Source organism: Ascaphus truei, chromosome 3 (assembly GCF_040206685.1).
Source record: "Ascaphus truei isolate aAscTru1 chromosome 3, aAscTru1.hap1, whole genome shotgun sequence".
Taxonomy (NCBI): Eukaryota; Metazoa; Chordata; class Amphibia; order Anura; family Ascaphidae; genus Ascaphus; species Ascaphus truei.
In genome coordinates, this window is record NC_134485.1 from 52086180 (window position 1) to 52158268 (window position 72089).

Sequence of the window (72089 nt, forward strand, 5' to 3'; positions counted from 1 at the left end):
AGATGTATTCCTTGGTATTGTATTGTGTGTTTGAGGAAGGTCAGGGATAGGCTTGGTTTGTAAAGGTTGTATTTTTGTCGGTACTTATATTTTTTCAAAGGCTTAATTGTTCTGCTCTAGGCGTGAATTTGTTAATGGTTTTATTGTTCGGGATCTAGTGTGAATTGTTTAGGGATGTAAATAATGATTGCTAATTGAGTTTTGTTTACTTGGTTGATTAATTTGCAGAATGTATATGGTGCATAGATATTTAGGCATCATTTATATTGGAATGTAAGTTGTTTAAATGGCTTTTCAGAGGTTTAGTGATGATTTAGATTGAGAGATCAGTTATGAATATTAAAGGAAATTGATTTTAATTTAGTGTGTATGTATGGAGAAGTGTTTGGTTGTAGGAGAGTGCTTTTGATAACCCTTCTACATTTATTTGTACTGTATATTGGTTTATCATGGGTGGGTATATAACGTGTGTATATATATATACTGTATATATATATATCTCTCTCTCTCTTTCTCTCTGTCTCTCTGTATATATATACAGTATATATATAAAGTTGCATGATGAAGCCACAGTACAAATTCATGGGTGAAGGGTGGGTATCGGGCCTGTGTGGCTTAACCCCTTAATCACCTTTGCGGTTATTATCTGATAAGGTGTTTAAGGGGTAAATTGATATCTGAATGTAATTACAATGTATTGGCTTTTGATTTTTGTTTACTTGGTTGATTCATTTGCAGAATGTATATGGTGCATAGATTTTATGCATCATATATATTGGAATGTGAGGTTTTTCATTGGTTTGTGATGATATACAGTAGATTGTGAGATCAGTTAGGATTTTTAAAGGAAATTGATTTTAATGTAGTGTCTGTATGGAGAAGTGTTTGGTTGTAGGGCAGTATGCTTTTGATAACCCTTCTACATTTATTTGTACTGTATATTGGTTTATCATGGGTGTGTATATAACGTGTGTGTATATATATATATATATATATATATATATATATATATATATATATATATACTGTATATATATCTCTCTCTCTCTCTTTCTCTCTGTTTCTCTGTATATATATACAGTATATATATATAGTTGCATGATGAAGCCACAGTACAAATTCATGGGTGAAGGGTGGGTATCGGTCCTGTGTGGCTTAACCCCTTAATTACCTTTGCGGTTATTATCTGATAAGGTGTTTAAGGGGTTAATTGATATCTGAATGTAATTGCAATGTATTGGCTTTGTATTTGCTATGTATGTTGTGGACAAGACAAGGATTTTGCTGGCAACGGACACTTCGTATTGATGAGGTCAGTAGTACTTTATTTATTTGTATATGCTAGTTAATGTTTTTAATAATGGGCAATTAATCTATTATCCATATCTGGATAATAGTTATTTTGCACATTATTGTACTGTAGGTGTTGGGGGGGAGGGTGTATGTATTGAATGTATAGGCCAGGTTTATTTTTTTACATTCAGGGTTTGATTCCGTTGTTCTGCGTGGGACCTCTGGAGACCACCTGTGGTATCTTCGGGTATCCCAAGGGTATCAGGCTGGTGGTTCCACGGGTGACACATGCGGGGATGATGATGTGTGGTCCCACTTCTGTGGGGGCACCGTGGACCCGTAGTCTGCGGGGATGACGATGTGTGGTCCCACTTCTGTGGGGGCACCGCCGACCCGTAGGTGCGGGGATGATGATGTGTGGTCCCACTTCTGTGGGGGCACCGCGGACCCGTAGTGAGCACCCGTGAGTTCCCCAGACCCCCGAGGGAACCACCCGAGGCCCCGCAGACACCTGTGGGTTTGACCCGGGGCTCCCAGACATCCTTGGGCCTACCGTGGGGACCCAATTGTGGCCCACTGTGACCCAAGGAGACCACCTGGGTGCCATGGTGCTGGCAGGATCCACCAGCAGGCCTCCAGAACCTGTGTAAAAAGGGCTGCTGGTAAACTGTAGGTCTGTCCAGGTGCCCTGCCAGCTCACCGGGGACTAGCGTGGGGCTGCGTTATGAACCATGTATGTAAAAGGATAAATCTTGTATTTATGGGGGGGCACAGGGGGTGGGTAATGTATTTAATAAATATAATGCTGTTTATTGTGGGTCATTGTACTGTTTTTATTGTGGTACTGGGGGTGGGGTGTTTCCCCAACGGTATGTGGGTAGGCCTCCCTTGTGGGTACTGACTGGGTGGTTAGGCAGGGAGATACAGGGGATGTACTGTATTGTTCATCATGTATTTTGTTTATTGCAATGCTGTGTATAATGTATAAGGTTTTTACAATTAGATAGATGTAATCCTTGGTATTGTAAGGGTTAGCTTTGGTTTTAAATTGTGTTTTCTGGTTGGTACTTACAGTATATATTGATTTTTGTTTACTTGATTGGTTAAAATAGTTGACTTGTTTGGAAGTGTTTGTATTTACTGGTACAGTAGCTTGCAATTATATTGTTAACATTCATTTTCAGAATGTATATGGTGCATAGATTTTATGCATCATTTATACAATGTAAATGCAATGTACTGTGTGGATTGGAATGTTATGTTTTATATTGTAAGATCAGTTAGGATTATTAAATGGATTATTATTATTGCCTGTATAGAGAAGCGTTATTTGTAGGACAGTATGATTTTGATAACCATTCTACAGTACATGTATTTGTATATTGGTTCATCATGTGTGTGTATTTACTGTGTGTATATATATACTGTATATATCTATATATATATATATCTATATATATATATATATATATAGATATATATATCTATATATATATATAGATATATATATATGTATGTATACAGTATATATATACACAGTATATACTGTATATGTATAGGGATTGTTATTATATATATACTGTATATATATATACAGTATATATATATACAGTATATATTTATTTCTCTTCATGTATTTATTTATTTATTTAGATTTATTTATTAATTGTGGGGCTGCTGTGCGTGAATTTTTTTATTGGGGGTAGCGGGGGGTGAGGGGGGTGTTTGGCCCTTGGTGTGAGTTTAGGACTTGCAGCAGCACAATTAATAAATAAATCTAAATAAATAAATAAATAAATGAATATAAATAAATACATTTAAAATACATTTTTATTGATAGTGTAGATGTGCAGAGGGTCTCCGGAGCTGAACCACGTTGGTTTCAGGTCTGGGGACCCCCTGCTCCCCGAGATACAGGCCCCTTTAGGGGGTGCCGGTATCCCTCTGCTCTGCTTGGTTTACAGGCCGCAATCACGTGATCGGGCCCTTTAAACCAAGCAGAGGGATACCGGCACCTCATAAAGGGGGCTGTATCTCGGGGAGCAGGGGGTCCCCAGACCTGAAACCAACGCGGTTCAGCTCCGGAGACCCCCTGCACATCTACACTATCAATAAAAATGTATTTATTGTCATTTATTTATTTAGATTTATTTATTTATTTTTTGGCGGCTGCTGTGTGTGAGTTTTTTTTTATTGTGGGTAGCGGGGGTGGGTGAAGGGGGTATTAGCCCCAACGGTGCTTGTTTAGGGCTTGCGGGGGGTAGCGGGAGGGCTTAACCCCTTCATGACCGTAGCGGTATTAACTGCTACGGTCGTGAAGGGGTTAAGTGCACCCGCAACCCCCCCGCAAGTCCTAAACTCACACCAAGGGCCAAATACCCCCCTCACCCATCCCCACTACCCACAATAAAGCGGGCACGGTGGGTTAACCCCTTCATTGCCTTAGCGGCTATCCGCTATGGTAATGAAGCAGCATTTCTGTATTTTTAATAATATTGAGCATGAGCAGGGGGGGTCCCTGAGCATTAATTTCTGGCTCAGGGAACCCCCTGCTCACTGTACAATATTATTAAAATACAGAAATGCTGCTTCTTTACCATAGCGCATAGCCGCTAAGGTAAAGAACGAGTGTTTATTTACTGTATATACTGTATGTGTTTTATTTATACTGTACATGTGCAGAGGGTCTCCGGAGCAGAACCGCACTGGTTTCAGGTCTGGGGACCCCCTGCTCCCCGAGATACAGGCCCCTTTAGGGGGTGCCGGTATCCCTCTGCTCTGCTTGGTTTACAGGCCGCGATCACGTGATCGGGCCCTTTAAACCAAGCAGAGGGATACCGGCACCTCATAAAGGGGGCTGTATCTCGGGGAGCAGGGGGTCCCCAGACCTGAAACCAACGCGGTTCAGCTCCGGAGACCCCCTGCACATCTACACTATCAATAAAAATGTATTTAAAATAATTTTTAATGTGCCGATGTTTGCGCAGAGAGAGAGCAGCGGATCTCTCTCTGCTGCAAACACATCTCGCCCCCGCTGCCCATACAGTAGTATCATTTATGTATGTGCATATACAGTACTGTATGTTAGGGGTTATAGGGTAGTTGTTATACAGTATATATATATATATATATATATATATATATACAGTATATATACTGCATTACAATTCATTATAGGGGACGGCTTCAAAGAGAACAGCTCGCAAGCGCCACCATGTGTTTTTACACGGCATTGCAGTATTTCAGCCAGCCGGAATAAAATGCTTAAATCCCTGCCGGGAAAATAACGCAATGCACTCTGGCAGAAAACGATCAGAAACCTGAATACACCCGGGTATACCCGAATTCGCGGGACTAGCCGAGTGAGAATAAAGTGTGTCGCCACTGTAGGATAAAGTATCTGCCATCTAAATTTAGCATAGATTGAACTTGTCATATGTCTTTCTTCAACCTCATCTACTATGTAACTACTTTGTAACCATATAACTCCAAATATGAATAGATAAAATATGAGATATAACTACTATAAAAAGAGAAAACAAAATTTGCTAGCCTCAGTGATAATTGAATATCTATTTCTAACAACTCAGCTTAAATAGTATAAATAACAAGATTGCCTTGAAAGACAAATTGATAGATTAGCAGTAGAAATGAGCAAAACATTAGCACACATTCGCATAAAAGGGAATCAAATTACAGACATTCACATCAATGCCCCTCTATCACATGCTGTATGAAAAAGTCACTGCTTGTTTCAAATTGACGCAAATGTATTACTCATAACACCTGACACAGACTATGAAAATGACACACACACACACACTCACTCACACACACACACAGATGCATTAGCTAGCATTTCCAAATTTGCTGGTAAAACCTTGCACCCACTATCTTTAGGTAGACTGTTGCTGAAGAACTTCCTCACTGGTGCCATGTTAGCCTTTGGGGAACAGATCTTGCCACTGAAACATGTTGCGATAATTTACTAGTCTCATTTCTTGCATGAAGAAATGTCCGGGAAGCGCAATATGTGAAAAGAAATACAAGTCGTGATAGTGCAATATTGTTAGGATTAAGATCTGGATTTAATATCTTGGCTCAATAGTTAATACTCACAAACGTGAGAGAGTATAAGGCACATAAAGGTATCTTTTAAGATGCTGTTCACTCGGTGGACAGGAGATGCAGAACTCAATGTTCCCCCAGATATGTGGACTCCCAAGGACCTTAATAAAAGATACAACTGGACATAGTGCAGACCGTCTGTGCAATTTATAATGGATAAGTGAAAAAGGGAGTTACACTCACATGGTATCAGTTAAAAACAAGCATTTAGATCTCTCGGATCTCGCTGGCCAGATGGATGATGTCTCCTCTTCCCCTCTCTCGTGGCATCAGGACTCCTGATGAAACCTATGTGGTGAAACGCGTAGAGTGACGTTTTTCTTCAGCGCCGGCCGAAACCCCAGGAAGTGGACATAGCGGATGACATCATTTCCGGTTGAGTGGAACGCACCGCTGGAACGCACGCCACGAGAGAGGGGAAGAGGAGACATCATCCATCTGGCCAGCGAGATCCAGAGAGATCTAAATGCTTGTTTTTAACTGATACCATGTGAGTGTAACTCCCTTTTTCACTTATCCATTATAAATTGCACAGACGGTCTGCACTATGTCCAGTTGTATCTTTTATTAAGGTCCTTGGGAGTCCACATATCTGGGGGAACATTGAGTTCTGCATCTTCTGTCCACCGAGTGAGCAGCATCTTAAAAGATACCTTTATGTGCCTTATACTCTCTCACGTTTGTGAGTATTAACTATTGAGCCAAGATATTAAATCCAGATCTTAATCCTAACAATATTGCACTATCACGACTTGTATTTCTTTTCACATATTGCGCTTCCCGGACATTTCTTCATACTCCATATCACGAGGATTGACCGAGCAACCTCTACCGGGTCACAGCTGCATCTTGCCATTGATTTGTATAAGTATCACTGTTTATATATATATATACTTTTTCGCATATATTTTGCACCTGTATCACTGTGTATTAACTGATAATTTAGAGCGCCACATTTTGATAAAGTTTCCTTTTATATGCACTATCTCATTTCTTGCATGCCTGGCCCAACGTCCTGTACTTGTATTTGTCCTTCTCCCTTCACATGACTTTCCATGCTGCTCCGATGCACCCTTAGGCCGAGATTATACCCAAGTGCTGCAAGGCGGCAGTGCTATTCTGTGACGTCACCCAGCGCTGCCGCCGAGCAGCATCTTGATTATACAAGGGAGAGAGAGCAGAGGAGGCTTGGAAGCGTGGTCGTGAGCAGTTCGCCCTCATTGGTTGAACCGCTCACATTAGACAGCCGTCGCAAGAAAAAAAACAAAATCCTCATCAGCCGTCCGCTTTGCAGTATGGTCGCAACTCGCCAGCGGAATGAGCAGTTTCATGGGATTGTTGCTTATTGTTTTGGCGCAGCGCCACTAAACGCGACACTGTGCACATTTTTGGGTATAATCACAGCCTTAAAAGCTTCTACTTCAAGCAGCAAGACATGCTGCTCCTGGTGCCCAAAGGTTCCAACATGATGCCGCTGATACAAAGGGAAAGTTTGCCTCCTCTCCTTCTACTTACACCTACTTTCTCCTTGTCATCTTCTTCTTGTAGAAATCCTTAATTTTCACTAATTACTCTCCATTAAAAAAAAAAATCTACGCAAGAAACACAACTGAAGAGAAAAATGGCGGAGAGATGTAAATTAACATAGGAATCAAAATTAACTGAGTTAGAGTTACTACTAACTAAAAGCAAAGCAAAAAACATCTTTCTATCAGCAAATTCCGGAGAAACTGTATTCCTAACCACCCAATATAGGTGATCAAGGTCGATATTTCCTCATGATATAGATTTCATCATTCCAGATAATCGCACCATATCACACCTATATAACAAACTACTAGCCCACAGCTGGGTATATCCACATGAATGCAGCGGTGCATCTAGGACAATATTAAAATTATCTTATCAAAGAAATCTCACAAGAAGAGATATAGAAAACCTCACAAATGGTGAAATACAACCAAGACCGCTGAGCTCAACTGTTCTTTCATAGGCCATTTTAATACATATACTTGTAAATAATGCTAATAATTGCAGCAAACAAAGAAATACTGCATTGCCTCCCTTATATGAAGTATGGTAACCCAGGTACTGTTACATATCCTAAGGTAGAAGCATAATATCCCTCATATGGAAAGCACAAAAAATATGCAAACAACAACATCTTTAAGCGAGCCTGAAGAAGTTAAAAAAAAAGCCTCAGTCTCTTTAATGTTGGTTGTACTGTACATTACAACATCATCTACAACTTGGTTAGACTTGCTCCCAGAATTGATCAAATCAGCTGAGTCCGACACTCTTGTTGCTGCAGAAGTTATATTCTGATGGCAACCATGTCAGTGAGCTCGGCAACTTGTCACTCTATTGATATTGGGCAGGGGTGGGCAACTCCAGTCCTCAAGGGCCACCACCTGATCAGGTTTTCAGGATATCACTGCTTCAGCACAGGTAGCTCAATCAATGGCTCAGTCGAAGACTTTTGTCAAAAACTCAGTCACTGATTGAGCAACCTGTGCTGAAGCGGGGATCACCTGAAAACCTGACATTTTGGTGGCCCTTGAGGACTAGAGCCCCCCACCCCTCAACTAGGAAATGTGGCAGTCCGTTGTTTTTTCATATTCACAGCTACAAAAGTCTACTCGAAAAACATTGCAGATGACGAAAATGGACAAGGAGATGCCAAGGCCTTTTCTATTTATAAAACTATAATATTTTCAATGATCAATCTCCATGCACTTGTCCAGAACAAAATGACATGTTCTTAGTGTGCTCTAATCCAGGGATGCGCAAACTGGAGGGCTTTTCTAGGGGGGCACGGAAGTTGCATAGGCCCTGCGCTCTTCACCCAGGCATGTAAATTAAATGCCGGGGGAGGCGTGAGGCCTCTGCAACTTCCCTTACCAGCTTTCAGCCGGCTCTTTGGCGACGCGTCACCATGATAACGCGACGTCATGGCAACACGTCACATGACGTTGTGACGTCCTATGACGTGCGAGCTCAAGAGCAGGTAAGGAGGAGGGGTGCAGACAAGGGGGAGCGTAGATGGGGGGGAGGGCGTACACTGAAAATTTGTGCACCCCTGCCTAATCCCCACTATCATAAAAATACAATTCTATTAGTGACCAGTTTTTTTGTTTTATGTAAGAAACAATTCAGTCTCAAAAATGTAAACCAGTTGTACACAATAAGTTACATAGTAGACAATTGTAAAAAAAAAAAAACAGAGTAAATATTTCTCAATAACAAGTTTAAGATTAAATTTTTATTAATAATAAAATGACATGTGCAAGGCTTTACAATTGTACTGCTTTATTGTCTGTTTCTTAGCCAAAACATGCTTGCTCTCTTTCTGAAATTAATGTCAGGTTTTTAAATGTTTTTATTTTATTTCTTTTTATAACATTGTAGAGCACATGTTGTTGAACAGTTTAATGATGTTGAGACATATATTATCAGTGCCTGATTTGGTGGAAGGTAAGTTATTATATGAGAGAGTGGGATAGTTGTCTATTTATATAGGCTGAAAGCAACAAAGCACTTTCAGTGGTTTAAATAGAATTAAAAAGAGTCTGAGGGAACTATTGCGAGCAGAAAATACATAAACAACTTAACAATGTAATTGGCTTTTGTAAATATATGTAATTATCCTTAAAGGAATATTTTTTTTGTTTCCTTTATAAAAGCACAATGAAAAAAATACATTTTCTGGAAAGTCAGAGCTGGTCCTGTCCAACACACAGTGATATCAAAGAAAGAAGGTAAAAGAATTAAACCCCTCTGTAGTTTCAGCTCAATATGCTTTAGCATTATGCAACTTAAAACATTATTTAATCATCTCAATATAGCCCTCTGCTTATACTATATCACTGATATCACTGGCTAATTTGAGTCTTTTTACAGGACTGCTTTATAAACATTTAAAACAAAACACAAAGTGCCAGATTTAGTAAGCTAGGCAAGCAGTTTTGTTAGTATACCAATCTGATTTGTATTTAATTATTTTAATCCCTTCTTTTAGTAAACATATCAAGTGAGGACTACAACAGTACAGTTTAGTTAATGAATGATCAAATATTTCCTTTTTGTACACTAATAATAATTCATATATAATGGGGGTATTGTACAGTAGTTTTAACGCAATTTTCATGAGACGCATAGAGATCTACGTGTATAATGAAATATTTCTGCAATTACTGTACATGGTTAGTTTTGCTAAAATAAATTTGTGGATTCGTCAGGTTCACACATACCGTACATATCAGACACAAACACACACACACACACACACACACACACACACACACACACACACACACACACACACACACACACACACACACACACACACACACACACACACACACACATCCTTTAATTGTTTAAAATAATTTTATAATTGTATTCTGTATCAAATTATTACTGTACAGTAAGTCCTCATTTCTAGCAATAATAGACATAAACTACAAGAGTTTTACTTAGCTCACAATTCTCTGAAAGTGTCATTCTTTGTGTGAAGACCAAATCACACCCATGAGAAAGAAAGAGTTCAGAGTTGCTATATACTTTATATCCCCTCAAAAACACCTTCAAACATCACGTTAGGGAGACACCTAAGCACAAAAAAGGCACACCTGAGATACATAAATATACTTTGCCTATCCTATTAGCATATACAGTAACCCAGGTGTGCTCCTTTTTGTGCACAGGTCTCTACCCACGTGATGTTTGAAAGAAGGTTTGAGGGGACATATATGGCACTCTAGACTTCCTCTATTTCTCATACATGTGATTTGGTTTTCACCCCAAAAATTACACTTTTGCAGAATTGTGATTGAAACTCTGTTGTAGATTATGTATATTATTACTAAAAATAAGGACTTACAGTAATAAGTATGATACAGAATAAAGTATGTTCAATAGTGCAGTGGTTTCAACCTTATACCGATTGTAAAATTCCTTTAACCATGAAAAGGAATCCCTTAAAGTATTATTGTTTCATAGAACCTTTGTCTTTTCCCCGTCTGAATGTGAAGCATATCACTACAGAAAACTTTCCATTATATATATATATATATATATATATATATATATATATATATATATATATATATATATATATATATATATATATATATATATATTATAACATTACAGTATAACATTGAGTAATGTTTTGAATGATTAAAACAATATATATATATATATATATATATATATATATATATATATATATATATATATAAATATATATGCAAATATAACTGTATGCTCATCTGCATGTCTTAGGCAGACCTGCCTAAGACATGCAGATGAGCATACAGTTATATTTGCATATTTGCTTTCCTGTGGAGGGTTTTTGTCACTTTTTTTACTCACCATAACTTAACTCAGTATTATAAATATATATATATATATATATATATATATATATATATATTTATATATTCAAAAAATGTCAAAGAATATAAATATTTGATTTTGAAGTTTAAAATATTTTCCATTGCAACATTTTTGTTGGGGATCTCCAACAAACCTTCAAACTCCAGGGTTTCACAGAAAGCAGATTGACAACCACTGTACCTGTGTCAGTGGATTGAGTTGCCATTAGCCTGATACTATCTGTTTAACGTGAAAATCATTTTAGAGATGTCCATAACCATTTTTTCTAACATTCAAATACTTTCTGGACTAGCTACCCAGTTATCTGAACAGACTTCCCGCCCCTACTGTATACAGAACTTCTCGCCCCTACTGTATCACCTAAGATAATAATGACTAACTCCAGTCATCAAGGGCCACCACCAGGTCAGGTTTTAAGGATATCCCTGCATCAGCACAGGTGGCGCCATTAGTCGCTCAGCCATTGACTGAGCCACTTATTGAGCCACCTCTGCTGAAGCAGGAATATCCTCAAAACTTGACTTGTTGATGGTCCTTGAGGACTGGGTTACCACCCCTGACCTAATATCTGCCTCTAGGTGTCTGTTTATATTCCCAATGTTCAATAAAAGAAAAATAATCCAATCACTCTTCCTTTTCGTACCAGTCACCTCATTTCTGAAACAATATACCTGTCTCTCAAAATTGCCAGTTTAAAAGCTTTCAAGACCTTATTTCTTGCTTTAAATGTCTTTACATTTAATATATAATGTTGTCATCTGGCTGATCTGTACTCAGGACACACTTGAAATTTTTTTTTTTCCTAGTAAAATATTTTATAAATAAAAACATTTATTTATATAGCACTGATTGTGTATGCAGCATTGTACATGGCATTTTGAAGACCCAATGAGTTCCTGTCCTGTGGAGCTTACAATCTAATTGTGGTGCCCGAGGTAGGGGAGAAAAAGTCAGTGCCTTCATTTACTGAGTCTCCTTCAGCCAGATGTAAGATAACCAGACTATGGAAAACGGAACTAGTGAAAAGCCAATGAAGACTTGATGAATGTATTTATTGGGATATGCTGTACTGTATAGCTTTAGATAGGTCGTGTACTTTAACTTGTTCCCTATAGAGTCTATAGATGTATGGTAGCATATTCATTAATTAAACTTAAATATTGTTAATGCAAAATCATCCGAAAACAGCATGCAGTTTGATGCATAAAAATCACATGGTTTGACATCTCATTAGCATGCCCGTTTTGCCTGATCTCCAGACAGACATAAACAGTTAGCAATCTCATCTCCCTCAGGAAGGTGAATAGAGATTTTGCTGGAGGGGTTAATCTATTTGGTGGTATAAAAGTAAATGTACCCTCTCCTAAATTGGTCTCTCTCTCATCTTCATCTGTCTTTCTTTTTCCAAGACCTATTTCGCCTACCTGAAGGTGGCGAGATGCTGACCAAGACTTTCTGGGTGAACTTCAAACTTGCAGCTTAATGAAAGGCTCATGAATATGTAATTGAGCATACTTGCCTCATTTTCACACCAAATTTTAGGGGATTGCATATCTAGAACCAAATTGCACGTTTTTCACACGGTTTGGACATGCAATAAGGGCTTAATGAATATGGCAAGATGTAAAATTGAGCAAAAATACCTGTTTACAAAATAGGCTCCTTTGTCTTAGTTTCTGCACATCCTAATTATGATGATGATTATGATGTATGACTGTATGATGTATAGCTGCAATACACTCATCCTAGAACTAAAAAAAAAAAAAGCTGTGTGTGCTGTGCATGCGCATAGTAAGTGAAACTTCTTTGACTTTTGTCACAGAAATTGTATTTGTATTGGTGATGTTTTAATTAAAAATCAAAATACAATTTCAGTGACAAAACGCAAATAAATTTGACTTATAATGCGCGTGCTCGGCACACATCCCCTGTTTTAGCTATTTGCACTAAGTGTGAATTCCTTGTGTGTATGTGTCTCAGTCAGTGTGTGTGTGTGTGTGTGTCAGTGTGTGTGTGTGTGTGTGTGTGTGTGTGTGTGTGTGTGTGTGTGTGTGTGTGTGTGTGTGTGTGTGTGTGTGTCAGTCAGTGTGTGTGTATGTGTGTCAGTCAGTGTGTGTGTGTGTGTGTATGTGTGTCAGTCAGTGTGTGTGTGTGTATGTGTGTCAGTCAGTGTGTGTGTGTTTGTGTCAGTGTGTGTGTGTGTGTGTGTGTGTGTGTGTGTGTGTGTGTGTGTGTGTGTGTGTCAGTCAGTGTGTATGTGTATCTGTGTCTGTCAGTGTGTATGTGTATCTGTGTCTGCCAGTGTGTATGTGTATCTGTGTCAGTCAGTGTGTGTGTGTGCGTGTGTGTGTGTCAGTCAGTGTGTGCATGTGTGTGTGTGTGTCAGTCAGTGTGTGTGTGTGTGTGTGTGTATGTATGTGTGTCAGTCAGTGTGTGTGTGTATGTGTGTCAGTCAGTGTGTGTGTGTGTGTGTGTGTGTGTGTGTGTGTGTGTGTGTGTGTGTGTGTGTGTGTGTGTCAGTCAGTGTGTGTGTATGTATGTGTGTCAGTAAGTGTGGATGTATGTGTGTCAGTCAGTGTGTGCGTGGGGGGGTCAGTCAGTGTGTGGGGGGTCAGTCAGTGTGTGGGGGGGTCAGTGTGTGGGTGGGTCAGTCAGTGTGTGGGTAGGTCAGTCAGTGTGTGGGTGGGTGTGGGTGGGTCAGTCAGTGTGCAGGGGGGTGTGGGTGGGTCAGTCAGTGTGCGGGGGGGGGTGGGTGGGTCAGTCAGTGTGTGGGGGGTGTGGGTGGGTCAGTCAGTGTGCGGGGGGGGGGTGGGTCAGTCAGTGTGCAGGGGGGGGGTGGGTGGGTCAGTCAGTGTGTGGGGGGGTGTGGGTGGGTCAGTCAGTGTGTGGGGGAGTGTGGGGGGGTCAGTGAGGGTGTGGGTGGGTCAGTCAGTGTGTGGGTGGGTCAGTAAGTGTGTGGGGGGGTCAGTCAGTGTGTGGGGGGGGTCAGTCAGTGTGGGGGTGGGTCAGTCCGTGTGTGGGTAGGTCAGTCAGTGTGTGGGGGTGTGTGGGTAGGTCAGTCAGTGTGTGGGGGTGTGTGGGTGGGTCAGTCAATGTGTGGGGGGGGGTGTGGGTGGGTCAGTCAGTGTGTGGGGGGGTGTGGGTGGGTCAGTCAGTGTGTGGGGGGTGGGGGTCAGTCAGTGTGTGTTTCAGTCAGTGTGTGGGGGTTCAGTCAGTGTGTGGTGGGTCAGTCAGTGTGTGGGTGGGTCAGTCAGTGTGTATGTGTCCAGCTGCAGCCAGGGGCGGGGTGTAACATTGCGCACCACCTCTCTCCCCCCCTTATGCAAATTCTGAGCGCGCGCGCACAAACACAGACACACACACAGAGACACACACACACACACACAGAGACACACACACACACCCCGCACACAATCTGCGCACAAACACCTCCCGCGGGGTACATTCACCCGGCATGGGCATGAGTGACTGAGGCCGTGCCGTGCGGGTTGCGCCCAGGTTTGCGCCGTGTGCCACCGCTTCCTGCGGGCGCAAGGGGCCCGCGAACGCCCGCGGCAGTGGAAGGCTGAATGGCGACGCTGCCAATGGGCGTGAGGAGCGTGTGGGTGGGACGACGCCGCTGCCAGCCGCTTCTGCGCATGTGTGGCGTCCGTCAGCGGCACCATCACAACTGCGCGGCATGGCAGCGGTCGTGGAACAGTTGGGCCGTTAGGAGCGGCGGCGCGCCGCATATGTCAGCAGCCGGGTGTGTGGGGGGTGTGTGTGTGTGGGGGGGTGCGGCAGCGATTAGGAGCGGCGCCGGCGGCGCCGCATGTGACAGGGGACGTGTGAGCGGAGCGGCGTGCATTAGGTGACGTCACTTCCGTTTCACATTTCGCCCCCCATCTATCCAGTTTTGCTCTATCAGGACTAGGTGCCACGAAAGAAGTTTCACTTCAAAAATGTCAAATCCAGGTTTCCTGATTGGCAGTGGAAATTATACAGCTTTGTCTAGTGGTATCAACTGCATGCATGTAGTCTACTGTGGTGGATTTACATTGACTCAAGAAACATTAACGAAAATTACACCGATTTTCCTTACTGTATTTGTTTTTATTTTGGCTGTTTATATTCTAATGGTATTCAAACGTAAGGTTACAGTCATTATGGAACATCATAAACATCATCATAAAAATTGCAGGCTAGGTAGACTTTGGTTGAAAGGTTATAAGACGTTTATAGACTTCATCGCAACAAGGTTTGCTTAGTAATCCTTGTTTTAACACCCACTCGGGAGCAATACACTTGCAACAAATTAATTTACAAGCTAATACAGTAGTTAATTCAGACTACCATTTCCATTAAAGGTCTTCAAATGTTTTCCACGTATTTATCCATTTGTATATGTGTATATGTACTAATGTTGAGTGCAAGTCAAGTTCTTACTTTTTTGAGTATTAGGTGCAATATTTTTGCCAGATTATTGCAAACTTTTGTGAATTTCACCAACATTTTATGAAAATGATAATATATAAACCCCAATGGTGCACTTTTATGTGTGTGTGTGGGCCCTAGTTATAGTCTCTGAATAAGAAAAACTAAAGCAAAATTATAGAGAAATTAAGAGAATTTTTGACAAATTTGCAAAACACATTTTTAACACTTTTAATGCTTTCTATTTTTCCTAAATTTATCATGAAAAAATATTGCCAAACGTTGCCTGATTTTCAATAATTCTACAAAACATATTGAACAATATATATATATATATATATACATACATATATATATCTAAATATATATATATATACACATTAGGGACATATCCTAATAAAATGTGCATTTTAACAAACATTTAAAAATAAATTAAAAAAACTTCTGCCACAGGTAGGAATTTTGTGCGATTATTCCTTTTTGATAATGACTTTTATCTGTAAAATTCTGCACACTAAAAATGGTGTGCAACTATTAAAACATTGTATTCCTTTGTCAATTATTTATATTCATAACAATTTCAAAATATTTTTTTGTGTGCAATGTCCAAATTATATTTGGCTTGTAAAACCAATATACGATGCATGTTGATAAGAATGGGTAAGATTTAGTAAGGATGTATTCCATTTTTAAACATGGCCGCCAATACTACTACGTTTTATTAATGAAGATATATTATATTCCATGGAAATAATGCAGTTGGAACACCCGTTTTACAACTCTGATACTCCGATAAACTGCATCCCCACTGTGTTGATTACACATGTAGTATCCAGAAACTGGAGGATTTTTTTTGCTACATATCATGCATCTGTACTGACTCCAAAACCATATCAATGTGATCTCGCATTGATTTCACGTGGAAACAACAACACTCTAGGCTCCGTTAATAGGAAGAATAAAAGGGATGACTAGGAAGAAGAAATTCTATGATTTAGTAAACAAAGTAGACAGCCTGTATTCTCAAACATTGTGCTCACAGGTACAAGTACTTTGAGACTATTTGGATGCGTATCACAAAAATGTTGGGATTGCAAATCAAGTACTTGATCGATACCCTATACCAGGGGTGGCCAACTCCTGTCCTCAAGGGCCACCATCGTCAGGTTTTCAGGATAACGCTGCTTCAGCACAGGAGGCTCAATCAGTGGCTCAGTCGTTGACTGTGCTGAAGCAGGGATATCCTGAAAACCTGCCCTGTTTGTGGCCCTTGAGGACTGGAGTTGGCCACCCTTGCCCTATACAAATAGATGTAGCAAGACCGACGCTACTGCCTTCAGAGCCGCAGCTGGAAAAGGTTAATGCCGCCGCTCTGAAGATAGTGCTGCTGTGGTCGTACGGTGTGGGGGTCCGTGCTTCCGGGTCGGAACCCTCGGAGCGGAAATCCTTCGGCACCAGGGCAATCACGATGCAGTCCTGTGGCTTACCCTGGTGCTGAAAACAGTAAGTCTTGCCACATCTGTACTGATGTATCTACCCTGTAAAAGAAACAATGTTTTAATTCAACTACCAGTGTGCACTGTTTTAGTAAAGAGACATGTAATGGTAAACCCCACCTCTTGGAAGTGACACAGTGATAAATTATAAATTCTGCGTTCTTTCTTGGCTCATATGTGATGTCCACTTACAAGATGTATGTCAAAATCAAGCGGTTTTGACACTCAATGGTCTCTGCTGTGCAGGTATTCCCACCAGGTGATAGGGTCTCCAGCTCTCAGCTCCGCAGCAAAGTGTATGTAAAAGAAATACAGACCATAGTGCAGACCAATATGATGTAAAAAAAACTAGACTTTATGGGGTTTTAAAAATGAACACTTACAATAAAAACAAGTATTTCAGGCATGTACCACAATCATTGTGATCAAAGAGAGAAGATTAATTGGTTTACACTTCAGGCTCACCCGCCTCCTCCGGTGTGACTTGGTGTGGACCACCACTCTCAGGGACTTTGTACCTCCAGCGGTAGAGTGGTAGCCGCCCAGAGAGGAGAGAGAAGAGAGGAGAAATTTACAGACAGATACTCACAGAACCGCGACCGGAAGTGACGTATCGGGACGGAGCGGAAGTGACGCATCGTTGTAAAAGTGAAGCCGAAACATCCATCAGAGAGGCTGTATCCCAGTGAAGAACTCCACAGTACCTGCGGGCAGCTGCTATGGGAAGGTGATCGACCCACAGAAGAGGGAACCCACGAGGGGAGAGAGACCTGGATCAATGCGCCCACCGCTGGAGGTACAAAGTCCCTGAGAGTGGTGGTCCACACCAAGTCACACCGGAGGAGGCGGGTGAGCCTGAAGTGTAAACCAATTAATCTTCTCTCTTTGATCACAATGATTGTGGTACATGCCTGAAATACTTGTTTTTATTGTAAGTGTTCATTTTTAAAACCCCATAAAGTCTAGTTTTTTTACATCATATTGGTCTGCACTATGGTCTGTATTTCTTTTACATACACTTTGCTGCGGAGCTGAGAGCTGGAGACCCTATCACCTGGTGGGAATACTTGCACAGCAGAGACCATTGAGTGTCAAAACCGCTTGATTTTGACTTACATCTTGTAAGTAGACATCACATATGAGCCAAGAAAGAACGCAGAATTTATATCACTTGAATTTTATTGTCTGCACTTAGATTGTTTTTTCCTGTTTTATGTTCTTTTCCCTTCATGCTCCCCCTGGATTACAACTGGAGAGTGACGATTTGAGGGACTAGCGAAACCAGTCCCCACCAGCTGGGTTTGAGCAGGGGGTTTGAACCTTTTAATAATATTATCACGTTATTTGAACACAATATCACTGTTTAACAATTAATTGATTTGGTCAAAATATTCACTGTATATTATTAGTGTACACTAATAGAGTTAGCGCCGTTTTCTTTCACCTTCACGTAGCACAGTGATAAATTATAACAGGTTTTATTTTCACTTGATAATAGATTTGTTCCAATAATATTTCACATTCAAATTTGGTCCACTTTGAGAATGAAAGCTGGTTGTAATAAAATAACTGTTGCCCTAGCAAACACAATGACTTTTAATTCAGTCTGTATTTAATAAGAGAAAAAATATTCAGCCTTTCTTATAATTAGGAAAGGTATTTTTTCTGCATTAACATTACATGTGGATTGTGGCCATAAGCCTGTAAAACGTTTTTTTTTTTTTTACAGCAGTGAACATTCTTTCTCTCAAGAAAGTATTGGGTGGGTACTTCCCTTTGAAAATACTACTGAGGTATAAATGAAAAAATAAGACTTATTAAGACACAGATCACTTGACAGACATCTAAAAATAACCATTTCTCTTCTACAAAAAGTTTTGTTTTGCCAGTGCTTCTCTGGGACACAGTTCTTGAAACAGAACTTTTACGATTTTACAAACTTTTTTTAAAAAAAAAATAACTTTCTAAAAGAGCTCTTTGCTGCTACACAAAAAGTTTCTGTATTTCTACAAAAATAGATACACAAGATACAGTACACAAGAGCAACACCACTGTCTCTTAAGGGATGATGAGAACAGTAGTTACTGTAAGAGTTGTTTCATAACAAATGCAGTTTAGAAAAATACTGGTGAGTACTATGAACATTTGCAGTAGGCTCACAGGAAATATCACATTCTTTAAAGTTTTTCACTACATAAAATGGCTTCTGGAAATTGGTTATAACCAAAGAGGAGTCATATCATATTCATTTTCTTTTCTTTCAAAAGCTGTTAACAGCTTCATAATCCCTTTCTCTGTTGAACCGTACTGGTTGCTGGCTTCAGAATACAGCTGAGTTATAAACATTCTTCAGAACCAAGGAGACTCCTTGCCTTTCTCCTGATGTTGTATACCTAGTATAAGTTAAAAAAAAAAAAAAAAACAATTGTTAGGAAAATACTTTGATACAGTATATATCCAAAACTAGGTAGAAATGCAGGAAACGCCTGTCTTCATTTACAAAGAACACAGAACAAACATGGAAAAGAGCATATATAAAATTAGAAAAAAAAAAATACTAAATATGTAATCATAAAAGTAGAACTTGTTAAAGTTTCCTGAAGCTAAAATATGTATCTGAAGAAGTGCATTGTAAAGTTTTGTGAGCAATTATTTTCTGTCATAAATCAAAAATTTGACACTTAACCACTTGAGTAATAGCGAGGCCATGGCTCCAGAGTACAATGGTCTCTCCGGCAAAGCACGGTCACATGACCGTTCTTAAGAGCAGTTATGTGACCGTGGTGGCCTTTAACACGGAAATTGAAGATGAGTCCACTTTTCTTTTGCCTTCTCTGCAGATCGCATCCTGTGCTCCATAGGAACTCAGATGACAGTCTAAACCGAAAGACAAGCACTCCTTCGGCCTGACGTAGCCACTACGTCATGAGATCCCAGTAGTGCCAGATCCCATGACGTAGTGACTACATCTTGGAGCACTTAAAGGGTTAAAGGGGTAGTTTATTCGACTATCAAAGTTAATTTATAGTAACGGTATATTCAATAGGGTGATAGTTAAAAAGATTATTTCCTACAGTAAATTACAATGAAGTCTATCTATTTCCTCACATAAAATACACACATAATACAGCCCAAGACTACCAATTTTAAAAATACTCACAAACTGGTTGATTATTCCAGATCTAAGAATTGTAGTAGGTGAGATGCAGAAATGCATGGTGCAATAAAGTACCTTTTTGATATTTACAAATGCTAAACAAGTATAGTTATACGAAGCCATAGCATACAGTATACTGTATGTAACCTGTGAATATTATCTTTGATAAATGGTAAAGCATACAAGCTTGTATTTACTAAGCAGTTTTCTGGCATAGGACATATTCCAGTGTGGAAAGACACCCTACAACCTATTGTCTTCAACTGACTGAATTGTCTCTTAACACCAGAATGTGTCTTAAATAATATACTGAAAATACAGTACTATAAAGATCTCATGAATGCAATCTCAACAAGTCCTCATGAAGGATGAAAACCAGAAGGCAATTGAAAAATAACAGGGAAAAATGTAAGCCTAATTCTGCAGACAACAGTTACTGAATGTTGCAATGAGTTGTACCTGGCTACAGTAACACTATTAGAACATAACGAGGTCTGATCATGATTTACCCCGCCTTTTTTTTTATTCAGCCAAATACTGACTGTCATCCTCCCATAAAATGATAAGTGACAACTGGCACATCTATTGTACTGTATGTATGATATCTGATATGACACCTGCATGTATGCATATCTTTGTTTATATGGCACTCCACAAAAGACACAATACAATACAGGAAATTATAATACAATAAGCACTGAAAACAAAGTCAGATAATACAAAAGGAAATCCCTGCACCCTGTTTAATATTGTACCTGTGGAAAGAAGAAAAATTATTACAAATATAAAAATTTGATTTTAATGGTGAAATCGGTGATAAAAACCATCTTGTGCAGGACACGTACTCTTTTTTTCCCCAGTTGCCTGGTTAAGACATCTGTTAACATGATTGTTTAACTACTTTAACTGACTAAAAACTGTGCTTAATATAACCTTTACCTTTTCCTGTTAAGAGACATCTTGCAGACTGGTAATTATTCCAAACTGTGAGTTTCGTGGAGGTGCTAAAACTTAAATGCAGGGCTCAGCAGATCTCTGCTGTAAGTGGGTAACTTGACTATAAGACAATACAATCTCTACAGCAGGGGTTCACAACTGCAGGCCTTAAGACCCCCGTCCCCTCAACCCCCCCGCCCAACATACCAGGTTTAAGGATAACCCTGCTTCAGCCCAGGTGGTGCAGTCTTTGACTGACCCACTGATTGAGCCAACAGTGCTGAAGCAGGTATATCCTGAAAACCTGACCTATTGGGGTGTCTTGAGGGCTGGAGTTGAGAACCCCTGCTGTAGACCAGCGGTGCGCAAACTGAACTGGGGGGTGCGAGACTGCCTGCGGGGGGCGCGCGGTTTACAGAGGCCCCGCGCGCTTCCCGAAGGCAATTAAATGAAATGCCGGGGGAGCTGCAGGGCCTCTGTAAACCTTTACTTACCGTGGCTCCACACGCATCGCCATGGCAACGCGGCGTCATTTGGTCATGTGACGTCACATTGCTATGGCAATGTGATGTCATGACGCCAGAGTCGACGCCGGAGCCGAAGTAAGTTGAAGTGTGGTGGGGGGGGAGGGGGTTAGCGCAGGGATGAGGTGACCACCGGTAGGGGGGCGCAGGGGAAAACGTTTGCGCCCCCCTGCTGTAGACCTTTTTTTTAGTTAACATTGCTTATTTTGGAAGTCCTTTTCAGGTTTTCACGTTATTCAATAGTTATTTCGTGCTAGTCAAACAAGCTTTTTATTTAGTATGATATATATATATATATATATATATATATATACATACAGACGGTGTTAGTTTGAAAGAAAGAAAAATAAATCGGAATTTGACTCAAGTGCCAAGCGTACCGAGCAAAGTGAAACGAGTTCTGCAAACAATAAGGATAGGCGCTGACTGATATTGACTATAGTAATATGGCAAACAGGTGGCTGACACATGAACCAAGGCATAACACTGGGGTGTACAGTAAGGCAATCATTTCACTGCTCTCTCTTGCTAAATTACTCTTCCAAGTTACATCAATCAGAGACACCAAGAGATCAATGTTTTTTGTAACGAATGCTAATCTAATACATCTACATTCCTTATATTAAAGTGTCAGGTACCATATGTTATACAGTATGTAGACAACCCCCCCCCCCCCTCAGCCCCCCCTGAAATAAAGGCTTCTCTGAATGATGCATTGAAATGTTTACCTACAGAACTCTATTTATTGATTCATTGATTTTGTTTTTGGACACGTCATCGAACAGGAAAGGATTTTGTTTTTGTATGTAATCTGTCCCCAGGTGAACCAAGGATGTTGTGCAATTTGTTGTAGGTCACACACAATAAACAAAATAAAAAAGGCATATGTTTTGAAGACTCGTGACGCATATATTTTATGACAAGATACTTTGGCAATATAAGACTTTTGCAGCTTCACATTATATTTATCATACTCAATTTCTAAGGAATAGTACTAGTACAGTTATTACAATTCAAGTTGTTGTATCTTCTGTAAATGCAGTTAGCCCGTGCAGGTTAATGCACACAATACAGCCTGTCTGCACTGATATTTGTTACTCTGCTTGGAATGACAGTCAGTAAAGGTTAGTACCTAGTGCAGTCACATAGATAAAACATCGGCGAGTTTCCTTTCCCTTTCATTCATTAGCATTCATTGTTTTTAATCACTTGAATATGGTTGCTGTTTCCTCTGACATAAGTAAAAGGATTGAAGCCTCTGGGATTTAATATTTATTTTATGAGAAATGGAAAGAAAATAAGTGTTGTAAAGTTTTTTTTCAGAGTGCTCAGAATTTTCTACATTCCTCCATCCCCCCCTTTCCTTCCCCAAAGTCGGGAGAACATACTGATTTAAAGCAGTACTGTGCAATACTAGCCTGTGGAGTAAACTGCCTATATCTCGGCAATCAGGGACTCTCCGGAGGTCGAGGACCACGGACCCCTCAGTTCCGGTACTATAAAGAGATAAAGACCCCTCAAAAACAATAAGATTGTGGACTATTTAACCCTTGGTGGTCAGTGAGGCCTGCAAAGCATTTTGCTACATTGCATTGTAAGTCCCTATGACAGCAAAGAGCTTAAGGGATATATTTACTGAGCGGTGCTATGACATAGGACTACTTCCAGCCCCGGTGACCATCTTATGGTATAGCACTGCCGGCCCCTGAAGTTCCCTTAGACATAGGTTTGTCAGGTGGCTTCTCCAAAAATACTGGACACAATGGTAAAAGGTGTGACGTGCTCGACACCCGTCCCCCCTACCTCTCACTGCTTCATGCTGTTTCCTCCTCTCCTTGGCCCCACCTCCTGATTAGCTGCATTACTCAGCACCAGCAAGTCCGGATGGAGGAAGCTGCCCAGCCCCTTTACAACAGCCCTGCTCAGGGAAATCTCACGGCTCCCCAAGCCGGTTAGGTCACTATGTCCAGAGAGTTAATACCGGAGACATACCTGTCCAGTATTTCCTCTATTTATTTACTGGACAGAGTGTCCAAATACAGGGCAGTCCGGTTCAATACTGGACAACTGGCAACCCTACTTAGGGATATTCTGCATTATCACTTACATTGAATCCTAAGGAAAATCTGTGATAATCTGCATTACAACGTGGTATTCTTTGTATAACATTAGCTAAATCTGTATTTATTGAATTATCCATAAGGTGTTGTCAAATGGCAAAAGGTGTCTTTATTTTGATTAATGATCAACATGGCCAGATCACTCTAGTGCTGTGAAGTGTGATTCTAGATAATAATGAGATAACTTTCAGCACATACAGATGCAGTCTTGACTTTAGTCGCTAGCCGTTGGGGGAAATAACCCAAACACTCGGCAAGTCACCGTGGCCAGTGCATAGCAGGCTGTAACGGCACATCGGATTAACACAGCGCAGGTCCCTGCGTTTGAATGGGACTTGTGTAAATCCTACCGGGTCGCACCTGTCTGTAAGAGACACCTAGTGAAAGATAAACTGAATAAGTCACTCTCCCTGCACGACTCTAACAGGCGATCGCAGGGCTTTTATTTTAATAAAACAGTATTGTCGCAGGGGGTCTCCTGAGCTGAATCGCATTAATTTCAGGTCCGGGGAGCCCTTGCTTCCCGAGTTACAGGCCCCGTTATGGGGTGCCGATATCCCAGTGGCCATGTTTAAATTCTCCCGTGTTACTGGCCCACGTGATCGGGAGATTTAAACAAAGCTGGGGGATACCGGAACCCCATAACAGGCCTGTAACTCAGGACACAGGGAGTCCCCATGGCTGAAATGAATGCGGTTGAGCTCCGGAGATCCCCTGCTGTATTATTAAAATAAAATAAAAGCAGCTTCATTACCTTAGCAGCTAACCGCTAAGGCAATAAAGGGGTTAAGCCAGACTACCTGGTTTATTGGGGGTAGAGGGGGTGAGTGAAGGGGGTAGTTGCCCCTGGGTGGGTAGTTAGGCCTACCGGGAAGGTTGCGGGAGAGGTTAACCCCTTCATTACCTTAGCGGTAGTAACCACTATGGTAATGAAGGGATTACCCCTCCCACTACCCATCCAAGGCCTAACCTCTACCCCCAATATACATTACAATACAAACAGTACTACAACCCCCTCTTCCCCCTCCCAACACATACAGCACAGTAATGAGCAAAATCCCTATTATCCGTATCTGGATAATAGCTAATTTGCCCATTAAAAAATAAAACATAACCAAAACATGACTCAGCCAGCATATAGTAAATTAAAGTTGTACTTACCCCTGCCAAGATGAAGGCCATCCTCGTCCCCCTCGTCTTCTTCTTCAGTGGACATCAACAGTAAATAAAAAAACTAACTGCTGGCCACTAACCCCTTAATCACCATAGCAAATATTAACCATTATGGTAATTAAGGGGCTAACACCCTCCTCCCGCTACCCATCCAGATGGCCTAACCACCCTCCACAGGGCAACTAACCCCAAATAAACCAATTGATTGGCACAGTGGCACACCATGCCTTATGGGCATAGTTTGCCACGATGGCAGTCAATGTGCAAGCTGCAAATAAAAAAAACCCAGCACCAAATAAAAAAGACATTCAATTTGAATTTAAAATAAAATGCCAATAAACCAATCGATTAGCACAGTGGTGTGCCACTGTGCCAATCAATTAGTTTATTGGGGGTGGGTCTAGTGGCCCCGGGGAGCATGGTAGCAGGAGTATTAATTACCATAGTGGTTAATAACCGCTATGGTGATTAAGAAGTTAGTGGTCAGTAGTTCGTTTTTTTTATTTTACTGTTGGTGCCCACTGAAAAAGAGGAAGATGAGGGGGACGAGGACGGCCTTCATCCTGGCAGAGATAAGTACAACTTTCATTTACTATATACTGGCTTGGTCATGTTCTGGTTATGTTTTATTTTGTAATGGGCAAATGAGCTATTATCCAGATACGGATAATAGGGATTTTGTCCATTACTGTACTGTATTTGTTTGGGGTATTGTTCAATGTATTGTATTGGTGATTGTATTGTAATGTTTATTGGGGGTAGAGGAGGTGGGTGAAGGGGTAGTTACCCTAGGGTGGGTGGTCAGGCTTCAGGTGGATAGCGGGAGGGGTTAACCCCTTCATTACCATAGCGGCTACTACCGCTAAGGTAATGAAGGGGTTAACCCTTGCCGCAACCTTGCCGGTAGGTATAACCACCACCCTTGGGCAATTACCCCTTCAATCACCCCCTCTACCCCCAATAAAGCAGGTGCTCTGGCTTAACACCTTCATTACCTTAGCTGTTAGCCGCTAAGATAATGAAGATGCTTTTATTTTATTTTAATAATACAGTATTGTAGCAGGGGGTCTCCGGAGCGGAACCACATTCATTTTAGCCTCAGGGACCCCCTGCTTCCTGAGTTACAGGCCCCATTATGTGGTGCCGGTATCCCCAGGCTTTGTTTAAATCTCCCGATCACATGGGCCGTGACGCCGGGAGAATTTAAACATGGCCACTGGGATACCGGCACCCCATAAACGGGGCCTGTAACTTGGGAAAACAGGGGGTCCTGTTAGAGTTGCGCAGTGAGAGTGACTGATTCAATCTATCTCTTACTGCACGTCTCTTACAGAGAGGTGAAGTCCGGTAGGATTCACACAGCGCGAGACCCATTCAAACGCAGAGACCCCAGCTGTATTAATCCGATGGGCCATTAAGTCTCTCTACCTGAACTGCATGGTGCAGCTTGGGTTCAACCGCAGGCAGCGACAGGTTGAAGCGACAGAATTGGAGACTGCATCTGTACAGTTACCCCAGCATATCTCAAGTGCTGGTTTGAAAAACTGGTATTCTATTTTCTTTTTTTTAATGCTCTCATGAGGGACACTACACTGCAGACAGGGCCACACAAATGCATTAAAACAGGCTTTGTTTTTTTCTGTATGAAAATAGCCTAGCCATTGTTGCAGCCTCTTGAGTATATGCGAATACTGCTGCAAAATATTGCTGTGGGGTGTAGAAAATAGCGTACAGCACTATAAACCTCTTGAAGATCAAATGAACGTAAAGTCCTGAAATCCAAGGAGGAATGCCCCCCAAATGTTCTTTTTTTAACCTTACCTGAACCACCGTTTACAAGTAAAATAGATTTAATTTTCTTGAAAAAAACTATAAAAACTTTAACCCCCGAGGGGTCACCAATAGAATGTCATAATGCATTCTACCGATGATGTTGCAACTTTCTCTTGGTGAGTCGGACCCGTCAGGCATTTTATGTCCACTAGGCAAGAATTCTTGCCTGTGAGGTTTACAGCAACACTTCAGTAGCACACGGGGCAGTTTTTTTATTTTTTTATATAGGATTCAAGAAGGGAGCTGAACTGTGTTAATTTCAGTGGCAGGGAACCTCTGTAGGGGATGCCGGTATCGCCTTCATGTTTAAATGCCCCTCGTCACATGGACAATAGGAAGCCGCACAGGATGACATCACCGTCTCTTATTGGACCGCAAGATGCCGGACATTTAAAGCCATCATTGTATTAGCGCCAACAATCCCCATTGGAGGTAGTTCCTGCAGAGATACCAGCACCCCCTACAGAGATAAATATCTTGGGACACTGGGGTCACCAGAGCTGAAATGAACGCAGTCCAGCTCCGGAGAACCACTGTTCCAATCATATAACTAAACAAATGTAATCAAATAAAAAATAAACTGCAACTTGTTGTGCTGCTAAAGTAATACAATGCATGAATATAGTGAGTATTAAAGGTCACATCTCTACACCGAGAAATACAAACAGGTCAAGTAGAAAGCACCAGGTGAGAGAAAAAGAAGTGGCCAATGGAAAGGTTTACAATTTAAGTTTCAGAGGGAAAAGGCTATCTGAGAAATAAGGAGTGACAAACAGACAATGTTAGTCATTTTCAATTCTTGGTTATGCTATTTTCTGTAATGCTAAGGAGTTACTAAAGGGTTGGAGTATATCGGGACACACCCTGTGTTGTAAAGGGATCATGATGTCATGGAAAGTATAGAGTATAGAGAGGAGGGGAAGGTTCGAAGAGGCTACGTTAGAGGAGCCTCAGGGAGAGTAGATAGGGATGATTATAAAGTACTAGCACAGACCAGCCCCTCTGTTTTATTATGTTGTAGAGTAGAAGGATTAGATTAGAAGATTAGTCTTGTGGCGCTAATTAACAGGTGAAAGGGGCAGAGAGAGGGGGAAGGAGGTGAAATGTCTAGGTGGGAAAAACTATAATTCTTGCAGAAATATGAAGGCAACTCCTATAATTAATAATGGTGTTTGAACAGTATCTCAAATAATCCTATACCATTTATTACAAGTTTAAGACAATAAAAATAAAGAATTGAAACATTCACGATTACAATCTCATTTTGTGTGCAAGACAAAAGGATTTGGGTTAAATGTGTTTTAACTCGTTCTCCATTGATGTAAAAAGGAGAAAAAGGTTATATACTGTAGTATTGCAATACTTTTAAAGAGATCCACTTCTGGTTATAAAAGTCCTCTTGAATGTCTGCTTTGGTGTATAAAAATGTGCAAATACACAAACAGTTTAAATTATGCAGCATATAATTGTATCACTGAGGAAGCCGTAATTGGTGAAACGTGATTTTTTGTTTCACTTATTATGTTGTGGACAGGGACAGTGCCTTTAAATTAGGATCTCAGAAGAAGGCCAGTGGAGTCCTGAAAATCCAAGGGATAGGGATACGGCACGCCACAGAGGGCCTCAGGAAAGAGTGTTGGTGGATCAGCTTTTAATCGCAGATCTGTATTAATATCCCTCAGCAGTCTGTATGGAAGTGGCAGTTGCCAACCAGGCCAAAGGTATTGGTTCACTTGAGAAGGATCAGTCAGGACTCCCGTATGGGTCTAGTGTATCCGGGTAATACCAATGTTGGTACCAAAGCAACAAAGGGGGGCCAGGTCCACACCTAAGTAGAGCAACTAAGTCAATGTATCTCCATTAGTGTGTTAAGAGTGGGCACTAATGGATGTCCTGTATTCATGTATGTCTGCTATAAAAAAACACAGTATAATGTTGTCAATAAGTGTAGAAGCGGTCCCTGTGCTTGGGGACCCGAATAAAAGACAGTTGTACTACAAACGTTTCTGGCGCCTATTATATATATACATCCTTGCTGCCTCTTCTTAATAAACTTAATAAACTATCAAGGGGATTAGGGTTCATGTTAAACTGGGATAAACACAAACTCACCATATGCAACCTAGTCAATTTAGATAACCACAAAGGTTTGTTAACTGTTGCCTTTTGGCACCAGGCTGCCAGGAGAAGAAAAGAAAAAATATGGATTTACAATTTGAGGTGCAAAAGCATCAGTATTTGAAATATGACACAAGTGTCTATACCATTTTTTTGCCCATAAAGAAAATTAATTCAAAGATTATGTTCCAGCAGAAAAGCGGTCAGCTACACTACATCGGAGTAATCTGGTCTTAAGTACTGTACAGGCATACCCCGCTTTAAGTACACTCACTTTAAGTACACTCGCGAGTAAGTACATATCGCCCAATAGGCAAACGGCAGCTCACGCATGCGCCTGTCATCACGTCCTGAACAGCAATACCGGCTCCCTACCTGTACCAAAGCTGTGTGCAAGCAGGGAGACTATAGAGCCTGTTACAAATGCATTATTTACATCAGTTATGCACGTATATAACGATTGCAGTACAGTACATGCATCGATAAGTGAGAAAAGGTAGTGCTTCACTTTAAGTACATTTTCGCTTTACATACATGCTCCGGTCCCATTGCGTACGTTAATGCGGGGTATGCCTGTAATTCACTAGAGATAATGTGTGTGTATAGACCACACACAAAATAGTAGCAAAGTGAAAAAAACAGGTTTAACACAACATTATTCTCTCAGGTGAAAGGTTATTTTACTCATTATTTACCAGTGCACATATTACAGTATGTTTTGGTCACAGGCCAGCAGAAGCAGAGTTATACTTACAACACATGAAATATGATATCTAAGTATGGGAATCTTTGTTGTAGAATCTTGCAGTGCAACAATGCTAAATAAGTACATTATTCAGTAAGGAAACCTCTTACCTGTCTCAAAACCAAAACTTGGAACAATGTCAACAGTGCCATGGAATGCTCCAGCCCATGCTGAGGTAGCAGTGGTGGCAGTAGTGACATCTGTCTTTGTAACTTCACACTGTGGAGCAGGAATTCTTGCTGTACGCACCGAGGGCATTAGCAGAGGTCCATACCGCGGGTCTAAGTGGGAACTGGGGTGATGATGGTGGTGATGATGGTGCATGTGTGGATGAGCATGGTGGTGATACATGTAAACATCATGCATGTGTGCATATGAAGGGCCTGTCTGTGAAGCCAATGGATAATGCCAAGACTCTGACACAGCAGGTGGAGGAGGTGGTACAGTCTGATGCAAGCTATCCACAGGCCAGCTGCTATGGTCTGAAGTCGAGAAAGTGCCAGTGGCTGTTGTTGAAAAGTCTGGATGAACTCCACTCAAACATGCCGGAGCTGGTGGCTGGTATGAGCTTGTCCAAAGTGATGGAGGAAAACTACTCCTTTGGCATGAAATTGATGAGCTCTCTGAAAATGTAAAAGAACATATTTAAACTCCTTTTATTTTATTGTAAATATGTTAAAGAGGGAGTCCGTGTTAATCACCATGTTTTTGTATTTTAATTTTTTTACTTTAAGAGATGTATTCTTGCCCTATCCAATGCTGTTTTTATTTTTCCAATTTGATCGTCTGTTCAGGAGATACTGTATAGGCATTTGAACCATTATCTGTCCTGGAGTTTAAAATGAAGCTCTCCCCAGTGCCCACTGCAGTGTAAAGGTTATTCAACTCAGACGCCTGAGATTAAAATCATGATTTTTAACACACATCGGCTTTTAAGTGCAGGACATGCTCAGGGGACATACTGCCTGATTTGCAGTATCAATGAAAATACATCAGTATTTGCAAAAAGAAAATGAAGGTCCAAAATATTAGTATTGAAATAAAACATGAATAAAGCATTTATTTCAATAAAAACAACGAAGTATCTAACTCTGTGCACTTAGTTTATTAACAATAATTAAAGGGATCAAATACATAAACAAGCACAAAAGCTTTGAACCTCATTATCACCTTTTAAGCTGTATTGATTTCAGTCAAGTTACCTTTATGTTTTAATAAACATCAAAACCATGCCCTGTGTACAAATAGATAAAAGTCCTTTGCATGAAATTAGTTAGATCTTGAAACAATAAGTATGCCTTTTATAGGCAAAGCCAGAAGACAGGAGGCAAAATATACAAGAATGGACAAAATCTTCTACTACATAAAAGCCTGTTAAAGCATTTTTTCCTTGTTCGGGGCTCGGCTCGCTCATTTTTCTAATTATAAGTGAAATGTCAGCTATTTTAAGGCATATGTCCCATGGGAAGAGTATTTGATGTCTAAAATAGTATTTGCTTTGAGTTTATGTAACAGGGCCATAAACCTCAATAAGTAATATGTTATTGGTTTGCAATAAAGTAAATGTACTTAGACATATAACACATTCTACATTTGTGTTCAAGATCTTCACACATTTTTGCCTAAAACCAGTCAAACTCCCCAAATCACAAAAACAAATGCAAAAATATATACTGCTTTCATTGGGTACTAGCTCTGTTAAACCGCTACATTTAAAGGCACAATCCACACTTTTTTATTTATTATTTTATTTTTTTGCATAACCTGAACCGGGGGTTCCTCTGGAACAATCAGCAGTCCCCCGAACTTTGTGGCATCCCCAATTCTAGAGACACAACTTTGTTTCTCTATCAGGCACAAATATTTGCCTGGTGGACAAAAAACAGCAGCCAAGGTCCGCCTAGCCAATAGAAAACTGCTGTTGCGAGGTTCTATTGTGACCACACAGCCATATTTGTAGTTTTATTTGGGTTGGGGGGGGGGGGAGGGTCAATGGGGAGGGGGAATTGCTCTTGCAAATAAAAAATTGTGATGAATAATGCAATGACTCCACAGTTTCAGTGATCTTATAATAATACAATTCTCTGTTCTACTGAAAAATGCATAGAACTCTGCCAAAAGCAAAGGGTTAATAATCAAGAGTAGAATTATCTGAAGCTGACGGAACATGTAACTCTCCTATGTAAAATAGGGCTTGATATGATACTGAATATTTGTAGTGGTACTTACAGTAATAATAGAGAAGGCAATGAAGAATAATATGACTTGTGTTTACCTTTCCATAAAGAATTGGTTCCTATTTTGTTTTTTGAGGTATTCTCAGGATTGAAGCTACTGGTTTGGCTCAATGCCCTTGAAAAGTGTTCATCCACTACTGCCCCAATGTCTCCCTGAAAATATGTGAAGAGGACACAGCGAGAGTTCAGGTACTCCATCTCTGCAGGCTGTTCTTTCTCATCTTCTTCTTGTTTAGCTGGGACAGTAATTTCCAACGCTTCCTGCATCTTATTATATACAGCTATTTTCTTCTGTAAGAAAATACAGTTATGTTAAGAAGTTGTTATCGCAACCCCCACCATCACATTTGGCAATTCTGCTGCTACTGCATATTGTCTTAAAACATTAATTCATGCAAACAATGATTAGCATCATATACATGCAATGATGGGACAAAGCATGCTGTATGATACCTTATAAGACTGAACAAAAATGTATGCAGTAATACGCAGAGCACATAACTTGTATATGTGTAGTCAAAGCAAGAAAAGAAAGTGCAGCTTAGCAGTGATCCTAAAGAAAAATCCAACAGCTAACATAAAAAAATAAAACAAATGCAGACATCACAGAACATCTTGGCAGAACTCACTATAAGAATAGTTTCAATTCCATTCCAACACATCAAACTAGAATGTGCATGAAAATATATTGAGCATGGAACAGATTTAAAAATATTAACTTTTTATCACACTGTCACAAACGTAGACATCAAGGCATGCCACCGGTATGTATTTACATTCTGTATTGTAAAATCAGAAGAGCCAAACTACAGCATGGCAGAATGAAACTGGCTCTGTATACCTTAAGTGCCGAAGTGGCCTGCAATAAATTAGTTTCTTAGGCCCCTATTCAATATGCTGTGAAGTCACGTGAAGTGTTCAGCACGATTCAAATGAATGGGACTAAAACTTCTCCAGCACTGAGAAGACAGCCTCTCTGTCTATAATAATAAATATGAGCCTTCATCCCTCCACCTCCTTGCACTTGCATGCTAGCAATCGTTATATACAGAAGGTCTTGTGAAGTCCTGACATGCCTGAAGTGTAGTAATTCCATAATACTAGTGAAATATAACAGGTTGTAGCATACAGTACTTCAGATGTATCATGCTTGCACTATAGAAGTATTTTAAGAAATATAAATGTTATAAATGTTGTTCTAGAGTTCTAGATGAAAGTATAGTGTACAGAGCTTTGGAAACATCATAGGCAGTACACCCACTAAGGCCTCCAAGGTGAGGGTGAGGTATTATGTTTATTAATGGGTAATTATGTGTATTGGGGGAGGGGGTTGTTATGTGTATTGTGGGGATTAGTATGAGTATTGGGGAGATTGGGGGGTTATGTGTTTTGGGGAGGCTTAATGTGTATTGTGGGGATTAGTATGAGTATTGGGGAGATTGGGTGGTTATGTGTTTTGGGGAGGCTTAATGTGTATTGTGGGGATTAGTATGAGTATTGGGGAGATTGGGTGGTTATTATGTGTTTTGGGGAGGCTTAATGTGTATTGTGGGGATTAGTATGAGTATTGGGGAGATTGGGTGGTTATTATGTGTTTTGGGGAGGCTTAATGTGTATTGTGGGGATTAGTATGAGTATTGGGGAGATTGGGTGGTTATTATGTGTTTTGGGGAAGCTTAATGTGTATTGTGGGGATTAGTATGTGTATTGGGGAGATTGGGTGGTTATTATGTGTTTTGGGGAGGCTTAATGTGTATTGTTGGGATTAGTATGAGTATTGGGGAGATTGGGTGGTTATTATGTGTTTTGGGGAGGCTTAATGTGTATTGTGGGGATTAGTATGAGTATTGGGGAGATTGGGTGGTTATTATGTGTTTTGGGAGGCTTAATATGTATTGTGGGTGGTGGGGATATTGAGTGTGGAGTCCGGGGAGAGGCGGGGTATGAGATAAAGAAAGATGGGTGTGTGGGAGATAGAGGTGGGGGTTTGGGAGTGAAAGGTGGGAGTGTTGGGGGGGGAGAGAGAGGTGGGGGTGTGAGAGATAAGGGGGGCTGTGACACAGGGGTGGAGTGGACACGGACCAGTGGTCACTCTAGTCCTGGGCCCCGGGAAATCTGGCTGGGCATTGTTCCAGAAGTCTTGTGGTTTGTTCAGATGCAACTTTGCAAACCTAAGCCGTGCTGCCATGTTCTTTTTAGAGAGAAGAGGCTTTCTCCGGGCAACCCTTCCAAACAAACCATACTTGTTCAGTCTTTTTCTAATTGTACTGTCATGAACTTTAACATTTAACATGCTAACCGAGGCCTGTAGAGTCTGAGATGTAACTCTTGGGTTTTTTGCAATTTCTCGGAGAATTGCACGGTCTGACCTTGGGGTGAATTTGCTGGGACGTCCACTCCTGGGAAGATTCGCAACTGTCTTGAATGTTTTCCACTTTTGAATAATCTTTTGCACTGTAGAATGATGGACTTTAAATAGTTTGGATAAGGCCTTATAACCCTTCCCAGATGTATGGCAGCAACAATTGCTTCTCTAAGATCATTGCTGATGTCTTTCCTCCTTGGCATTGTGTTAACACACACCTGAATGCTCCAGACCAGCAAACTGCTAAAACTTCGGCTTCTATAGAGGTGGTCACACTTGCTGATGATCAATTAATCAAGGGCATTTGATTAGCAGGACCTGTCTGCTACTTAGCATCTTAATTTCTATGGAAGCAGTAAGGGTGTACTTAGTTTTTCACACATAGCTTCTCCATTTTGGCTTTATTTTTGTTAAATACATCATGACAGTGTGTAATATGTCATGTGTTGTTGTTCATCTGAGGTTGTATTTACCAAATTTCAAGACCTGCTAAGGAACAGATGATTGTTATTATGTCCTGATATGTAAAACCATAGAATTCAAAGAGAGTGCACTTTCTTTTTCACACATATCAGTATGTATATAAGAATATATATAAGTGCTGTAGCATTCATACTCTATTACAATAATATATATTGTATATTTAGGTCAAAATGGCAGCACATGTGTAAGGTGCCTCAGCAGAGGTAGTCGTGGTGCCCGGTAAAACAGATTAGATAAAGTCAGTATACTGTACACCACAAAATATTTGATTTGTTATATTCTATAGGTCTAAGTTAAAGGGGGTTATGCATCAAAGTGTCCAAGCAGCAAACCTGGAGCAAAAGACTGCTGCATCTTTAGCAGCTTTTTCCTTGATACATTTGGTGGAATGTTTTTGCTCTAGTTCTGCACACAGGAGACTCTGATACATAACCCCAATAGTATCTAAAGCCTTAGATAACAGATCTGAAAAACAGAAGATCAATCTTCACAAAATCTTCAGAAATTAGTCAATAATCTTTTCTAGCAAGAAGCAGTGTAGTGGCCTGCTAAGAAAATAGCCACAAATAGTTCTCAGCTGAATAAATGCACTGTTCTTTTTTTCTTTCTTCATGCGTCACTAAATAACAGTGAACCCTAATACATTAGCCAACATCTGGTGCAGTTGTTAAAGTATGGCCTTCCAAATGACCAAATATTTCAGTCATTTTCATAAAAAGATCAAATTCTTCACAATGCATGTGCTGAAGTTTGCTATGAGCAATAGTGGTACAACAGAAATTAGAAGAAAGAATTGTTTTACAATTTAACATTGTGCCTTACAGTGTATTCACTCATACATAATCTGGGACCAAAGTTTATGCTGAAAATGTCAAAAGGAAAATGCCTTCTCCCACACACATACTGTGAATGCTAAACATGTACATAATGTTTGATCACTGCAGTACAATAAACAAAAGATTGATTTGTAATTCTTTTTATCCATTTAAATATGTATTAGCACTTGCTTTTTTTTTTTTTTTTTACTTATTTTGTTTTTTGTTATAAAATAAGCAAGGTAAAACTTCAGATAAATAATGATTTGATTTTTTTTTGGTAATGCCACCAGTGTAAATATTCTGAAAACTCAGTTTCTATCAATGCATGGGGGATTCCTGCAGTAATCGTCCTCGGTTAGATATTTAGCAGTCGTCATTACTTCTAATAACGCGATGCATTGCTGGCATGATACTTGACAAGATATTTAATGCAGCTCTGTTGAAACAAATGGTAATGTGTGCGTCATTTTCTCAACGCAATGTGTCATGTTTGCGGACAAATAACGTCTGCTAAATGTGTAGCCAGGAGTGCAGGAACAATTGTTTGGGGAGGGGTGCTGTACATACAAAACCAGTAACATACACACATTACGATAACGTAAAAATGTATGCACCCAGGGGGGTTTGCAACTCCCCCGAACCCGTACTTCCAGTCCCCACGTGTTTTGCTATAATTCTTGTTATGTTTGAACAACAGACTTCCAGACCTACATTTGCTTAAATGATGACACAAAAATTAAAGTTTTAGTGAAAGTGTTGCATGGTTGGATGCTTTCACCTATGGTAATTACATCATATTTTGCTATGTGGGATGTAACCTTGAATCTCCTAGTAATGTGTTCAAGCATTGTTTGCAAGTATTTGTCAAACTAGTTTCGTAAATAATTTAGCAGGATACAAATATTTTTTTTGTGACATGACAACAGTTGTTCATTTGAAAAAAAGTTAGGATAGGGAGGAAAATTATCAAAAGTCACATAGGAAAAAGCCCCCACTATTAGATCTGAATGCAAAAACAAAATCAATTAAAACATTGTCAGCCTTTTGTACGGTGACAGAATTGGAATAAATGTCACAAGTCCACCCCCAAATCTGTGCAAACTTGATTTTTTTTACATGCAAAACTTTAAGAAACATGGGTGCACCGAAGCAAAAGTTATATACGATTACTAAATCCCTCCATATCGTAAAATCAATTCATATGCCAAATAATCACTTACAGTACGCTAATACAATGCCAAAACAGCTTTAGAATTACACTGCTGTTTTCTAAATCACTGGCAAGATGTTTTAAGGGACACTTCCCATGTAAAGAATGATCTTCATGCATAATAATGATAAAACTTTAAGGAATGCAACAACAACACAAAATGTATTCTCCAAAGACTCTATGTGGGCCAAGTTACTATTAGCCACACCTCACCCACGCACTGTGCATGCTCAGAAGCTGCTGTCAGCCTGCTAAGAATGTAACGATTATACTTACTGCCTCATACAGTTTCTAAATAAATATGTCATTATATCAAATGTACTTTGTTTTTATATGAGCTAATGGATGTTAATATATTTAAGGCAAACACATTATTTCTTAATACTTTTTAAATTCAATGTACCTTACAATAGCAGATATAACCTACTGCATTACTGCTTTTGTAGGACATATTACCCTTACACTGCATGTAAAATAATGCCTTACAGAAGATATTGTTGTGTCTTCAGGACAAAACATTCTGAAGAGTTTTACTCATTTACTAGTTTATATCTAACTGAATAAAGAAATGTGCTGTCAAGGCACAGATACATATTTCGCACAATAATAAATTGTTAGCCAAAGCAATATTCTGGTAAACAAGTTTTTTTATTTTATTTATTTACATAACATAACAGCAAAACATACATATTTTAGTAAAGGTTATATAACAAAAAGGCAACTGTAGTGATACAGGTGTAATATTACAATCTACTAAATACTGTATATTTACACAAAACCTAGATACATGCATGACAAGCTATTTACATGCAAATGTATGTACTATATACACAGACATACTGTACATACATACTGAATATGCCTATTTTCATGTACAAGTAGTATTTAATGTATTCTGTTTGGTATTAAATGAAAATTGTATTTGTCATTTAACAGAACTATTGCGTCAGACGAACAAATAAATGTACTTTATAAATCATCCATGGTGTCACCTGAATTTCATAGATCAGCAAGCATTGCCACAAAAAAAAATCAAAAATCCCTACTTCGGAAAAGTAGAAGTAGACACAACATGACAGACCCTATCAGACAGGTTGTTTTCAGATTTCTAGGTGATGCTGTGTCTGAGTCACATTCCATCACCCAGGAGGTTACACGTGGTCACAATTAACGGTTTTTCTATGTAACTTGCATTACGAGAGGCATTTCCAAAGTGTATTTTTACCCGGCAGCCTATAACCTCTGTCCTCTCCCTTACTTACTGTAGCTGCCAATGATTTTCTCACAGATTATTAGGACTCTGACAGTGCTGGATAGGGTAATGGTTACACTGACATATTAGGGGGGTCAGGGTTACTGTAAATTGAGGCTAAACAACTGTTTTTAATAAGGTTGAACAAATGCCCTTTTTGTACCTGGTTGCCTGTTAAATAAGGCCCCTAACTTTTAATTTAGTTTTTTCCACAGCAATCTATCTTTTTACTTACTGTATCTATTATTTTGCCTCACTTGAGTCAGTGATTTGGGGAGTTTTGATAGCAGAAATAAACAGGGGGTGCGGCATTTATTCCATTAGTGGCACATAAATCCACCAAGTCTGAGGTGGCATAAACCTCTATGGCTGCCAATCGTTGTAAAATATAACTTTAATTAGCAAATGCATTTTACACAGTAATAGGCATAACTTGCAAAAATGCACCTTTCTATGATTGATACAAAATACCACTGTGTTTACATATAGTCGAGAAAATATAGATCACTACTAGGTAATGTTGCTTTACCTTAGTGCCTTTACCGTTATAGGATAAATTACCCAAAGCACATTTAATTGCTAAAACTTTGCATGCATATCTACAGAAGCATGATCTACATACATGTACAATTATATGTACAAAATGTATGACTTTAATTATGCTTTGACAAAATGTACTGTATCACTATCTGTAACTACACATAAAGGACATACTATATATCCATTTCATATGTCTTGTTAACTGTTAGCTAGTACAGTGTTTTTCAACCAGGTTTGCTAGGAACCCTTGGGTTCCCTGGGCATCCCTAAAGGGTTCTCTGTAAATTTCAGGTCATTTGAAAATTGTACCAAATACAGAAGAATCTAGAATGCAACTGATCTCAGACGCGCTATAAGAGAGGGTTGGGGTTCCTCAGAATTTCCAAAAATAATTATAGGGCTCCTTAACCAAAAAAAAAAAAGAAAAGATTAGAAACCACTGATCTAGTCAAAGAATGGTGGTATCAGCTTTTTCTTGTTGCGTAACTTGTTTTGCCCAAGAATTGTCACAGCATTGCCCAATGTTAATAGAAACCCATTGTATTACTCTCCACTCAACCTACCACCTGTCTAAGGACTCAGCAAACACTGCCCTCACACAACAAAAATACATTTTCTAATCCTTGTAGTGTGTATTTATCACCACTGTAACTTTCATTATAATATAAGAATAGTGTGTTGCAATATGGTACTGTATTTCTTATTGTACAGTCTTAGTGGCCCTACTGTATATAACACAGGTATCAGTGTGGGAAAGTTTACGTAAAGGTCAAAGTGGCTTAAAGAAAGATTGGTACTTTGCCTGATAAAAAGGGATGTACATGTTACACACATTTGGGGCACATTTCTTCTTTGGACTGTAATTTAGAAATACAGTATTAAGGCAATATTCATGCTCTAAACATAAGAAGGGAGGTGATTCTAAAATAAATCCCCTTTTCTTTAAAAAAAAAGGGGGATTACAAATACAAAAGTTATTCTGGGTGTCAAAAAAACAAAACTAGTGCTACTCTACAAATATGCCACTTGGATTTCCAGCAGTGAAGGGTTTGCCAATAACTAATTAGACACACACATTACTTTTGCCCCATTGATGTTCAAAATCTAAATACTTATTACGGTACGTGAAAAAAAAGTGCATATTCTCATGACCTGATATGATTACTCGTTATGAGTATAATAGTAAATGATGATGTAGCCAGTGGGATCAGCATGTTGTGAAGGCACAACACTGGTGGGATAGAAAGTAAAAGCTCACCTGCTGGTTCTGGTGATGGTAATAGGCTGTGGTACAAGCTGCCGCTGTGCTAGGCAAATACTGGTGCATTCCATAAGTCTGGTGATGATACACAACATCCAGACAACTCATTGCAGGGCTCCCAATGAAGCAATGTCCTGTCCGTCTCTGAAGTGCCTTGATATGTTACAGTAGCACGCTGCCTATGTGCCTTGTGGATCGGATGCCGTCTGCTTTCCACTGCTGCATATTCCCCTGTCCTTGTCCTGTCAGCGATACTTATACTGTAGATCCCTGCACGGTCTCTACTTCATCGGTACCCTTTGAAGAAGCGGGATATGGAGACTAGCATACAGCCTGCAGATTAGCATGCACACACCGGGCGTGCCCGAGCCCGGCCAATAGGCAGATCAACTTCACAGATAGGGGAGGGCTGTTCAGCGCCTGCATTGCACTGGGCGGAGGCGGGAGCACTTTGTCTGTGGGTCTCATTGGTTTAAAGTTTGACACCGGGCTGCAAAGCCTCGCAGATTGGGTGCTGGGTGTTGAAGGCGGATGCAGAAGTCTGTGCGCGTTGTGTTGGGAGTCGTTGTGTTGGGAGTCGTTGTGTGTCTCAGTTGACAGTGGGAGTTTGATAAGACTTGTCAGACCGCTGGACACTGGATTGTAGAATGGGTATTAGAATCTGATAGTGGTGTCCCACTTACCTTGAGGAAACCAAAGTACCTTTTTTTCCCCTTATATTCTACTCACCTAAAACATAATAGGGGAAATCCCAACAACGCTTACTCTCCCTGAGATAGCACAATCCCCGAGATAGCACAATCCCTCTAAATTTTGGACTGCAGCTCAGCGACCATTTTAGTTCAATGCCGTTTTTGCATCACTTCTGCCCTGCAGTTTTTGCACCACTTCTCTCCTGTAGTTTTTGCATCACTTCTCCCCTGCACTTTTTGCATCACTTCTCCCCTGCACTTTTTGCATCACTTCTCCCCTGCACTTTTTGCATCACTTCTCCCCTGCACTTTTTGCATCACTTCTCCCCTGCACGTTTTGCATCACTTCTCCCCAGCACTTTTTGCATCACTTCTCCCCTGCACTTTTTGCATCACTTCTCCCCTGCACTTTTTGCATCACTTCTCCCCTGCATGTTTTGCATCACTTCTCCCCTGCACTTTTTGCATCACTTCTCCCCTGCACTTTTTGCATCACTTCTCCCCTGCACTTTTTGCATCACTTCTGTGCTTTGTTCGGGCAGCAGCTTTACTAGTTCTCTGGTGCTGTTACTAACAGGGAGGATAACGTGGGAGTGGAGGGGGAGTGGGGAACAGCGCACTAACTTTTAATACTAACAGGATTGAGGGGGAGATACTGTACAGCTGGCTGTATTCCTTTCTACCAAAGCACCAGCACCCCTCTCCCTTGGGATAGATGGATTAAGTGACTGCTATAATTGTGTTTGTGGACTTATCTAAGTGTTAGTGGCCAGTGTACAATATGTGTTCCTCTCTTGGTGTCAGGTATGTCTTTCTCGGTGTACGTGTATATATTATGGAAGTGTGTTTTTGTGTAACGGCATAGGTTTACGTTAACTGCAATTTGCAGTAACAGCCTTGATCTGCAGGAGTCCATTAGTTTGTGTCCAAAATATAGAGATGGGGGGCATCTCAGGCTGCTAAAAAAAATTGGGGGACTAACCGCTAAGGTAACAAAGGGATTAAACCCCCCTCATGCTATCCCCCCTCCTTGAGGCCTAACTACTCTTCCAGGGGCAACTACCCCATCACATATGCCCTTTACAACCCCCAATAAAATACTCCCACCACCACTACCACACACAGTAATGAGCAATAGCCCTATTAGCCAGATCTAGCTAATAGCGCTTTTGCCCATTGAGAAGCATAAACAATACACATTACAAAATACAATAAAAAACACATTACAATAAAATCAATTGGCACCCTAAACTAAATAAAAGTAGTGCTTTCCCCTGTCATAATGAAGGCCATCCTTGTCGTCCTCAGTGGCACCAACATCCAATAAAGGGCCGGTGCCCAACCATTAAAACATTATCTACTAGCCAATAACCCCTTAATTACCTTTGCGGAAACCCATGACTAGGTGACCACTTTGGATACTAAGCGGTTAGTTAATATGTAGTTTAAAGTGTTGTCTTAAATATTTTATCATCTGTCCATGTTGGTTTAGCTTTATCTTGCCTACAGTATGTATGTAATGGCCATTATACACTTAGGCAAAATAGGGCTAATGCCAGCCTTGAGTAGGTGAAAAAAAAGCATTTTTTGGGGGGGGCCTAAGCCCGGTCTTGATAAATATTGGGACTTGATGACTATCACCAAAATGACAAATGTTGCAGAATTTAGTCATTTTTGGTTCAGGTCCCGTTCCTCTGACATCCGGGATGCGCAGGGCCGAGGAGCCACCCATAAGGACAGGAGATCCCGATCTACCTGTGGGCACCCAATATCAGATACTTAGGCCAAGAAACCCATTGTCACCCTCTCTCTACATGAAAATGGCCTTCGATCTGGTCTGTGGGAGTACGCCAGTATTCGGAATCGGCACGGCCCCTGGTGTTGGGGAGCAATCCAGCAGGGTCTGAAGGACTAAGCTGTAGCCCCTCCCTTTTCCTGCACCAGGTCCCAGAGTCCATGAAACCACATGCTCTACCTTCCCCTCCCTCTGAGGGAGAGAAGCCTAGAGATACGGTAGGGAAAGAGCCACTGGTTGGTGAGGCGCATTGGTTGTTAGTCTTCTGGATCTGCAGGTCTTTATGGCAGTGGAAGGGTTAATGGGTGACTATTCTGGTTCAGCAGGTCTCTGGCCGTAAAGGTGTAAATGACACAGTTTTATGGTTCTAGAAAATCCCTGCTCCTTCCAACCCTATGAACTTGCAGTGAGTAGGGTTGCCAGACGTCCCGTATATACTGGATTGGCCCTTATTTCATTGAGTTGTCCTGGAAAGGTCTGTCAGGACACATAATTGTCCCGTATTTTGTCCTTGGCATGAAATGGCTGAATTTAAAATGACTATATGGAAATCAGTCATAAAAACATAATAGATTTCTACTTGAGTGTAATAGTCAAATTTTCCAATAGATGTCGCCTAACTAAGTTAATAAAATAATCAAGTTAGGACACTGCCTGGACATCTCATAATTCCATGACACCCACCCCTATAGGCGTTACTCTTTCTCCCACCGCTGCATGTTAGTCCAGTGCATGATTTTCTCTGCCATGGCAAGAGCAGAGATAATGAAAACAGTGGTCAAGCGGGGATACCATTCAGCTTGAAGCATTTGCAAATCATTCACCATTGTTCAAAGCTGTTTGCCCAATTGTTTTAAATTGTTGTACATTTTCTATATATTTAAGCACAGTTCCTCTACTCGGAATTATATATATATATTTTTTTTGTAACTTAAATTTGTATTCAAAAAAGTTCAGATACACTTATGACAAAGCATTAACATTTGCATAACATTCATATCTCTTGAAATCATCTGTAATATCTAAAACTGTTGATAGTGATAGTGGGACATAACCACATGAAACGAGACAGGACATGACAAGACAACATATAACTAGACAGTTGTGTCTTTACATGTCCCAACATAATCCAACACATAGTGGGAAAAGGGGGAGGGGGGCTGCGGGGGGACGAGGAGGATCTGTAATAAGGTAGGACCTGTGAATATAGGGGGTAAGGGGGTTAGTTGCACCCGGCAGATCCTCTAGAACCTGTACTACTATATGTCGACTTTCCTCCCACACCACCGGCAGATGTAGATGATCCTTAGTGCCCTGCGCTGTGGAGTCTTGGCAAGGGTAAGGGCAACTCCCCTATCTAGTCACACCAGTCAAAGGAGAACGCATCTAGAGCTATCATAGCCAAATCGTGGCACGCTCCACCCCTTGGATGTCTGTCTGGGCCAGCCAAGGCAGCCAGACTTTTAGAAAATTGATGCCAGTGTCATTAACAAGACTAGTTAATTTCTCCATCTGGCAGACAAACCAAATCCTGTTCCGAATCTTGGGGATTGAAGGCATCTCATTGAGTTTCCATATTGCTGCAATCTCGCACCGGGTCGCTAGGGCAAAATGCCCAATTAGTTTATTGCTTGCTTTTGGCAAACCCGCCAGTGGCCTGTTCAATAAGAACAGGCACGGGTCCGGGGGAATTGGGAGGCCCAAGATCCTCTGTATCCAATCTCTGATTTCTTCCCATAACGGGGCGATCCGTGGGCAGGATCACAGCATATGTAACAGGTCGGCTGACTCTCCGCACTGTCGAGGGCACAGTGGGGAGAGTCCCGGCACATACCTAGATAATTGTAGTGGGGTGTGGTACCATCTCATTAGGAAAAAAGAAGAATGTAGTATTAAAAGGCGCCGGCAGGTAAAGGATATATCCACCAACAGGAAGAACCGAAATGGATTCCAGGCTGTAGAGATGTGCTTAAAAGAAATATAAAAAAACACAAAACATAGTGTAATACTGTAAATGTAAGAGACAAACAACATATATTATACACAACTACTAAATTAATATATATCAGCTGAGATCATAGGTGATAAGGATTGTAAAAAACATTTAATAAAACTGATTAAAAACACTGGACATAAAAAACATATACAAATAATTACTATTTATTAATAGACAATTAAAATGTGTTTATTGCAGCAATAATGTGAACCAAAGTAATTAAAATTGTTAAATTAAAAACGGAGAGGTTAACTGTGTACCCAATAGAAACTGACAGTGTAGGTCAAAACCACTATTATCAATTAGAGTGTCCCACAACTATATAATTATACTAGAGGTGGTAGTGATTTGGCTACAATTTAATGTCGTTTGAAAACCCCCCGATGAAGCCACTACAGGTGAAACATATGTAGGGCAAGCTAAGCGTTACCACCTAGTACGCTGGCTATATCGGAGAGGTCTGTTGCCTATTCCTTTCAGAGTGTTTCGGAGACTTCATTAGGAAGCACAACACTCTGACTACTCCTCAATCTTTGCATGGTTCGTGGTTCATAGTACAAGACACATACTTTGTGATCTTGCGACAACTGCTATTGCTCACCATGACAGACCCACAGGCTCACTAAATTTTGAACCTGACGGTCTGGCACAAATGTGTATGTATACCTGATTTATTACTGTATCCACTTGGCAATTCGACCGTACACATCATTTCAGGTTACACCCTTCACTACCATCTAGGAGTAGTTTTCAAACGACATTAAATTGTAGCCAAATCACTACCACCTCTAGTATAATTATATAGTTGTGGGACACTCTAATTGATAATAGTGGTTTTGACCTACACTGTCAGTTTCTATTGGGTACACAGTTAACCTCTCCGTTTTTAATTTAACAATTTTAATTACTTTGGTTCACATTATTGCTGCAATAAACACATTTTAATTGTCTATTAATAAATAGTAAGTTTTAACATAGGTATAGGTGATCTCTTGTGCGGCGTATAGGGAGCTTTTCTTTATCTTTCTGATCAACATTAACCCCTTCCCTGCCAGCACCACCTACGTACTTTATTGCAGTTTTTATTCCTATATCACACAGGTTATAATATTTGGGTCTTCCCTCCTTTCACATTAGTATAGTGCAAGGTGCACACATTATGACCTTTTGGTCATTCCACCCCCCTTCTATACAAATAATTATAAACAAATATAATCATATATTTGGACAATCGATATGGGACCGGTATTCAGCAACACCAGATGAACTGCCCACTCACCGGACGAAAGATAAAAGCAAGCGGTGGATATATCTGAGAGTATCCCCTCTCTTTTCAGCTCACACAGCTACTGCACCGGATCAGGGCCAGGAAGATGGTTGCACACGCCAGCCTGCGTGTGTTCACTCTCCCTTGGCGCTCATTTCTCCTTGCAGCTGGTGGCAGATTCACCGCAGCAGATTCGTGCTGATCTTGTGATAAGTTTGAGCTGATAACAATGATAACAACGACGAGAGAAAGGACCCCAAGGAGAGCACTCACACACTCAATATGACAAGTGTACACGTGGACGATGTGGTGTAGTGCCGAGACGAATCAGCTGTTCATCAGCTCAAACTTATAACAATATAAAATCTATAACAATAATAGAATGTCATCAGCATATAAGGCTGCCTTATGGGATTGCGAGCATATGTCTACACCTGCTATGTCTGGACAGCTACGGATCAGAGCTGCTAGTGGTTCAATACAGAGGGCAAACAGGAGGGGAGATAACGGGCACCCCTGTCTCGTGCCACTTTTAATTTGGAATTGGACAGATGGGAAGCCCTGATGTACGACCCTAGCAGATGGGCCTGAGTAAAGCCACATAATCGCACCACTCACCCGATCTCCAAAGCCAAAAGCCCTGAGCGTCTCTTTTAGGTATGGCCAGTCAATCCTGTCGAAAGCTTTTTCTGCGTCCAGACTTAACATCATATTTTGCGATTTTGTTTTATTAGCCAGTTCTATCAGATCAATAATCCGTCGGGTGTTATCCGCCGCCTGTCTACCTTTAATAAAGCCGACTTGATCTGGGTGTATCAGTCTGGGCAGGATTTGACTTAATCTGTTGGCCAGTAGTTTGGCGTAAATTTTAATGTCCGTGTTTATCAGGGAAATTGGCCGATAACTTTTACAATCTAGCGGATCCTTACCTGTTTTATGTATTAGTGATATAGACGCCCGAAGCATTTCACCGGGGATCGGAGCTCCCGCCAAGATAGCGTTGTACATGCGGAGCAGCCTAGGAGCTAATACTTTGCTAAATTTTTTGTAATATAGCCCCGAAAAGCCATCTGGCCCGGGGGCCTTGGAAGGCTTTAACTCTTTTATGGCCGTAGCTAATTCCTCGATAGTAAATTCAGCCCCCAGGATCTCTCTGTCAGTCTCCGTAACCTTCACTAGGTTCGAGCGTGCAAGGAAATCTCCTAAATTCTTACTCGTTTTGGTGGTGTGTGCCACTTTCTCTCCATTGTAAAGAGATTCATAGAATTTGCTGAATACATCAACTATAATTTTGGGATTGGCCGAGGTGGAGCCGGACTTTAATCTAATCTCATGAATATTATAGTTGGCCTGTCTGTTGCGCAATAATGTGGCAAGCATCGTATCCGGCATGTTAGCTTTCTCGTAAAATTTCCTCCTAGACCAACACAGTAAGTTGTCTGCTCTGGATGTTAAGAGCATGTTTAATTCAATCTTAATATTCTTCAGTTCCTGTAGGACCTGCTGATCTGGACGTTTTTTTGTGTCTCTTGGAGAGGGAGCTTAATTTAGACTGAAGGGTGACAATTTTAGCATCCCGCTCCCTCTTGCGTCTCGCTGCAACACTAATCAACGTACCTCTAAGGGTCGCCTTGTGTGCCTCCCAGAGGACTAGCTGAGATTCCACAGAGCCAGCGTTGATTTAAAAAAATTGGCCTATTTCCTTGCCAATGTGTTTGCAGACATCAGGTATTTTTAAAAGCGATTCGTTGATTTTCCAGTTTGCTCTGAGCCTATTATATTTGATCTGGTTGCACCTTAGCTCAATGGGTGCATGGTCTGACCATGAAATATCATGGACTTCCGCTCGGGAGACCAAAGGGACCAGTCTACTAGAGACAAATAAGTAGTCGATTCTACTGTATGTATTGTGGGGATGTGAGTAAAATGTATAATCTCTTTCAAGTGGGTGTAAACTCTCTCCAGATGTCTGATAGGTGACTTTTCCGGAGACCGGAGTTCAGAGAGGATAACACCTTCTTACTGCTTGCTCTGCATGCGCCCGATCTATCTAGCATAGGTTGAAGGGCAATATTTAAGTCCCCTGCTACTACTATATGACCATGAGCCAGGCTGTTCAGTGATTTAAAGAAATTTTCAAAATTTTTTGCGTCTTGCTCACAGGGAGCGTATATGGCAGCAAGCATAATAGGTTGCTCGTGGATGGAACTGGTCAAAATAATATATCGGCCTTCTTTGTCCCTCTTTATTGCTTTAGCTATGAAAGAAGTCGTATTATGAAATAGTATAGCAATACCCTTCTTCTTTTCAGGGGCCGAGGCGAGATTGAACTGAGTGTAGTGTTTGTCCATGTAACGGGGCGCACATCTAGTAGTGTGTCTCTTGTAGCATGAAGACATCAGCCCCCATTTTCTTATATTCAGTGAATGCAAGTTTGCGCTTGACGGGGCTATTGAAGCCTTTCACGTTTTGTGATATAATGTTAAGAGCCATTTACAACTAACAGTTGTGGGGTGCGGAGCATGAACGAGTGCCTTACCCCTACCTCAGCAGCAGGAAGTCTGTCGACGGGATTATCAGGCGGTGTGCAGATTGAGGTTCCACCGGATCCGAGGATGGAAGGGGGGAGGAGGGGAGAGGAGAAGGGCACGTGTGGAGACCAGGGTGGGGGAAGGCGGGGGTGAGGAAACGGGAGGATGAGTAAACATAAAAAACATACAAAACACAAAGACAACAGCATCAAAGTCAAAGATATAACACAGTTAACATATACACTCCAAAGGATCCAGCTCGGGTTGACCCGGGTAGGATCCTTGCGCCCACATGGAAGGTCATGCAGATCGCCCAAAAACCTGGGGTGATCCGTGTTCAAAAGAACAGACATCCCGGGGACTTGTAAGCGACCCATTCTAGAAGTATGAGTCGAAGTTGGAGACGCCTGCTGCGGGGGTAGACCCTGCCAGCGCAGCCTGAAACAATTTAACGTATCTTATAACGACGTAACTTATAGTTGCAATGTATATAGAGAAAACCTAGACTTAAACAGTGTAAATAGTGTAAAACTAACCTCCAGGTGAGACCCCAACTGCCAGCTCTCTCCTCCTTGGAGGGAGGACGGCCCCTATCCTTCATGAATTTAGACCGTCTATCAGTTTATTGGTCCTAGGACATTTGCTACAAAGCCCCCTGTACAGATCTAACTCCCTGTGCACAAGTACAGCTGATTATATAATTATACATTGACAGGAAGTCTATATATTTACAGGTAAGTCTATCTGTAAGTCTATGCACCTAGACCTAATAGATATAATAGCGAGTCAGTATCTTATGTGTACGAACTTGTGAGGATGACAATTTGTGTGTCCTATCCGCACCATCTTGCCATCTTTACATGTAACCTCTGATTATGACTTAAGCTTTGTCCAAAACTAAAGTGTCTGCGAGCCTCGTGTATGGCGGGTAATCCCCTATCCCTATGAAACCCCTCTCCCCTCTTGCCTCTACCCTGTCCCCTACTCTCCGGTCAGTGGGGTGCTCCTATATCCGTGAGGGGGGCAATGAACCCAGAAGATGAGGTCTCGGAAGTTCGGGCCCCCATTGCACAATCTTATTCTAGTCCCCCCCTCTGGGCTACCCCCCCTATCAATAACTACCGCTCTACCTAAACTAACCCTGGACCTATGCCGTGTTCCCCTTCCTGAGCATCCGACTGAGCTTTATTCATCCTCAAATCATTGGTACACTCTCCCGCCCCCCATCCCCGCTCGTTTCGAGGACCCGAACATTACGGGGTCGCAGGCACGCGCCAGAGTGGTCCGCGGGGGCCTCCAGGAACTGTCTCTTCCTCCTTCGACGCCATTGAGCTGCCTCCACCCCTTCCCCCCCCACTACAGCCGCCCAGCGCGACCCACGTCATCAGGAGGCGCCAGCAGACAGGGCCACATGATTTGTCGATCGGAGGCGTGGTATCCGTCCCCGCACTTTTCTCTGAGGGTTCCCGCTCAAAGCAGAGGGAAGATGGCTGCAGTTCTATGTTTGCAGGCAGATCAGTACGGAGAGTGATGCGGCCACCACTAGAGGGCGCTCCAGGATCACAAGAATTCTGCTAGGGACCGCAGGGAAGACGCCTTTAAGCAGGCCAACTTGCACGGGGAAGTTCCGCCTCCCCGGAACCTCCTATCCGGTCTGAGGGCTGGTGCTGGGGCTTCATCGTAGCAGTTCATTTCCTAGGGTTGGAGGGAGCAGAAGCGGATCCAGTTCTGCTCCAAGAGGTTGATGGAGCTTCCCCTTCTCTGGGGAACCGTGGTGGGAGCCCTGAGGGGGCTGCCCCAGCCCCAGCTTGCGGAGAAAAGCCTCTCCATCTTCGGGTCTGCGTAGGGTAAGTGCCATACCATCCCACTCGGAATTATATTTTACTTGAAAATATCACCACTCTATTCTTGTCAAAATTATTATCCAGATATGGATAATAGGGATTTTGCTCATTACTGTACTGTATGTGATGGAGGGGGGCGGGGGGATTTGTTTGGGATAGAGGGGGTGGGTAATAGTGTGCCCATTCATTCATTGCCATTCGATGATATTGCTCCCATTGAAGGCATAGGTAACCACACTGGCAATCAATGGGTGTATTGGCTAGTATTGGTGTTTGTATTGTATTTTAATGTTTATTGGGGGTAGAGGGGGTGGGTAAAGGTTAGATTTGGCCGCGGTGGGTGTTTATGCCTACTGGGTGAGTAGCGGGAGGGGTTAACCCCTTCATTACCTTAGCGGTAGTATCCACTAAGGCACGGGTGCGCAAAGTTTTCTTCCTGCGCCCCCCTGCCTGGTCTTCCCCCCTGCTCGCACGCCTGCATGGCTCAGCGTCAAATTGCAACGTGACGTCACCTGACCCCACGGCGTCATTTGACGTCGATTCCCATAACGATACGTCACTGTAGGGGAGATTTACAGAGGCCTAACGTGATCCCCAGCATTTAATTTAAATGCCTTCGGGGAAGCGTGGGGCCTCTGTAATGGCCACAACCCCCAGTTTGCGCACCCCTGCACCAAGGTAATGAAGGGTTTAGCGCCTCCCGCAACGCTCCCGGTATGCCTAAACACCCACCACAGACCAAATACTACCTTTACCCACCCCCTCTACCTCCAATAAAATGGGCATTGGTATTTAACCCCTGTTACGGGAGACCAGGTTTTCTTAACACCTTTTATTACGGGATCATTGATTGAGCAACACAAGATGGTAAAATAAATGGTAATTTATTTCTCGTAGAAGACAGACACACAAAGTTACACAATTCAAGTTCAAGTTAAACACACTTACTCGGAACAGGGCTAACGAATAAATCCGTTTTCGGAATGAAATTCCTTAAGATGACCTTTTTAGAGCACTTCCCAATGACCGGTAGTTACTCCCAAAAGTCCTGAAACTGTTTTCGGCATGCAATGCCAGACGCAACCGCTATGTTCTAAAAAGCAAAACTTTTCTGACTTGAACATCTTTGAAGCCGGCTCGTGTCTATTCAGTTCTGAGCATCTTTGAATTTGCCTCTGTTGGTTTGGTGTTTGGAATATGCGCTTCTCATTGGCTGCAAGCTCTCTTAAGGCTTTCAGGCTTTCATTCGCTAACCTGAACAGCCTATCAGAGCGTGGAAATTCTCCTGCCAGCCAATCACCAATTTGCTGGGTTGTAAAGCCGGGATGGCTCCTTTTCTCAGTCTGCAAAAGGGGCATGTGCCAACCTGGCACCTCTGCCTCTTTGCATACTGAGCCCACCCACTGTCCATGCTCCATAGAGTCTGGGGTTGGGCAAATGGTTGCCGGATAGCCTTTTTTTAGCCCAGGATGTGGGTACTCACGCAGAACTGCAGTACCCCTCCTGTTCTAACACCTTGGCATCCCTGAGGCTTTCAAGTTTGGACTCCGCACAGACACAGAGGCAGCAAGCTTAGTTGGTTACTTAGAAAATCCCTCAGTTCATATACAGGTTATCAATACATATACACATTAAACTATAACCATTAAATAAAATATATTGTGTTCTGTTTCTGTGTATTAAAAGTTATGAGTTTCTATTCTGGTGTCAGGGATGGAGTGAGTGTATATATTCCCTACAATCACTAGCCTCATTCTTGGCACACATGAGAAAATAGCTTTTAAAACTTTTAGACACTTTAATACCTGTTCAGCTTTATAACCTAGCTGGAGCATCCCCTGAAGCCCTACACTAGGCTCAGTGTATCTGGGTATCAGGGTATCGCAACTATATTGGGGAACCCCTGCTACACTAGGGTTTCTGTGAATAGCTGCAGATGTAGTTTAACCCCTTCATACCCATTTACCTTGTCTGGATGATGCTGCAGCAGGGATCCTGGCGGTGAGTCGTAATAACACTTCCAGAATCAGAGTTTGGCAGAGTAATGTGCTTTACTGTATACGAGAATCTCACTCAATCCCCGGATACAACTTTTGGGGTATCCCATAACTTTGGAACCCCGACACATAACCACATTCTGTAAAGACTTTCTCAGACAAACCCACCCTGAAACTTACAGCCTAGAAATCTCCCGATCCCAGCACCTCAGTAAAGGCAAAAGTCACATAAATCTTTATTGTCGCAAAATTAGTATACATTTGCATTAATACATTTTCGACACCTGGGTCCCAGAGCTGACACTCTAAGGGGGCAATGCACTAAGCTTCACGCTTTTGCGCCCGATTGGAAAAATTTTGCTCGGCCGTTAAAAAGTGAAGCCAAAGGCGCGATTCACTAAGAAGTTCAGGGCATTTTGTTCCGGCTGAGCAAAAATATGCCAGATTGCGCAAGCTGCTTTTCCCCCCTCTGCTATCGCTTAAGGTTCTACAGCGCGATAGGTGATAGAAGAAAAGCAGCCTGTAAGAACTGCATGGAGACACTGCGGCTCCATGCACGGCTCTTACAGGCGATCGTACTTGTCATGATACTTGTACTTGTATCTCATGAAGTAGGGGGACCCCGATACTGAAACCAACGCGGTTCAGCTGAGGAGACCCCCTGCTCATGTACACTAGTATCAAAACACACATAACAATAAACAATAATTCATTACCGTAGTGGATATCCGCTATGGTAATGAAGCTGTTTTAATATCATTTTTATTAATAGTGTGCGGGAGCAGGGGGTCTCCCGAGCTGAACCGCATTGATCTCAGTCTCGGGGACCCCCCGCTTCCCTTGTTACAAGCCTAGATATGGGGTGCCAGTATCCCATTGATTACATGTCACACGTCACGAGACGTGGACACAATAAAAATGGCGGCGACACTGGCATCTGATGCCCCATAACTCAGCTCAGGAGACCCCATGCTCCCACACACTATTACAAAATTGTTTATTGTTATGTGTGTTTTGATACTAGTGTACCATGTGACGCCGGCTTCGTGACGTCATCTTAAAGGCAAATGAAGCACAGCCATTCTGATTGGCTGGCATCATTCCCTTTAAGTGACGTCATTTAAAAAAATAATTAAAGTCGACACATGGTTTTAACAGCCAATCAGGTGGCTGTTAACCATTTTGAGGCTAAATGTGACGTCACAAGCCCTATTTAAGGCCGTGACACCTCATTTGAGCCCAAGAAGACGACGAGACAACATCGTTTGGGATCGTTTGGGATCTACCATGGGGCTTTTTGGATTGACAGATGAAGATAGAAGAAATGGTGATAGATGAAGATAGAAGAAGGTGATTAAAGAAAGAAAAAAGAAGATTTGGGTACGTGATCCGGATCTTCATGGCGGATGGCATTGGATGCTGTTGGAGGCCTTCAAGGTACGTGAGCTTCCTGTTACCTCGGGAGTCAGAGGGCCACCGCTTCTACTGGTAAGTAATATATTGAATGTTTGTAAATGTCTTTTTTAACAGTTTTTAACATTGGATGTGTTTTTTGATTTTTTGGGGGAGGCACATTGACTGATAATATATTAATTTGTACCACTTTAGGGTACAGATTAATACATTATTATGACAATATTTGGGGGGCATTTCTGGCTTGGTATTGCTGTTGTTTTTTTTAATTACAGTTTATTATGTGGATGTCATTGTTTGTTTTTTTCTTGCTTGATGGAAATCAAATGTTTGCGATTGTTTTCGTTTTTACTTAATGTTGTATTATGTTAGCTAATGCGTTTAATGGTTATTTCAGATATTGTTTGAATTTATTTCTTTGTAGTTTAATGTTTCAATTAATTCATTAATGTTGTAGAAATTAATTGGTTTCATTGGTTACTGTTTAAAATAATTCCGAGTTGTTTTAGGAATTAATTGTTTGGATTGGTTAATGGTTTAATTAATTCATTGTTGATGTTGTTATTGCTTGTATACATTGGATTAGCTGGCTACTGTTTTTATTTAGTGAAGTATGTTTTTTTGGAGTTATGTTTTATTATTGTGTGTCTGGTGCATTAATATATTGTAATTAGGGTGCCCATTGAGTGCTATAGTGGCTTATCATGCCCATATTATTATTATATGGGTATGATGTACCACTATAACTCAATGGGTACAGGGTGGGTATAGTCAGTCCGGGGTGGGTGCTTAGGCCTCCAGGGTGGGTGAAGGGGGTATTAGCCCTAAGTATAAGTGTCTAGACCTTGCGGGTGGGTAGCGGTTGGGTTAACCCCTTTATTACCTTAGCGGTATTAACCGCTAAGGTAATGAAGGGGTTAAGCCCCCCCCCGCAACACCCCCGCAAGGCCTAAACAGCCACTAAGGGCCAAATTCCCCCTTCACCCACCCTCGCTAGCCACAGTAAGCCTGGCACGGGTGTTTAACCCCTTCATTACCTTAGTGGTTAGCCGCTAAGGTAATAAAGTTGCTGTAAATGCATTTTTCCTGCATCGGATGCATGCCAGGGAGCTCCGGTGCTGGTATTAATGGCTATCAGCTCCGGAGACCCCCGGCATCAATCCGAGGCAGGAAAAAGGCCTGATTTTTTCTAAGTCCCCACTTATCGCAGCTCATCGACGCATCTCTCCACCAATCTGCCAAAATTTTGAGGCGTATTGGATTGGGGAGAAGATCACCTTTTTAGGGCTGCGATAGGCGAATCGCGGCTACTAGAATCGCGCGAGTTTATGATCATTCCGAAAATGGTTGATAAGTGGCTTATCGCCCCTCATTCAGCGATTTTATTTTGGTCATAAGATTTTGCGGCGATACAGGCAGTTATCGGCCACTTATCGAGGCTTACTGAATACGAGCAGGCATTTTGGCCGATACGTGGTCGATAAGTGCCTTATCGATGCTTACAGAATGTAAGAATGTAATAGAAGGCCCTATGTATCTTGTGATATTGTCTGTCCTGTAAGTTGGCTTGGATCGGTCCCACGATCAGAGATAACTGATGTATGTCTTTAAGTTAAGGTAAAGTAATTCTGGTAGAAGTCGCAATTATTATTTTTAAAGGGAATTCTGTCATGATGTAGCAGGTTCCAGATTTTAGATTTATTTTTTCTTCTTTTATATTCATATCCTCCCGTTTTACCCCATGTGGGTTCATCCCACATTGGTTTTAACCCTTTAGAGTCCGTCTTGCAATGTAATACAAGTATGTAGCCGGTGTTGGAAATGAGACTGGCACTCAAGGAGTTAAGCACTAGGGGTATAAATAATAGACTAGATAGGAGGTAGCTCCAATCACCCCTGAGGAAGTAACGACCCCGTTACGAAATGCGTTGGGAGGGAGGAGCTTGTTCGGTAGCCAGCAGTCAGCTGTTGTGCCGATAGGAACCCAGCAGTGACGGAGAATCGGAGGCGTGCACCACTCGCGGCCGCGAGGTGATAGAGACGCTGACAAAGTTCACTGCCGGTAGCTGGGATCACATGTAGCGGACGGCATTCTTGTTATGTATTATGAGACACACCACCATGTGATTGTGCATTCCATCTATTGATTTTATATGTTTTAATAAATTAGTGGTACAGTACTGCACTATAGTGTTTTTTCCTCCTTGTACCTGGCTGAACCACACGGAGCACTGTGAGAGTGATCAAGGAAGTCCAGCCCAGCTGATCCGCAGCTGGAGGTAAACCAGTGGGGGAGGAATATCCTTACAATCGGGAGAGCAGAGGTGTTCCAGCCAAAGAGAGGTCTGGAAAGGCAGAAGGAGCAGGACGGAGCCCCAAAGCACAGATTCTATTCAACGCCTGTTACAAGATAGCATCTTGTAAGTAGATTTATTTAATCTGCAGGGCGAGTATGGGGATTATCCTTGGTACTGCGCAATGGTTTGTTCTGTTTATATTTTTCTCTAGGAGGACAATCAAGTGACCTTCCGAGAGAGCCAAACGATCAGTTATTAACAATTTCTGGCCCCTATGTGGACATTGGTCATGGACATTCAAGGACTGGTATTTATATATACCTTATATGAGCCGGGGATTGCTGTATTCCTTCAAACATTTACAGACTGCCCGCTGTACCAATTAATGTTTTGTTCACTTGGCTTTATCCTTTTCTCGTTTCCGGTTCAAAATAACTTACAGACTAGAAAAGAATAATGCAAAGCTGATGCTCTATCATGTAAAGATACACCGATGACTTTTCCAATTTCTTCAGAATGGGTTCTATCTTCTGCATAGGTATTGGATGGCCATCCTAGCAAGAATCGCGTAGGGTGAGACTGCGCAGAGAGAGTGAGAGATTTTAAACCAATGGGTCGCCGAAACATCGCGAGATAAGATTTTCCCCCTCTTCCCATGTATTTCTCCCCCCTCAGTCTTACTCCCTCTTCCTTACTCACCCCTCTTACTCTCCCCTCTCCATAAATTACCCAACTCTCACTAAATCCCCCCCGCTTCGCATGTATTTCTCTGCCCTGCGTGTCACTCTTACTCCCTCTTTTCCTCAGTCAGTCCCTCACCCTCTCTTACACTCCCTCTCTTCTCTCACTCACCCCCACCCTCCATCAATTACCCCACTCACTCAATCCCCCCACCTCTCACCCAATCCCCCCCACAAAATACATACCAAAAAAAACAACCACCCCAATACAAAAAAACTTTTCACCCCCCTAAATACATACTAAACTCCCTTCCTATCCCCAAATACTGTACATATAAAAAAAACTCCACACCCAAATGCATAGAAACTCGCCCACCCCCGTACATGCATATAAAAAAATGCACCACCCCCTCAATAATATAAAAAAGAGACCCACTCCCAATACATATAAACAATACACCCAGCCCCTCAATACATATAAAAATACACCTCCCCCAATACATATAAAAAGATACACCCTCCCAATACATATAAAAATACACCCCCAGAAACATAAAAAAATACAACCACCCCAATACATATAAAAAAAACACCCTGACCCCTCAACACATATAAAAATACACCCACCTCCCCAATACATATAAAAATACACCCGCCACCCCCAATACATATAAAAAATACCCCCAATACATATAAAAAAATATACCCACCCCCAACACATATCAAAATACACCCAACCCTCCAATACACATAAAATTTCACCCACCCCCTATACATATAATAATACACCCACCCCACAATACATATAAAAATACACCCATCCCAATATATATATATAAAAATGCTGCTGCCAGGTCCCCCCACTGCCCCCGGGCCCAGGACACTTGTCCTGGCTCTCCTCCCCTGTCAGTGGCCCTGTATATATAATATGAATAAGCATATATTTAAAATGTCTTCTTATGCACTTCTAAAGCATATGGATTTATGAATCTTTTCTAACATTTGACGAGTTGTTTTTGTATAATCATGCTTATTTTTCATTTTTTGTTTTTATAAAGGAGGCCAATAAAAAAGTATTTTTGGTACAAATGGGATTACTCCTTCCAGAGATTACCAATAATAAACAATAGAGAAAAGAAGACATCATTCTACTGACTACTACTCTGTCATACTGTATAATGTTCACCCTGCTATGAACATGAAATCTCCATGGCAGATAATTAACACCTCATACATAAACCTTGGCCCCTATTAGACGCACTTACCAGAACACCCTCCTACTGTCTCTGTACGTTCTTCCTACCAACCAATTCGTTTGTAAGCTCTTCGGAGCAGGGACTCCTTTTCCTAAATGGTACTTTTGTCTGAAGCACTTCTCCCCTTTATGTGTTTTTTTATATTATTTGTTATTTATATGATTGTCATGTGTATTACTTCTGTGAAGCGCTATGTACATTAATGGCCCAATATAAATAAAGACATACATACATATCCTATAGTTTACTAGTGTACAAAAAGGAAAGGTTTCCTATCCTCCTCAAATGTACAGATGTGGCAAGATTTACTTGTTCGGCACCGGGACTAGAGGCTTGGACTCCCTGCAGCGTGACCACTGCAGCACCATCTCTGGAGCCGCAGCGTTAAGCTTTTATAGCTGTGACTCCGAAGACTTTAAGTCTAGCTACATCGTGTATTATAAATAAAACATTTACTAAAGTACTGTATGACTGTTGTAATGTTCAAACAAATTAAAAGTATTTTATTGCAACATGCAGCATAAGCTACAGATCTTTATAATTAAATATTTGCCTCTGTCCATAAAACTTAATCTCAAAATCAATATTTTTAACTATATTCTGTGGGTGATTCGTTTACAGTCTGATTATTCTGAGTGAAAAGTGCATTTATTATGACCTTTTGAATCCAGTTTTGTATTATTTTCTCTTACATAAAGACTACTTTAATTTGAGTGTTTTATTTTCATTCTTAATGTACTCCATTTATATGTTTACCAGCCATCATATCTCTGGTAAGTCTACTTTGCTCGATGTTAAAAAAACAACAACCTTATAGGGCCTATTTTTATACCCTAATTGGGCTGTTGCTTGTTTCTTTTATTTTCTGTATTCACTGTTCAGAACAGCACCATGCAACACACTCCAACTGCAACAAGTTCAAGCTTTTAATAAAGTCAGAGGCACTTCTTCCTTGTCAGTGTAAGTGGACCAGGTACATTTTAAAATTGGCAGATATCTCTAATATCTCAGTCAAAGGTTTTAAGATATCTAGAAAGTGTAAAAGTTTGTGCAGATGAACCATACCTAGGTATGATTAGGGATGGATTACCCATTAGGAATAGTTGGCACATGCCTAGAGGGCCCCTCTCTACCACTGTTAACACCCTGCCTTCCCCTGTTAACCCCCATTCCCTCCCAAGTTCCTCCTCTGCCCTTTACCTCTTATCCCGTTTCTTCTCCAACCTTTTATTAACACTTTCACTACCAAAGAGGCAGCAGGGCATTGCAGAGAGATTTGATTCAAATCCTGTAACAAAAGGGTTAATCCGTTATTTGGCAAAGCCTTTCCATGTCTATGCACTCGGGAGGTCTCCAACTCTCCATAAGTATAGCATCCTCCGCGTCCCCAGACTGATTCCCCTGGTTCTCATGCAAATTGATGCTACTAGACTGTCTCAAATGTAGTGGCTCTGAATATGCTCTTCTGGCCTCTTCCTCTACTGCTGCTTAAAGGGCCACTATCTCTACACCTGTACTACCCATCCGGGAGACACTAAATGCCACTGGTTCTTCCTAAAGTGCGGCCAACTCGACGCTCTATGCCTGTGCACCTTTCATGGTGTCATGCTACCGTTTCTACTCAGGCATTCATTGACTCGAGAGCAACTGGGAACTTCATTGACCATGCCTTTGGGCAGTGCCACACAACTCCGCTTCGATGGAGGGTGGATAAGCCGGTGGTAGAGGCCTTCGGTAGGACAGCTTTGGGCTTGGAGAACATCTTCTGAGAGACGGTACCCTTATTAGTATTTTTTTCAAAGATGCTCACTAATCGGCTGCAATAGACCCTGGAGTTTTCCCAGCCCAGAGAACAAGCAGGAATTTACAGTGGATACAACACAATGGACCACATCCAAGCAGTACAAGAAGTGATTTCCTGAAGTAATGAATATGACCTATCACTCATCTTAGACATCGTAGATTACAAAAAAGCATTTGATTCTCTCTACACCTCAGATGTTTTATAAGCATTAAAAAGACAACCTGTTGAAGAAGCGTAAATTGTTATAATAAGGAACATTTACGAGAATGCCACATCACCCATTATATTACATGAAGATGTAAGAAACAAAACAAGGATACCATGTCACCAAAACTTTTCACAGCAACACTTTAGAATTGTTCAGGATCTTGAAATGGGAAGAAAAATTAATGATGAATACTTGAGACACCTACGATTTTGGTTCCATTCCAATAGTAGAATTCCATTTGCCAGTCTTGCGATTTCTATGTATATCTGGGTTGTTGCTGAAGGGAATACTCGTAAGCGTACAATAGACAGGTACATTCTGTACCCTAGTGGTTGGTCATGTTCATTTTACATCCTACCTTCCCTTGCCATGAAGTCTCATTCATCCCAATTAAATAATTTCCTGTTAGTGTTGTGAGGTTGTGGGGTGTAACCTGGGTGTATCTCCACACATAACAGAAATCCCAACAATTTGAAGAGAGTGATTTTAAATGAACTGAAGAGGCAGTTTCAATGCACAATTCAAGAACGTGAAAGACACAATCAATTCACTTTTACGGCATCAGAAGAATGTGGGCTGGAGTCATCCGAATGATCGAACTTTTATTGAATAAATATAGCTTAAAACATTTTTGATACAGTAATTTATTGTTGTCTTTATTTAATTCTTGTTTTCATTCTTGTTTTGCCAGTTTGGCAGGCTGATGAGCATCAACACCATCTTCGTGTAATAAACCCATCCAGTGATAATGTAAGGTAATTTAATTCATGCATCTACTGTATTTCTTCTCTAAATACAATTCTCATAATTATTTATATTTGAACCTGTAAAATAGACCGCAAGAAGATGATGTACAGTAGGTTGAAGATTGTATTATTTGAAACAGTATTTGCATTACTTTAGTCATTGTTTAATCATTGTTTTCATCCTTTTATGAAGATTTTGGCAGGCTGATTAACATCAGCAGTGATAATGGATAATTAAGGTAATGTATGTGTTACATTCAATTGTCAATACCTGTATTCAATCACAGATAATGTGAAAGACAAGAGAATGGGACGTCGCTCAAACCATAATATCAAAATAGTGTATAGAAAACGTGGTGCACGAGGAAAAGGCAATAATATAACGAAAAAAAGTGACAGAGGTCACTAAAGTCCCCTATTGGTTGCACTCAAGGCAGAAAAAAATTCCATAACTAAAAGATATAAATATCTTCAGTATGGACTTAAAGTCCCAGATGGAATTCAATAAATGCTAGAGGATACACTATCCACTGAAAGACTAATGTCTGAAAGAAAATAAACATAATCCATAAAAGGACCATATATGTCCACCGAGAATGTCTAATGGCCTAAAGTATAATAATGACATCCACTACTAAAATCCAAAAAATAAAAAACTTTAATGAACCAGGGTACACATAGAAACATAAGGAGCACGGTTGTATAAATTTCATTTGCCTATTACTAATGTTGCTTATATCTTTGGGCACATCAGGAGCTCTTTGACTGGGGATTGTAGCTACTTATACCTCCCCAAGGCGGACTACTATGTATATACATATATATATCTGGTATGTGACGACTTGATCACTGCATACTTACCTATTAAAGCTCCTTATTGTTTAAGTGTTCACCTTGACCTATCCACCGAGCTTTATAGCTTTGGTAGCAACATTAGGGATACTATGAGATATATTTACTATAAATTATAATTGATTATGTATTCCTTGCTACATTGGTTGCTACCCCGCTCCCACCCGCTCCCCTACAGGGGTATTTTAACATCACAATTTGTTTTATTTTTATGTCACTTGCTTTTCGGCGTTAAATATGGTTCATTAAAGTTTTTTATTTTTTGGATTTTAGTAGTGGATGTCATTTTTATACTTTAGGCCATTAGACATTCTCTGTGGACATATATGGTCCTTTTATGGATTATGTTTATTTTCTTTCAGACATTAGTCTTTCAGTGGATATTGTATCCTCTAGCATTTATTTCATTCCATCTGGGACTTTAAGTCCATACTGAGGATATTTATATCTTTTAGTTATGGAATTTGTTTCTGCCTTGCGTGCAACCAATAGATGACTTTAGTGACCTCTGTCACTTTTTTTCGTTATTTTCAATCACACATATGCATTTCAGCAAGTTTCAATAGAACACACATGCGCAGAATTTAAAGACATGGATATGCGTTGCATACAAGTTCTATAGTACTGTACATGTGTAACCCATATTCCCCCACCCAATCGCAGATAGGGTGCAGGTGAGGGGATCTATATGTATTACCCAGTGTGGTGCTTTACCTGTTAGGCTCACAGGAGGCCTGAGCCTCCGCCAATGAGAGCCTGGGGTGTATCCTCCTGAACAATGCTATAGGGTGCAGCGCCTCCACCTGCGATGGCTCCCAGCAGCGCAGGAGTTGTTTCTCACAGGACAATAATATAGTACTACGCACACAGCATATAAAAGAACAGTGACTTTACTAACAGTAACCATAACCATGCATGTCATACATTAAGTGTCTCTCTTGTAGGAGACACAGTAGCTAACACGTCTCGCAGGACGCGACCCTTCACCGTGTGCCCGCACTGTGTCCAATTCCCCCACACCACAACACCACCCCCAAAGTAAGGTATGTGTGTGACTGCACAGCCACTATGTACTGATTTATAGTTGGTGCACTTATGGATGTTACCTGCCGAGCGCTCCAGCGCTCGGACCTGCAAACAGACTTCGCAAAGGATCCGACGGTGAAGATGCGTCAGGGGTACCTTCCAGGGCGATCCCACCCCGTTGGCTGCTGCTGTGCTTGAAGAGGTCTGATCCCAAACCTCTGCGTTGGTGTCACGACAGTCTCTGGGTATACACTTCTCTCTCTCTCTAATGTGACAGATTCCTGTATTAGGGCCTGTCCCTGCGACCACCCACCCTCAATAGTGGGAAGTCAGGGCCTCAACTCTAGCCTGGGGATTTCTGGCCTAGGGCAGAAGCTTGCAGCTCTCTGCCCCCCTTCTTTCCCCCTCTGTCTCCTAAGTCTGACTCACTCATGTGCTTCACAGTCTGCTTCCTGACTCTTCACACAACAATGTAACCAATTCCCTGCTGCAGAGAATCTGCAAGTCTCAGTGGCTGGCTGGCTACAGGTGACAGGGATCATAGGGCATTCCCCAGAGGCTGCTGGGGGATGTAGTCCACTTAGGACCTCTTTCCTATGGGGACCGCGTGCGCGATCTCTACTGCGCCTGTGCAAAGCTGTAATGGCCGCCGCTACGCTTAACTGCGCAACCTCTCAGAGCTCCTGCACCCTTGTCATGGCCACCACTACCCTTGCCATCCTCTGCGAATTGCGTGAACCTCGCGCCAACCACAACATGGCCACCGCGGCTATCTGCGCATGTGCGAGCATCAGGACCCCGATGGCGCCGGCCCAGATGGCGGCGCCAACCGGGAGAAGTCGCCGACCCTTCCCCCACTGCCACAGGGGTAAGGCAGGGGCAAAGGAAGATCAGGGAAACCGTGGGTGACCCCCTTACACTCTCCCCCTGTTGGAAACACCAACGTTCCCGCTTGGAGAACATCATCACATTACAGAAAGTTACACAATAAAAATGCATTGCATAAACTGTACAACTTAACATGTTGACTGTTTGCTGAGACCAATTGTGGGGTGACCCTAACTGATAATGTGGGGGTATCTCACTTTGACTTTTGTGAGCCTCCGCCTGGGTAGTCTCCGTTACTGACACTGGGGTCTCTGTAGACTCTTTGAGATTATGGTCATGTGCAACAATCACTGGTTCCATACTACTTCCTCCCCCTGGTGGAAGGAATAGCACAGTGTCTCTTGGCCAGACCTTTACCCGGCCATCCGCGGCATAGATGCGGTAGGCCAGGAGATCTTGACCTTTTCCGCGGTCTACCACATGGTGAATGGAGCGCTCCGTTTTGTGCTTAAAGGAGGCAAATTTCACTGGATTACTCACAACACAGTCCTTGTCCCTAAGCACTTGGGAGGATTTCACTGTGAAGCGAGCGATTAGCAAAGTCTCTGTACTCAAAGTCTCTGTTACATCCTGCACGGGGTAAAGGGTTGATACCTTACCATTGCGGTGATTCACGGTGGCCAGCAGGTCATGAGGAACGCTGACGGTTACCACCTCGGCTGTCTTGGGACCTGTACCCGGCACTTCTGGGGCAGTCCACTCACTTTCTGGAAACTCGGGAGCATTGGATCCCAGTCCTGGGGCCATTTGGGTTGGAGCGCACGGACTCACACTCAGTTCAGTTATGGTAGCGGTTATGTGTCACACGGGCCCACCGTCAGGTCATGAGCCTTAGTTGGGGCCTTTTCCATGGCCGCCTCCATCGGAGCCTGTGGGGAGTAAGGAGGTTCCTCACCACTCCTCTGGCTTGCGATGGGTTCCTCTTCCTCCGGTCCCATCTCCGGATGTCCCTCCGACACACTGGGAGTCGCCACGGACGTGGGACTCTTCCACGGCTCCGGCCGCACCAGCACTTGCTGCCGAGGGGTGTCGATGAGCAGCGGGCCCACAGCAGGGTCCGCAGCAGATGCTTCAGTTTCACTTGGGCGGTCCGCCGGCTGGCGCATCACCACGGCTGGTTCTTGGTCGCAGGGATCACTAAGAGGGGATGGCGGTAGAGACACCTTACCCTGTGATTCTGGAATCTGCGGTTTTGGAATCTGCATTCCTGAGTGTGGAACCGGGTGCATGGTCCCCCTGGAACATCTGCTACGCACAACCTCCCAGAGCTCCTGCACCCTTGTAATGGCCACCACTACCCTTGCCAACCTCTGCGCATTGAACGAACCTCGCGCCAACCACAACATGGCCGCCGTGGCTATCTGCGCATGCGCGAGCATCAGGACCCCGACGGCGCCGGCCCAGATGGTGGCGCCGACCGGGAGAAGTCGCCGTCCCCTTCCCCCATTGCCACAGGGGTAAGGCAGGGGGCAAAGGAAGATCAGGGGAACCGTGGGTGACCCCCTTACATTTGTATGAAACAAAAAAGCAAACTCCTTCCTCAGCCTACAGTAGTAGAAGGTGCAAGGGGCAAAGTGTAAATTTTGCAAACGAAAAAAGAGCTAAGGAGACTCTGCCCTTGACTGCACTCAATTCCACTAAAGATAAAATAGTGTACAGCCTACCTCTAAAGTAATTAGATAATTTAAATAAATGCACTATAATAGTCTGATTATTGATATGGGTGCTGTCCTAATAGCAAAAAGTGTGAAACGTTTGCTAACAATCAGTGCACAGATACATAATAAGTGTAATAAAATTTTTTTTTTAATGCAATCAAAAAATAGTATCATTAGTTTTAAATGTACTGGATATATGTGGACCAATATAATTTTAAAAGTATGAAAAACAGTGTACAGAACCCAGAATTTCAAGAACAAGATATGCTTAGACAAAAGGTAGAGGAGAGGGAAAATATCCTTTTATTGGGTGCACTCCTATCTCAGACACAGGGTCTGTGGTGTGTATGTTAATTAATTAATTAATCACATCACATTGTGGGTATATATTTACCCTTATATTTCTTGCACAGAAGCAATTTGGAGTACCAGGTGGGTTAATATGTAAGAACAGATCCTTTGAACATATAGGGTATCTGTATGTACATTTAAAAAGCTTTTTTAGTACAAAATATAGTGAAAATTGTACACTCAAACATTAAAATAACTTAAAAATGCAAATGAGAGTCTCAAGAGTCTGTGTGCGGCTATCAAATATGTAATATATCAATTACATTAATGACTACAAAACTAGCTCACTATAGAACGTTTATCTCTGTCTGCTGTCTCCAGAAATGTTTAAAGTCGCATACAAGTGTGAGCGTTATTGAGTAATTACCACAGACAGTTAAGTCCAATGACAAGTGTGTACAGATTCAGCCTTATAGTTGGTCGCGCTGCCCTCCCGAAATCTGCCATGGCACCATCTGAGCGCGCGTGTGCTCGCAGAGTGCCATTAAGGAGACTAATGGCCCATCGGGATTAACACAGCGGTGGTCCCTGCTTCTGTATGGATCCAACCGGGCTGCATCAGTCTGTAAGAGATGTGCAGTAAGTGCAGACTGAATCAGTCCCTCTCCCTGCGCACCTCTAACAGGTGATCAGGCTGCTATTATTTCATTTTAATAACACAGTATTGAAGCAGGGCGTCTCCAGAGCTGAACCACATTAATTTCAGCCCCGGGGACCACCTGCTTCCCAAGTTACATTATGGGGTGCCGGTATCTCCGCCATGCTTAAATGTCCTGCATCACGTGACCGGACATTTAAACAATGCAGAGAGATTCCGGCACCCCATACTGTGTGCTGTGTTAATCCTGATCGGCCATTACCCCCTGCCAAGCACTGTGCTGCGGACGGTCAAGTCTTGCCAGGCAGTGCACCAGTACATGCTCTGCGGCAGCTGATAGATAGGAGTGTCTGCATCTGTATGTAAGGAAATCTAGAGAGCACTAATAGTCAAAAAGTAAATCCTAATAGTTGATAAGATGCTCATAGCTATCTTTCTCTTTGTGCTGTAGCTAGGTTTCTCCAATTTAGATGTATCTTTATAGATCATATTAAACTAAACTAACTGTGGTAAGGGAATGGTGGAGTAAAGGAGTGCACTACCTCTTAAACTTACTTAAATGAGACAATGATAGTAGGCAAGATGCCGCTCCGGAGAAGGCAGAGAGCCAAGCAGCGTCCTGCAAGACGAACTAATCGGACGGGAACATCATACCCCAGAGGGAGCCCACGAGGGGGAGAGTCCCAGAGAGCGGCGTACCACGCAGAGTCCATACCGGAGGTGGTGGGTGAGCCGGAAGCTAACAGCTTTCTCTCCTTTATCACATATAATGTGATACACGCATGAAATACTTGTTTTTATTGTAAGTGTTCATTTTGTAACCCTATAAAGTCGAGTTTTTTTACATGACTGGTCTGCACTATGGTCATCTTTTCTTTTACATACACATTGCTGCTGAGCTGAGATTGGGAGTCCCCACATCCCTGGTTGAGAAACCCTCCTTGCTGAGACCATTGTGTCAAACCGCTTGTTTTTGACTTACATCTTGTAAGTAGGCAACACATATGAGCCAAGATTCACCATAGATTCTATATACCAGTTATAAAACTGTCTGCACTTAGTTTGTTTTTTGTTCTATTTTCCTTTTATGCTCCCCCTGGATTGCAACTGGAGAGCGACGATTTGTGGGACTAGTGGAACCAGTCTCTACTAGCTGGGTTTGAGCAGGGGGTTTGAACTTATAATTGTTTTCACGTTGTTTTATCACGTCACTATTGTTTATTAATCAATTGATTATAATCATTAATCACTGTATAGCACAAGTGTACACTAATAGAGTTAGCGCCGTCTTTTTCACCTTCACTTAGTAGGCAAGATGTGCCAACAGAAAACCTAAGCCTTTCTTGATAACTACTGTACTTTACGTTAGGGCCATGGACCCATAACACAACTGATACTCTGTTTCCATGTACAGTATGTACACTGAGACCAAGCTGATGCAATGATGTCAGAGCTGGTGCTATAAAAAAACGACAGCCATTTTGTGCATCAATGCTTTGTCAAGAGCACACCTATCTGAAGGTCCTGCAAAGGGATTTAAAAATGGCTGTCATTTTTTTTTTGGGGGGGTGGGGGGGTGGATTGTAGCTTTAAAGAAACCAATTAGTTTGTGAAATGTTTTACAAAATATATTTCGGTCAGCTACCATGGTTTGTGCCTTTAACCCTTTGAGTGCCCCACAGCTACTGCTTCATGGGTTCTGGCATTCTTGATGCCCCAATCATGTGGGAGCTACTTTAAAAATAAATTCATGTTGTCTTAGGGGAGATCGCATCCGGTGCTCCATAGATTTGCAATAATGACGGACAGAAGGGGGGTGACTCCTCCCCTTCCATGCTGTCATCAGTTACAGAGTGATCATGTGACCGCTTCGGCGAGTGGTCACATGTTTGCAAGTGTCGGAGGGCACTCTGGCTCTGCAGCCCATCTGTCTCTCAAAGGGTTAAAATTATATTTGATGACTCCATTTCCTCACTCCTACAGTAGTGTCCTTTGGCTAAAACGCACACTTTGAGAAAAGAACTTTGTAATGCAGGCCGTCACCCAACAAAATCAGCATCTTAGGTGATGTACTGTAGAATGAAATTTGGGCATTTAGAAGTCTACAGGGGTAATCAGTAAATTGCCAGACAATGCATAATTTTTAGCTTGCGATGGTGTAACATCTTTCCAACTAAAAACACTTTTACATGTACTACATTTCTTCTTTCTATGAGTGTCACCACTATACTGTCAGGAGTTTGCAAAAAAACAAAGGATATTGTGTCTGTAGGAGTAATTGTCAACCAAACTCAAGTGACCATCTTATATTATACTTATAGTACCACAGCAACCACGAACCTTTGCCTTATCTCTTTTTTGTCTATTTGCTCAGATGCACATTGAAAGGTTTGCTCAATGAAGCTCTTTTGCACTTAGTATGAGAACTAAAAAATTATCCTTCCACAATTATTTTCTTAATAAAAAGCGAAAAACGTCAGAAAACCCACACAACTTCTTGAGTAGAACTCTATACGCCACTTAGAGCAGAATAACATTTCAGATACCTGTTTTATTGATTCTTTGGATACATTCGCTCATACTCCCTATTTTACCCTTCAGAGCTTAATGCATTTTATGCATCTACTCACTGAAGTTTAACAGACTAACAGACAGACCAGCCTATTGAGTTTTAATGAAAAAAGTTTTAGAGACATTTTACCAGGTCAAATTTAGCATGGATGTCCAAACATATGATTACAAAACACAATTGACTAGAAATAACTGGATATTCCTGGCATTGAAAATATTAAGCATCATATTCCTTAGTAAATGAACAGGATTGTCAAGCAAAATATATTTTTTTGACCCATGGGGATAGTGGATAAACCATAATGTATGTTGAGTCACACGACTTTGAGGAACTTGATGAGCTTTAATTAAACTTTACAGTGAACTCCCCCACCCCCCCCCTCAGATTTAGATTAATGGGCCTATTCCTTGAACTTTAAAAAGGACATGTTCCAAGGGGAAATGACTGTTTTCATACAGATTTGTATATCATGGTGTTCTTTAAGCCTTTATTTATATCATGTCCAAATTGTGTGAAAATTCTGACTTTGTTCCATGAGCAATTTCCTGTGATCTGTAAATTGTGTGTAACCCATCTATTCTGCTGTATGTCAAACTGTACGTCTCGTGATGAGGTGGTGTCCTGAGTCCGTATGTCTATGTTAGATACTACACGTGCGTGGTGCAAGTAAGGGGACACTACGCTTGGGTATATATTTATATTATATATTTTATAGATTTATATATTGGAATATCTGTCAACAGTTAAAAATAACATTTTGATTCTTAGGAAAAAGGATCACTACATACAAGTCACAGTACAATTCTCATTTCAGTTCACATAAGTTCTGTGCATGTGTACGTGGGAGAGGCTAGTTTACCCAAACGACTGTGCAGGGCTCTGTCAGTTTGTACTCCATCCCCAAGGGGCGTGTAGTGGGAGACTATTCCTCTTGCTTCGCCAGGGAATAAGGGTAGAGCTAGGACTGCTTCAGGTGCCATTGGCTTGGAGTGAAGGTCCAGCGTACAGTACATCCTGAGGGAGAAGGCCCTCAGAATTGCCTGCTGTTGGGAACCTGTAAGATCTGCAGTGTGCCAATAAAGTGTCCAGTGTTTTACTATACCTCCCTGTCTGAGACTGCAATCTATCAGGGGGAGGGTAAAGAAGTTCTCCTTCAGGGATTATCCCCCATATCCCTGGGGTCTGCAAGAGATGGAGGTGCTGTCACCGTGAGTACGAATCAGTTATTACCCCAGAAGCCAGTTCTGACATCCCCTATAACAATGTGGGAGACTCAGATCTAGGTATGCACCACAACACCCCATGTAGCAGCGAAATCTCCAAGAGGGGGGAAGCTGGGGGGAGAGATATGTGTTACATTAGGATAAAGAGAGTTACAGTATAATACATGAATTAAACATACTCAGAAAAGGAGTAATTGGCCCTAGCTTGACACTCACCCAGAGTGGTGCACTAAAATAAAATCCCCTAACTTCAGTTAACTTAGGGTATAAAACATTACCTAAAATAGGATCTCATTAAAATAGGGTTAACATTATATTTAAGTCTTGGCATTACTTCACATCAAACACTAAAATGGGGGTTTTATTAAGGTGATGGAGAAATAGAAAGTGGGAGAGAAAGAAGAGGAGAGAGAGGGGGGGAGGGGAGAGCAGGAAACAGTGTGTTGCAGGTCTGGTAGGTGTCTTTACAGACACACATTCTGTGGGTATCTCCCCACATAGAGTATAGGTTCATCTATATGGAGGTATATAACTCAATAAACCCTCTCCTAATTTGGTTACCCCCTTTCATTCTCCTCTCCCTTTTTACTCCCTCTCCTCCCCCTCCCTCCCCCCGCACCAGATAAGGCCATATTTCCTTTTTTGGATGGGAGTACTGCCAGAGTTAGATACAATTTAAAGAACAATCCAGTATTTCCTAGCATTAACCTTAACAGAGCGTAATAATTATGGGTTGAATCATTTAAACTGTTCTGAGCTCGTTTGCGTATAATTAAGACTAACAGCCATTAAAAATAACACTTTTTTAACAAATATAAATGCTTTTAACGTGAGTAATATATTTGGTTAGCGTTACATTATTTGCTATAGTGAATACAGCGTTATAATTACTGTAACAAGTATTAACATAGGTTGACATCATGTTGAATAGGCTAAGAAGCTTAGTGAATCTGGGCCTTCGAAAGTAAAATGTGCTAAGCTGTCAATGGGAGTAAAAACACTAGATACTTTTCAGAGCAGGAACTTCGTCTCTTTACTTTCTTATTTAATATTTTCATAATTATTACATTTTTCAAGCTTATGTTAATATTGTAAATGTATTGTTATTGTCTTCCCTTTCCCATCTACTGCAAGATACGCTACTGAGTTTGAAATAAAGGATATTAATAATTTCCTTCCGTATTAAAATGGCTGTATACAGTATCTGTCAGGTGTCCACGTATGATGAAAACAATTAGATAAATAAAATGTTCTAATTGGTAAACAATTACAATGAGGGGAAATCTCAAATACTCTTGAATCAGAGGTCTAAACTCTTGGAGCCTCCCACTTCCTGAGATTCCAGCAAGAAAACTTTACCCGTTGAATACAATATCAGGCTTACTGTGTCTGCCAATAGAAAGTTTTAACATTATCGGGAGATGACAGCGCTATTTTCTATTGTCGATCAACAGCCATATTTGTGGAAAAGTTATGTCTGTTTTACAGCAACCTTGAGGTCCCCAGAGCTTAGGTCACAACGGTTAAGGTAGGGTTAAAAAAAATATATATATCATTTTTGAGGGGATTGCTGCTTAACTGCTTCCTTACAACAAACACGGCTGTAGCACTTCATAAAAATCTGATTATGACTTTTAGGATAGAAAACATGAGCTACAATACCATCCCATGCATAAAAAAAATAATAGCTTTTATTCATCAACTAAAGTCTACATTCTAAAGCGAGTTAAACAAATATATTTAGCAGTCCTAGGTACAGTACTTTGCATTCCTAAATATTTCTCAAAATCATCTTGGGAGGGACTACACCATTAATAGAGCTGTGTAACATTACTAAAAATAAATTAATCCTGACATTATATTTGAACTGTTTTAGCTGTCTGGACTTTATTTTGTTAATGGTCAGGACGTTAAAAACTTGGGTGGCATTCATTTCTCATGAAATAGTAAGGAGAAGGAGTAAAAACACTGACTGGCACTGAGTTTGAAGCAGGGAAACTTGGTTCAATTCCTGGTATCGGCTCCTTGTGACCTTGGGCAAGTCACTTTATCTCCCTGTGCTTCAGGCACCAAAAACATAGATTGTAAGCTCCACGAGGCAGGGACCTGTGCCTGCAAAATGTCTCTGTAAAGTGCTACAGAAAACTAGCATTGCTATACAAGGCCACGCTATTATTATTATTATTAACCTGGCTGAGAGCTTTTGTGTGTTTGTCTCTGTGATTATTTATACTATACAGTAGATGTAGCAGCCGTTATTGCTCCTTCTGGCGCTTTGTAGCAGAACACACAATGCACCAGCCGGAATTCTGTGGTAGAATTAGACGCACATGACAAAAGTGCAGGGCTAATATGCTATTGCGCACATTCCAGCGGGTGCAATAATGCCTGCTGCATCTGTATATTGATGGTAATAGCATGTGCACTGGATCAGGTTTATTGTTTCAATGGCATGCAGAGTGAAAAAAGCCCAGTTATTATTATCTAATTTGCCTATTTTGAGATCTCATTTTCTCTTGTACAGTACATTATTATGGTTTGGGAATTCTTCATTAATATTTTCTTTTATTTTTGTTTTCTCTAAATGACAGTATACTGACAGAAAAAAAGCAGCTCTGAAGTGACTTATATATGCAATCTTCCTAATGCTCTTTCATTGCACCGCAGCATAGAGCTCAGCTCAGAGTGACATTTAATACAAATCTTAGAATATTAAATCGACATTCTTTTTACATAATGACCATTAAACATACACTGACTTTTGTAAAGTAGAAAATATGACATTTGCATCATTTAAAGGATGTGCTATTAAAAAACAATTTATAAACAGGCCTCCTTGTTGTAATTCCTAATAAAGTACACTCTACCTACAGTATAACAAAAATAGCAATTT

The 72089-nt window shown here is 41.4% G+C and overlaps 1 protein-coding gene across 1 annotated transcript; it reads right to left on the bottom strand.

The window, feature by feature from the left end:
• Positions 1 to 17889: 17889 nt before the first annotated feature.
• VGLL3 (vestigial like family member 3) lies at positions 17890 to 39849 on the bottom strand. The gene is made up of 4 exons (XM_075594002.1): positions 39500 to 39849; positions 31612 to 31864; positions 29447 to 29959; positions 17890 to 19123 (listed from the first exon to the last, which is right to left on the bottom strand). The coding sequence occupies exons 1-4, from the start codon at positions 39608 to 39610 to the stop codon at positions 19080 to 19082; spliced, it is 921 nt and encodes a 306-aa protein (XP_075450117.1). The 5' UTR covers positions 39611 to 39849; the 3' UTR covers positions 17890 to 19079.
• Between the last annotated feature and the right edge of the window lie 32240 nt (positions 39850 to 72089).

What these genes read in the sequence shown, in the direction of transcription:
- VGLL3 (XM_075594002.1), bottom strand. Translation starts at nt 39,610, where the DNA reads ATGAGTTGTCTGGATGTTGTGTATCATCACCAGACTTATGGAATGCAC. An exon ending in ACCATCACCAGAACCAGCAG is followed by an intron (nt 31,865 to 39,499) that starts GTGAGCTTTTAC and finishes ATTTTCTTACAG; the next exon opens with AAGAAAATAGCTGTATATAA. An exon ending in AACCAATTCTTTATGGAAAG is followed by an intron (nt 29,960 to 31,611) that starts GTAAACACAAGT and finishes TTACATTTTCAG; the next exon opens with AGAGCTCATCAATTTCATGC.